Source organism: Ictalurus punctatus, chromosome 22, assembly GCF_001660625.3.
Source record: "Ictalurus punctatus breed USDA103 chromosome 22, Coco_2.0, whole genome shotgun sequence".
In the NCBI taxonomy this organism is placed as follows: Eukaryota; Metazoa; Chordata; class Actinopteri; order Siluriformes; family Ictaluridae; genus Ictalurus; species Ictalurus punctatus.
In genome coordinates, this window is record NC_030437.2 from 8,181,663 (window position 1) to 8,253,751 (window position 72,089).

At 37.9% G+C, this 72,089-nt stretch overlaps 3 protein-coding genes across 5 annotated transcripts; 2 read left to right on the top strand and 1 right to left on the bottom strand.

The window, feature by feature from the left end:
- Window positions 1-2,999: 2,999 nt before the first annotated feature.
- On the top strand, window positions 3,000-28,710 carry LOC108255977 (roundabout homolog 1). Its single transcript, XM_047149816.2, has 12 exons — window positions 3,000-3,217; window positions 7,560-7,741; window positions 17,907-18,170; window positions 18,472-18,623; window positions 19,014-19,167; window positions 19,316-19,505; window positions 19,730-19,824; window positions 25,561-25,747; window positions 25,835-25,932; window positions 27,783-27,936; window positions 28,049-28,167; window positions 28,275-28,710. Exons 2-12 carry the CDS (start codon window positions 7,642-7,644, stop codon window positions 28,448-28,450), a joined length of 1,689 nt encoding a protein of 562 aa, XP_047005772.1. The 5' UTR covers window positions 3,000-3,217; window positions 7,560-7,641; the 3' UTR covers window positions 28,451-28,710.
- LOC128628742 (uncharacterized) lies at window positions 28,702-32,647 on the top strand. Of its 2 annotated transcripts, XM_053674538.1 has the most exons (6): window positions 28,702-29,490; window positions 29,813-29,879; window positions 29,992-30,583; window positions 30,677-30,837; window positions 30,975-31,044; window positions 31,144-32,647. In XM_053674538.1, exons 3-6 carry the CDS (start codon window positions 30,078-30,080, stop codon window positions 31,859-31,861), a joined length of 1,455 nt encoding a protein of 484 aa, XP_053530513.1. In that variant the 5' UTR covers window positions 28,702-29,490; window positions 29,813-29,879; window positions 29,992-30,077; the 3' UTR covers window positions 31,862-32,647. The 2 variants fall into 2 exon arrangements, with proteins under 2 accessions (XP_053530513.1, XP_053530514.1); XM_053674539.1 differs by having other exon boundaries at window positions 28,702-29,879.
- A 13-nt stretch (window positions 32,648-32,660) lies between these two features.
- Window positions 32,661-54,800, bottom strand: ptgs1 (prostaglandin-endoperoxide synthase 1). Of its 2 annotated transcripts, none has more exons than XM_017452400.3 (11): window positions 54,489-54,800; window positions 54,318-54,410; window positions 52,480-52,596; window positions 45,743-45,883; window positions 43,808-43,951; window positions 43,467-43,648; window positions 43,211-43,294; window positions 41,274-41,520; window positions 39,989-40,275; window positions 37,003-37,150; window positions 32,661-36,306 (listed from the first exon to the last, which is right to left on the bottom strand). In XM_017452400.3, exons 1-11 carry the CDS (start codon window positions 54,493-54,495, stop codon window positions 35,954-35,956), a joined length of 1,803 nt encoding a protein of 600 aa, XP_017307889.1. In that variant the 5' UTR covers window positions 54,496-54,800; the 3' UTR covers window positions 32,661-35,953. The 2 variants fall into 2 exon arrangements, with proteins under 2 accessions (XP_017307889.1, XP_017307888.1); XM_017452399.3 differs by having other exon boundaries at window positions 54,318-54,413.
- Window positions 54,801-72,089: the final 17,289 nt, after the last annotated feature.

Genomic DNA, 72,089 nt, shown 5'->3' on the forward strand with positions numbered 1-72,089 from the left:
AATCCTTCTAATTTTATTCCCCTTATATAGAGACAAGAGAGACAAAACTTGGTTCAGATGTTTTTATTTAAAACATATAAAACACATGTGCAATACAGTTATTTACATCAAACAACCATAATTTTAGAAAAAGGAGAAAAAAAAGTCAATATGCTAAATAAACATTTGCTATTTGTTGGTGACTTACTGTATGTAGAACTTTGAAAACGTATTTAACCAAACCAGATAGTAATTGTGACAATGAAAGCATGCCTTAATAAACCATTTTTATTTATTTATTTATTTATTTATTTATTTATTTATTGCCTTTAAACCTTTATTTGCTGTTTTTGCTTCACAAGAGGGTCACACCAGAATGCAAAGGTTCACATACTTTTGCCACTCACAGATACACAATATTGGATCATTTTCCTCAATAAATAAATTACCAAGTATAATGTTTTTGTCTCAATTGTTTAATTGGGTTCTCTTTATCTACTTTTAGGACTTCTGAAAATCTGATGATGTTTTGGTAAATTTATGTAGAAATATAGAAAGTTCTAAAGGATTCACTTTCAAGTACCACTGTACGAGTATGGCTTTGTCTAACTCGAAAAAGACTAGATTTAGCAGTTTACTCCGTGTATTAAATGTGCATGGGCAATCTGTGTATGGCCATGGATAGCGATAACTCCCCCTAAAACACATTGCCTAAAACAAATAGTACAGATACCTGCTAGCTAGTGAATGCTAGCACATTCACAATCCTAAAAAGAAGAATAGAAAAGTATTATTAGATACCATATTTAACAAATGACAAAAGTAAATCAGATTATTTGAGCAAGATTTAAATTAGGAGTGGGAACAAGTAATTGAAAGTTCATAGACCTCCTATAAAGTGCATTTGAATACTCATGAAAACAGATGCTTTTATTTACATGGTTCTAAATTTCCCCAACTCTATATTCACTTAATATGACACACTAGTACCATTGTCTAATTGATATTAAACAGGGCATTGGAATAGGGAGAAAACACTTAAAACATATTTTTTTTAGCCTTTAATGTGTATTTATCTGTTTTTAATATATTTTACGTTCTGTCCAACTGTTTTTCAATACCTTTAATATGTTTTTTTATTAATAAAACATTTTATTAATATTTTTATTAATACAATATTCTTATTATTAGTTGTTGTTGTTGTTGTTGTTGTTTTTTAAAGAGATTAACTACTTTATTGTGCTTGTCATTTAAACAAACAAACAAAAAAAACCCCGATATTTAGATCTGGTTTACCATGTTATTTGGTAGAATTTCAGACGCCTTCTTTGACTCAAGTGTATGTTAACTGGTGTACTATACAGTAAAAGGTACCACACTGGCCACAAACACTGCAGATATAATACTAACGTTTAGCACCAATATGTTTTTGTGCATTACTGTGCATGCATTTAGGAAACAGCACAACATAATACATATTACATATACTCCCCATAATCCACATAGAAAATAAATGAAAAATGACTTACACAAAACTTCACAGAAGACACAGATCAATCATTTTAACAACTAATCTGTTAAATCTTAATATGCTGGATTTGCGAGGTTATAAAATGGCGAGAATGCCACAGAACTGGCTAAGCTAAAGTGTGCAGCGCTGAAGTTGATAAGCCAAGTGGTGGTCTAGCTAGCTTTTTTTTTTCTTTTTTTTTGCAAGTCGGAAAAAGGTACTGGGACAAAACATGAGGCCTTCTTCCTTAGACTCCGACATCTTGCTGGCCAGAAATTTGTATTGCTAAATTTGTTCCCTGGGCTAGCAAACTTCTGAAGTTGAACCAAATACTCACTGACAGTGTTAATTTGCACATTGTGTGAGTGAATTTAAGCAAAAGGACGCTTGGAACAATTCACCTTGCTTAACTACTTCAGTGCTATTTCATATTTCACTCAACATTATGATATACACATTCTTTGACAGCAAGGTCAATTCTTAACTCAAAAAAAACAGATACTTACCAATCTCGAATATCCAACAGCAAGAGCATCAGCCGCATCGGTCCTTGCAGAGCCAGCATAAAAAAATGGCGGTCACACACTGTGAGCATCTGTGCTTGTCTCGCACATGCGCAAATGGCACTCCCCAAATTAACTAATTCGTGTTACTAATTTGTTAATCAAATTGAAATAAATCTCATAGATGACACTATTTATACATTTTATGTTAGACTGGTTAAATATACTGTACATATGTATTCCTCCTAATTACATATGTTTAAAGAAAGTGAACAAAATTTAAATGTGTCATATCTATGAAGGGCCTGAATAATGTGTGTGTCTGTGTGTGTGTGTGTGTGTGTGTGTGTGTGTGTGTTTGTGTGTGTGTGTGTGTGTGTATTACCCTGTATATGCTTTAATATGTGTTAAATCAGATGGTGCCATGTTTTGATCAAGTTACAATGACATTTCTGTGAAATCAATGCAGAGAAACTGATTTTGCATTAAAGGCTACATGGTTTGGTTTTCACTGTGAAAGACACAGTCAGATGTGACTACAGGCTGATGAGCAGAATGTGCGCAACTTTTGGAAAAAAGTTGAAATCTGTGCCTTTAATTATCCAAATTTTACCACTCCCACTGTGTTCCTACCTCGGCCTGACTTTACTGAAGCATACACAATCACAATAATCAGTATCTAGTCTGCCAATGCTACATCTATAGAACTACATAGCTTAGTGACTAATACATCTTAGTTCTGAAATATGTACTACATCATTTTTTATTTTTTTTTTTTGCTGATTTGCACATTTATTTTGACATAGTAATTGAAATATTCCTTCCTCATTATTGTAAAAGTGGTGTGTTTTTGTAATCTAACTTGACTGAATACTGCTATGAATTGTACCACTTGCATTCACGCTGTGTTACTTGTAAGAGGAGTAAATGAGTGTTTCATTTGTGGACTTGTCATTTTGTGCAGTGTGGAAATCAGGCTTGAATACATGCATGAGTGCTGCTTTAGTGCTCTCATATTATTCCAAGCCTTTTGAGCGTCTCCAGGCTGTGAGATGAACACATCTCCCTTGTGTTGTGTGCGTGTGGTTGTGTGTGTGTGTGTCTGTCTGTGTGTGCACCCGCCTGATGAGATCTAACCCTACGCACTCGTGAAGAGGAGACTGAATGCAGAACAAGCTTGCTTGCAGTGATGCTGCACTGAAGCTGAACACTTTCTCATTTACAAGTAAGTGCTCTTTCTCTAATTATCTAAGAATATCTATATTCTCTTTATCTAATGCTATATGTAAATTTGCATTTGTATTCCTCAATTGTGAAATAACAATCTCTGCAGAGCATTTTACTGACTTTTGCAATGTATTACTTTTTTTTTAATTGCTTGTCTAAATATCCAGAATCATTACAAAAATCCAAGCTATAATTGTAACACATTATGAAAAATGTCTGTTTTACACACATCCCATGTGTCAGGGATTTCCTGTATTAATCATTGTGTTTATTTATATCTAGTTATATCACCCCATAGCTCAGAATGAATGAATTTTACTAAGAGCTGGCTTAGTGCCATTAAGGGACTACGTTTGTTTCTTGCTGCAACACTTGAAGGTGGTTTGTAAAAGTAAACTTAGCTTTCATAGCAATTTTGAAGAAATTAAGTGTTAAAATTAGAAAAGATTAGGTAATGGTTCGATATTATATAGCTTTACATCACAGTGTGCAGATTCCCTGCAGAACAGTGTGCATCTGGCTATTTGTAATTATGCACATACCCTGAACCACTCTACTACAAAGCAAATGCTAATATTACCATCTACAATTATCCAGATACTATAAATAGGAGTCTACAGATGGTGGCCATGAATCTGATCTGCTTTCAGTAATATTAGCTTAATGTAAAGTTCTGGTAGTCATAGTAATAGTACTTATATTAAGCACGTATTGCTCTTTTTTATAAAGCCACAATATAGCATTTGCAAATGCATTTTGCAGAGATACTTTTGGCCAGAGGTAAATTGTTTGTGCCTGTTTTCAAGCATAATTAATCCCTTTCTGCATCAAAAAAGTTTGCTTGTTATATATACGGCAGCCATATGAGCATAAACACAGTTTTGAAGCCTAAACACAATTAAAGCACTGTAGACATTAGTGACAGTCAGAAAAACTGGATTGTAAATTAGCACTGCGTGTTTTGGTCTGAGCTGTGTGTGCCGGGTTGCTACTGTAGTTGTCTGGTTTACCCTCAAAATTGTCATGCTTTTAAAAAACAGTGTGAGTTGGGTTTTTATGCATGTTTACTTGCCATAGATATATTTTATCACAAAATGTATAATAGTGGGAGGCTATTTTAAGAGTTTGGTAAAAGAACCAACTAGTTTCATGGAAACTAGGTGCTCTTCTAACACAGTTCTAAACAACCCTAGTCATAACATATACATCACACAAACACACATTCATTTCCTCAAATCAAACAAAATTCAACACACTAAACAGCAATTTGGCAAATTTTCCATCATATGGAGCTATCTGTATAATGGCTTGTGACAGTGATGAGAAATCTTTCCTCTATAGCTTGTCACACTTCATAACTTGATGAGTACACTTTTTCTTATAATACTGTTTCTGAAGAATGCTGAGGAACTCTGTGGCACCCACCAGTATTAAGTTGGTTTACCTTTATGACTACTGCTTCATGATTACTGCATTCATTTATCAGTTGGTGTGGTTAATCCTTTGGCATCATCTCCTCTAAGCATTCACGTCCCCCACCTGACTAGCAGGGCTGTGCATACTTGGGCTGGAGGAGAGTTCCATCCTTTTTCTCCTCAGGTCAGGTCCTCACTCTGCATTATCAGCTCATTTTTTATTTATTTTTTATTTTTTACATTTCTTGGCACCTACCAACTGGCTGTAGTGTGGCTAAGGGTGCTAATGTGGTCTAATGGTTTCCCTGACTGTACCCTGCACTGTTGGCTACAGAATAACTGCTAACCCAATGACAGAGGTGGGAGTCGGTTTCCTTTCATTCACCCCTCATTCTCCCTGTCAGTCAGTTTCTTCCTCTGCATTTTCACCATACAGTGTTCTCCATATCTCCTGCTGTCTGGCCAACCAACCTGTGGCTACATACTTCTAACATACAACTCTGTAATCCTGCAACAGTTATAATTGTGCGGTCAGTGTCTGAACATCGTGAAAGCTGAAAACAGGTTCAAACTATGTGCTTGCTGCCTCGTAATTGATCATCTGCAAGAGGCAGTGTTCAGCTCGTACATCTACTTCACTCACTGCATGCCTGTGCTGACTCAGCATGCCCAACTGACAGATTTGGACTCTTGTTCAGTGACTCAAATGCAGTTTAGGCAGTTTGCAATGGAATTCACTATGCGACAGTGCAAAGACTTTGTTGAAAGCTTTAATTCAAGCATGTCCAAACTCAGTTTTACATGCTTAAGCTAGTCAGACTAAGAGTGCATGGTTAAGTTGGTCTGAGTCACATGCCTAATGTCGCTACCTGCCTCGCACCACTGATGGTCTTACCAGACAAAATTCAATGCCCAGATATCTTTAATCATTACTCCTTAACTGGAAAGATCTTTCATATCCCATGCACATACACTCCAGGATGAGTTTATTAATAGAGAACAGTTTCTTTAGTTGATGTGGTAGTAGTATACAAAAGCCTCTTCTGGTGTAATACTCTTTACAATTCTAACTACTAAATTCAATTGTCAAAGAAATCACACCCTACTGAATAGGCTGAAATTGTACCTTTTGGGGATAGTTACCATTTTCCTGAATGTAAATTATATTTGTGAAGAGAGAATTTAATTATAACATTAATGAACTTGATGATAGCTTTCATTTAATGGGGTGTTGTGAAGCCAAAACAAACACACACCCCCAGCTTTTGGCATTAAGTCCCATTAGCTCACCCACCCGCTGTCTCTGCTTCACGCCAGATGAGTCATGGTTCTCAAGTACTCATTCATGACACTGCAGTCAACCATTACAGAGCTAAGCACTCACCACATACTGAGTGACTGCAAGACAATAATGAGTTTCCCATAATTTAGTAATGATTGTGTCTAGTAAAGTAGTAATAATGTAGTATAGGAATAATGCCCACAACACACCTCAGACTTTAAATTCTTGATCATTAGCTACACATACGATGGGATTGCTTCATTGACATATCAGACATTTGTGTATGATGGGGTTGTTTGTCTTAAATAATAATGAAAAAAAAAGTTGCAAATGCAAATAATAGAACAAAAAAACTCATTCAAGGTCAATTGCAGCTAAAATGTAGCTTACCCTAATGTATTTTTGATGATGGCCATTGTTGGTTTTTTTTTTTTTTTATCATATAGTCATGCAGAAATTAACATCTAGCTTTACTGTACTTTAACTGATTAGTTGTGTCTGGGATATGTGAAGCTATACAACTATTTTAACCACTATACTTGTACACTGTTTTTATCTAACACGTATATAAACATGCTGAAAGATGTTTCAAAGAAAAAGGCCTTGATTGATGAATGTACGGAGAGATGGCTGTGTGACTGGATGGACTAATGCATTATAGGTGGAAATGTTATAATGATTTTGCCAATCAAATTACTCAAACTGACACAAGAAGGATTGTGAAGATTATTAGATATTAATTACAAGTACAAAATCTTCACCTCATATTTGGTCATTTCAGTGATTTTCTTTGTGTTTTTTTAAAGTATGATGGACGCCTCTGCTCTAACACTGGTCAAATTAGGTAATCATTAAGTCTGTGAGCACCTTACATGGACACACAGTTATGAAAGCCCACACGATCAGACAACAAGCGTTTCTTAACAGGCTCGCTAACTGATCCTCTGAGTACAAAGCAGGCCTGTTCTTTTCATGTCACAATCGGCAAGTGGAGGGGCTGCGGCTGCGCGGCCTAAAGTGGCCAGTCCATTGAAGGCACTAAAGAGGCATGTAGTGTACAAAGCATGGGTTGTGATAATGGCGCCTGTAACACACAACCAAAATAGGGAATATTCAGTGAGCCAGAGAGGAGAGGCCAGCTGCTGCGACTATGTTGTTCTGTAGAGGTACTTATTGGCCAATAAGATTGGAATCATGCTAAAGCTGCATGATCCAAGAAAAGATAGAAGCACACATGATTACATCTGGTTACCCATTAAATCTGTATAGGTAAATATATGTTAACAAAATATTGCTAAAATGTTAAGAAAAAAACTATGAAGTTAAAAAATAATTGTATTGTATTAAAGATCAAAACTTTAAGGCTTAATATCTGTCACATTATTGTGGGATAAATAGATAGATAGACAGACAGAGACACACACACAGTACACATCCATGGTACCCGAAATTAACAGATACCATAAGGGAAATAATATGATTTCATTATATGTGAAGTACAAGTCGTAAATAACTGCTAATAACAGTAGTAAATATATAAGTAATAAGAGAGACATGCAATATTTTCATAAAGGCAAATTAAATGTGGCTGTTTTGTGTGTTTATTTGTTTTGTTCTGGATTTTTGTTGTTGTTGCATTTCAGAGCACAGATTCCACCATCCAGATGATGAACTATGCTATGGATAAGTGTGTACAAGTGAAAGGTACAGAGGGAGAGGGCTAGCATGGTGTCTCATCTCCATACCTCAGCCCAGATGATCTGCCCAGTCTGGCTGCTCCTGTTCTCCTATTCTATCAGCATCACCCCGTCTCAATCTGAACTAGGTTTGTATGGTGAAAAAAGCTATATACACTATAGTAAATATACTAACAAACTTATCTTGTCCAACTAAATATGGTGGCCTGCTCAGTTTTACAATACAGTTCTGATATGTAAGGTATCTAGTAATCAAATTCAGTGTGTTTGATTTTTAACTGATGCTCAATACTTCTCTTCCACTTCGCACCTGTGTCTGGATTATGTAATTTTATAAATTTTATTGTGAAAAAGAGAGGCACAACATTTCAGATTGATAGAATCTAGAACTATAGATTCTGCATTTTATTAAGCAGTGGACACATTTGCACATCTGTCATTGTATTTTCTGAGAGTTTGATTTCATTTGTAATGATAAAGCCCTGATAGCAGAATGTGTCATATGCTAATTTCGCATTTGTTTGCCAAAACATGGTGTTGCTCAGCCTGTAACCTAGCAACAGCAGACTTCAAACTACCTGTTTCCTCAGAGTGCGATGTGTTCACTGGGAGCTTTCCCTTTAAGAATTATTTTAAATATTTATATTGACTTTTTAGATAATTTCTAAGCAATTGCAGAATAACATTTTTAAACCCTTTCTATGAGCCAGTATGTATTTATGTTTGTAGTGGATACATAGTTTTTGAACACTTAGGGTTTCTTATGTTGTATTACAGATTGATCATGATTATTGTCACAGAAGAAACAAAAGTATACTGAATAGCACTTAAATGAGGAAAACTAAATCTCAAATCCTAACGAGTACTTTAAAATCAGGGTTTTTTTGAGGATAAACATATTATGCTTATAGAGAAAACATTTAGGGTAAAGGGTTAGGGTTTAAGTTTTCATCACAGTGGTTATAAGTTTTCTGTCTAAATGTGTCTATATTATGCTAAGGTTGATTAACTCACACAGGGCCATATTCAGAACTGATTTAAGTGTGCACAGTGAGGATTTAATACCAAAATTGTGCACATTGGTATTCAGACCTAAAACATAACTCTGGACTTAAATGACTTCAGCCCCACTCGCTGGCAGTTTGATACAACCATAATATGTCACACAGAAATGTACTGTATATTTTGGGCTTTAAAAACGTCTGGGTTACGCATGTAACCCTGTTCCCTGAGAAGGGAACGAGATGTTGTGTGAGCTTCATGCTGTGGGAAGTGCCCTCGTACATGACTGATATCTGAAGTCTGTGTGAAATCATGCCAATTTATAGGCCTGCCATGGTCAGGTGATATGGCATTTCACACGTCGTGTGATTATAAAACCTGTAAACCATGTCATCACCCTCAATTATCTGAAGCAAAGACATGATTCACAGACATGCCCCAGTATGAAAAGCTATGCAACATCTCGTTCCATTCTCAGGGAACAGGGTTACATGTGTAACACAGACATTCCCTTTCCCAAAGGGAACTCAACGTTGCGTGAGCTATTAAGCTTGAGGTTCACTGCAAGACATTCAAACCAGGGGTGGAATCCATGTCCAAACTGTACTATCAAAAAAATGTGTGTGGCATAGACCACCCCACCACAGAACACACGACTGTAAGTGTAACCCCTTGGATGAAGCCTTCGAGGAGGAGAACCCCCCTAGTGGAATGAGCCCTTATGCCCAGAGGCGTAGCAATACCGCACACGCATAAGCAATAGAGATTGTCTCCACTATCCAATTGGAGATGCGCTGTTCTGACACAGCATCACCTCTGCTGTTGCCGCCAAAGCAGACCAGCAACTGCTCCGACTTACGCCACTGTCAAGAACGGTAGACATAAATACAGAGAACCCTTACTGGACACAGTAGGTGCAATTTCTCTTGTTCCGGTGTGAGGAACAGAGGAGGGCAAAAAGCCTGCAACACTATTGGCTGGGCAGCAGATGTAGGCACTTTAGAAATATAATCCAGCCTAGGATATAGGAAGGCCTTGGCTAATCCCGGGGCAAAGTCAAGACAGGAAGGGGCAAAAGAGCGAGCTTGTAGATCTCCTACTCACTTGAAAGCTCAAATGGGGTGTCTGACAGACCTTCCAGGAATACAGAAAAGTTACAGGAAGGTATGAATGGTCTGCCTCAGCCACCTGACAACACACATAAACCTCGATGTTAGAGGATGTTGTCCCACAGAGGCTCCATCAATAGAGGCATGGCTGGCTGAAATGGCAGCCACATAGACCCTAATTGTAGAAGGAGCAAACCCTGCTGAAAAAACTCCTGGACTATTGTGCAGTCTACTAGCACATACAGTTTTCTCATGGATGGTGCTCTAGCGTTCAACATGGTCTCTATGACCTTGGTTGAGAGACCAGAATCTATGAGCTGGTGCCCCTCAGGGGCCAGACCCACAGTTTCCATAGTTCTGGCTGAGGGCGATAAATCAACCCTCTGGCTTGAGATAGTAGATCCTTGTGAATAGGAATCTCCTAGGGAGTGCCGTCTAGCAGGGATATTATGTCCGAGAACCATATTCAAGCTGACCAATAAGGTGCTATTAGCAGCAAACGTAGACGGTCGTGGTCTCGCTAGAATTTGTGGGCGCAATCAGGGGAAAGGCGTACAGACATGACCTCGGGCATGTGTGTACCACGGCATCCAGCCCCAATGTTGCTGGAGGAGAGAGGGAGAACCACTGCAGGTAGTGTGTTGTCTCCTCAGAGGCGAACACATCCACTTCCACCTGGCCGAACCTCTATCATAACCTATAGTTTGGTGGTTCTGCCTTTTATGCCTTCTTTTAAGTTAATAATAATTAATTCCATAATTATGAATGAAATGCAAATAAAAACTTTATTCTCTCCTTTTCCACAAGTTGTTTCACAGTAACTGGTCTCATAAACAGAAAACACATTACTCACATTAACATTAACACATGAACTAAATTCTGAAGAATAAATTAAGATTTCTTAACTTATTGAATGTTAATTCATATTAACAGAATTAATTAACTGAATTCTAAAAAAAAACTCCTGTTGGGCTCACATTCACTCGCCGCAAACAAAGCATTTCTACTTCATCCTTGAACATCAAACTGGTCACATATAATATAAACTTTCTTATTTATTAACATTAACTGGGTATGAAATATACTACTCTACAAATAATTTTTTTGTGCAATATATAGTTTTTTGTCAAATTTTGATTTAAATCTTTCAACAGTGTATTGGTGCTTTATTTCAACACGAGCAGTGCGGGAAATTCTTTTTTGACTCGATACCGAAATGCCTGCTTCAGTGCTGCAGTGTCTGGTGTAAAATTTTATCAGTGCAGAGCTTACAAACTGCAGGAGGTTTTTTTGTCATTCCACACATGAAAGGCAAGACACACTTGTCTTTGTACTCCTCACCTGGTTGCCGCCACACACGCTTGACACCATCTGAACCAAATAAGTTTATCTTGGTCTCATCAGAACACAGGACATGGTTCCAGTAATCCATGTCCTTAGTCTGCATGTCTTCAGCAAACTGTTTGCGGGCTTTCTTGTGCATCATCTTTAGAAGAGGCTTCCTTCTGGGACGACAGTCATGCAGACCAATTTGATGCAGCGTGCGGCGTATGGTCTGAGCACTGACAGGCTGACCCCCCCACCCCTTCAACCTCTGCAGAAATGCTGGCAGCACTCATACGTCTATTTCCCAAAGACAACATCTGGATATGACGCTGAGCACGTGCACTCAACTTCTTTGGTTGACCATGGCGAGGCCTGTTCTGAGTGGAACCTGTCCTGTTAAACCGCTGTATGGTCTTGGCCACCGTGCTGCAGCTCAGTGTCAGGGTCTTGGCAATCTTCTTATAGCCTAGGCCATCTTTATGTAGAGCAACAATTCTTTTTTTCAGATCCTCAGAGAGATCTTTGCCATGAGGTGCCATGTTGAACTTCCAGTGACCAGTATGAGGGAGTGTGAGAGCAATGACACCAAATTTAACACACCTGCTCCCCATTCACACCTGAGACCTTGTAACACTAACAATTCAATTGGCAGTTGGCTAATTGGGCCCAATTTGGACATTTTCACTTAGGGGTGTACTCACTTTTTTTGCCAGCGGTTTAGACATTAATGGCTGTGTGTTGAGTTATTTTGAGGGGACAGCAAATTTACACTGTTACACAAGCTGTACACTCACTACACTACATTATAGCAAAGTGTCATTTCTTCAGTGTTGTCACATGAAAAATTATAATCAAATATTTACAAAAATGTGAGGGGTGTACTCACTTTTATGAAATACTGTATATATATATATATATATATATATATATATATATATATATATATATATATATATATATATATATATATATATATATATATATATATACACATACAGTGAGGGAAAAAAGTATTTGATCCCCTGCTGATTTTGTACGTTTGCCCACTGACAAAGAAATGATCAGTCTATAATTTTAATGGTAGATTTATTTGAACAGTGAGAGACAGAATAACAACAAAAAAATCCAGAAAAACGCATGTCAAAAATTTTATAAATTAATTTGCATTTTAATGAGGGAAATAAGTATTTGACCCCTCTGCAAAACATTCAATTCAATTCAATTCAATTTTATTTGTATAGCGCTTTTTACAATAGACATTGTCTCAAAGCAGCTTTACAGAAATATCAACACGGTATACAGATAACATGACTTAGTACTTGGTTTAAAAACCCTTGTTGGCAATCACAGAGGTCAGACGTTTCTTGTAGTTGGCCACCAGGTTTGCACACATCTCAGGAGCGATTTTGTCGCACTCCTCTTTGCAGATCTTCTCCAAATCATTAAGGTTTCGAGGCTGACGTTTGGCAACTCGAACCTTCAGCTCTCTCCACAGATTTTCTATGGGATTAAGGTCTGGAGACTGGCTAGGCCACTCCAGGACCTTAATGTGCTTCTTCTTAAGCCACTCCTTTGTTGCCTTGGCCGTGTGTTTTGAGTCATTGTCATGCTGGAATACCCATCCACGACCCATTTTCAATGCCCTGGCTGAGGGAAGGAGGTTTTCACCCAAGATTTGACGGTACATGGCCCCGTCCATCGTCCCTTTGATGCGGTGAAGTTGTCCTGTCCCCTTAGCAGAAAAACACCCCCAAAGCATAATGTTTCCACATCCATGTTTGACGGTGAGGATGGTGTTCTTGGGGTCATAGGCAGCATTCCTCCTCCTCCAAACACGGCGAGTTGAGTTGATGCCAAAGAGCTCCATTTTGGTCTCATCTGACCTCAACACTTTCACCCAGTTGTCCTCTGAATCATTCAGATGTTCATTGGCAAACTTCAGACGGGCATGTATATGTGCTTTCTTGAGCAGCGGACCTTGCGCGCGCTGCAGAATTTCAGTCCTTCACGGCGTAGTGTGTTACCAATTGTTTTCTTGGTGACTATGGTCCCAGCTGCCTTGAGATCATTGACAAGATCCTCCCGTGTAGTTCTGGGCTGATTCCTCACTGTTCTCATGATCGTTGCAACTCCACGAGGTGAGATCTTGCATGGAGCCCCAGGCCGAGGGAGATCGACAGTTCTTTTGTGCTTCTTCCATTTGCGAATAATCGCACCAACTGTTGTCCCCTTCTCACCAAGCTGCTTGGCAATGGTCTTGTAGCCCATTCCAGACTTGTGTAGGTCTACAATCTTGTCCCTGACATCCTTGGAGAGCTCTTTGGTCTTGGCCATGGTGGAGAGTTTGGAATCTGATTGATTGATTGCTTCTGTGGACAGGTGTCTTTTATACAGGTAACAAACTGATATTAGGAGCACTCCCTTTAAGAGTGTGCTCCTAATCTCAGCTCGTTACCTGTATAAAAGACACCTGGGAGCCAGAAATCTTTCTGATTGAGAGGGGGTCAAATACTTTTTTCCCTCATTAAAATGCAAATTAATTTATAAAATTTTTGACATGCGTTTTTCTGGATTTTTTTGTTGTTATTCTGTCTCTCACTGTTCAAATACAACTACCATTAAAATTATAGACTGATCATTTCTTTGTCAGTGGGCAAACGTACAAAATCAGCAGGGGATCAAATACTTTTTTCCCACACTGTATATATATATATATATATATATATATATATATATATATATATATATATATATATATATATATATATATATATATATATATATAGAGAGAGAGAGAGAGAGAGAGAGATTGATAGACTGATAGATTCCAGAAAGTTCCACAAGGTGCTTGGTTGAATGGAAACTGCTATTTGAAAAATGGCTTCATTCTCCAGCTGTCCTGTTTTGTTTTCAGTGTTTGCAGAGTTAGTGGCACTATATAGTGGTCCACATTATATTTTATACACAAATACAAATATTTGGAGCTCTAAACAGATACAGATAGTGGCATGGCATTACAGCCTAGAAACACACCTATATTTTTAGGATTGTTACAAGATTCCGTCAAGGATCTAGTAGATACACGTAGGTCTGGGTGATGCTGCCAGAATCACATTAATGATCATTTAAGCATCTTGACATCTTCAGAAAAATTTAATGAAGTTTTTTAAACCAGGAAAAATTACAAACTTTTAGATTGTATAAAAGTTGCATAACAATAGTAACCAAAATCCAGTGTCATTTACAATACAAACATCATACCGAACATCTCTTTCTGTGGGTTTTAGAGACATAAAACCACTGGCTGAAATGAGCAGTACCGACAAAAAAGAAATACTCTGCCTCTACTACTTTTATCCCTCTCACAGAACTATCCACAGTCCAAAGCCTGCTAATTTTGCTCAAAGACCAATTGACTACAATGGAGCTAGAAGGGTATCTATGTAATGGCAAAAGATTTTTTTTAAATGTGTCAGTGCATGAAATTAGATTACACAGTGTAGTTGATGGGTAAATGAACAAGCAGATAAATAATAATGTTTTTCCTTCCTATGGCACGAATGAAAAACCCTCCCTAGATGAGCAGATTTGTCAAATGAAACTTTATCATTCTTATCCATTTATGGTAAACTAAAGGGTAGATATTGAAATTACGCTGCTAAATATGACTAGCGTTAGCTACGTACAACATAGTCCATCAACTGTCTTAGCACATTTAGCCTAAACTTTACAAGAGTCCACTTTTGGTCATATCACAATTGAGAATAAACCCAAATTCATTGCTTTAGTAGAATTTATTTGGAAATGAAATGATACTCACCTTGAAATGTCCTTTGTATCATACTGTTCAGTCTACAGGTCCTCTAACACAGTCTTAACTGTCTCAATTTGCCGAGGCATGTTAAATGGGTAGAGGAGGGGCATTGAAATCCTGAACTCAAGGTGGAGAAAAATTAAGTTATCAAGTTAATTTCATTAAGTTACTACAACTTCAATTTTGTTTTAATCAATTAATGCAGAAATTTCAGGTTAAATTATACACACTAAGTTGATGTAATTATCAACATTGTTATGCCAACACAACTCATCAAAATAATGTTTGCAACTTAAAATATTTATTAAATCAATAAATTACAATGTTTATCTTGTAACCACACATTTAATTAAGTTGTGGTAATTTGTAACAGAGGCTTGTAACAATAGTGAATTACTTTCTGCTCTTGGGCTGAATTTACTGAGACAAATTGGCAGAGGTTTAAATAAGACAGGTTCCACCTGCACTCCCTAAGCAGGTTCTAATCACTGGCACCCAATCTTTAACACCTGATTCTAACTTTATGGATTTAAAGGTGTGATAAATGTAGGGGTGTACTTACTTTTTCCATGTGACTGATCTGTTTTTTGTTTTTCAGTTAATTAAAATTGTGAAAATTACTACAAAATGTCAACATGTCATTTGATAAAGTGTATCAACTTTATTTATAGTGTCACAGATCGGAGTTGAGCCAGAAGCAGGTGCAGATAGTGACATTTATTAGAAGAAACATACCGAGAAACAAAGACACTAAGAAAACTTGACTAAACACACTGTGGCAAGAAACAAACACCGAGACATAAACAACGTGAGTCAAACATGGAACACAGGGGTCTAAGACAACGAAAGACAGTGAATCAGTGCAGACAATGGCTATATATACACATGAGTGCTCATTAACCAAAACGTGAATCAGGTGCAGGTGGTCATGTGACATGTAGTGCAGTGCAGTGGCTGATGGGAAGTGGAGTCCAGAGCTTCCTGATACGTGACACAACCCTCCCCCAAGGGCGCTACTCCCGGAGCGCCCAAAATTATACGTCCTCCATCTGGTGGTCCTGGCCCCCTGGAGAAAATGTCCCCCGCAAAATCAGGAGGCCGGGCGGCTTCTACAATGGCACAGGGAGGCTGAGATATTTCCTCGGCAGAGCATGAAAGCGGCGCGACGTCCCCAGCTGAACTGGAAGGCCGAGAGAAGTCCTCCGTGTGGCCAGGGAGAGGAGCGTGGGTCTCCTCGAAGCAGAAGGGGGGAACGCTAGTTGCCATGGAGCAGGCGGGCTGAGCGACGACCTCAGCTGGACGGGGAGGCTGAGCGACGACCTCAGCTGGACGGGGAGGCTGAGCGACGTCCTCAGCTGGACGGGGAGGCTGAGCGACGACCTCAGCTGGACGGGGAGGCTGAGCGACGACCTCAGCTGGACGGGGAGGCTGAGCGACGACCTCAGCTGGACGGGGAGGCTGAGCGACGACCTCAGCTGGACGGGGAGGCTGAGCGACGACCTCAGCTGGACGGGGAGGCTGAGCGACGACCTCAGCTGGACGGGGAGGCTGAGCGACGACCTCAGCTGGACGGGGAGGCTGAGGCTCTGAGGTCACTATGTGAACCTTGGGCATGGGCAGAGCTTGGCTGGCCGTGTCGGCGGACTGGGGCATGGGCGGAGCTTGGCTGTGCGTGTCGGCGGACTGGGGCATGGGCGGAGCTTGGCGGTGCGTGTCGGCGGACTGGGGCATGGGCGGAGCTTGGCGGTGCGTGTCGGCGGACTGTGGCGTGAGCCGAGCTTGGCGGTGCGTGTCGGCGGACTGTGGCGTGAGCCGAGCTTGGCGGTGCGTGTCGGCGGACTGTGGCGTGAGCCGAGCTTGGCGGTGCGTGTCGGCGGACTGTGGCGTGAGCCGAGCTTGGCGGTGCGTGTCGGCGGACTGTGGCGTGAGCCGAGCTTGGCTGGGCGTGAGCGGCATTTGGGTCAGTAGGCCTGAACATGAACTCAGGGACGCGAAACTTGATTTGGACCTCAGGGACGCGAGGCTTGGCTGGGACCTTAGGGACTTGAGACTTGACTGGGACTCGGACATCAAAGCCTGGTGCTAGTGCCTCCCCGCTGACCCTTTGCTGGAGCTCGGCAGGTGAGCCCACCTCGTGGGGCTCAGGTTCAAGCTCTGAGGTCACCCTGTCGGTCCCGGGCTGGGTCTCTGTACTGAACACAAACTCCCCCTTGTACCTGGACTCCTCCTCCTGTTGGCGTGGCATGGCATAGTCCTGCATGAACATAGGCGGTAAGTTGAAGCCCAGGTAATTCCTGGCGTCCTGCTGCTTTTGTAGCGCAGCTTGGTAATCGTCCGACTGTTGGCGCAACGTGGCAAAGTACTCCACTAACATTGGTGGCATCCTGACGCCCCAGTTATCCATCTTGGCGATCTGCTGCTTCTGATTGTTGGTCTTTCGTTCTGTCACAGATCGGAGTTGAGCCAGAAGCAGGTGGAGATAGTGACATTTATTAGAAGCAACGTACCGAGAAACAAAGACACTAAGAAAACTTGACTAAACACACTGTGGCAAGAAACAAACACCGAGACATAAACAACGTGAGTCAAACATGGAACACAGGGGTCTAACACAACAAAAGACAGTGAATCAGTGCAGACAATGGTTATATATACACGAGTGCTCATTAACCAAAACGTGAATCAGGTGCAGGTGGTCATGTGACATGTAGTGCAGTGCAGTGGCTGATGGGAAGTGGAGTCCAGAGCTTCCTGATACGTGACATATAGGCACTGTTTCAAAGAGGATCAAATGTTTGGTTATCCTAATATGTCAAAAAGCCAACAATTTCCATGGGGTGTACCTATTTTTTTCCACAGTACTGTATATAATAGAAAATGTCAGAATTTGATCATAATAATTCAATCATATTAATGAAACTATCCAAAAACTGTCATTAATATCTATTACCATTATGTACATGGTAACTCTGTTAACAAACCAATTAATTAAATAATTTTCTACCTTTTCAAATATTTGATTAATTGTTCCTTTTCTTTTAGTATTCTCAATCCAGCCAAAGGATGGCATTGGGATTCTGAACAGGCCACTGATGCTGCATTGTGCAGTGTATGACACAAGCCCACAGACGGCACTACCAGTGAAGTGGGAGAAAGAGAATGGAAGATTGGCAACTGGAGTTCATCAGATGGCCAATGGCTCTCTATTCTTTTCTTCACTTAAAGGGGAAGACCTAGGGGGATATATTTGCAGTGCTAGGAATGGAAGCAAACAGATCAAAAGTGTTGTCACAGTCAACAAAGCATGTATGTACCATCAATTAGCAGTGCAGCCTGACTGGGTTAATCTCATGTTATTGGGACTATAGGGCTTTAGAAAATAATAATGTATTTAGAGTTTGGTACAGTAAATTGGGTCTGTAAAAACTCTGAAAAGTTTTACCTGGCAGATTTGTCAGTCACTTAAATTATGTTTTTCATATGTAAGGAGAAACTATAATCTCCATCTATAGAATATGCTGTGTAATAAATGTCAGTCTATACAATTATGCTGTCTCTATGAAATGTTTGGTTTCCAACTGAGTTTTGGTTTTATGTCCCCTTGCAGATCTGGAAAATGTGTTTTTCAGTCCTCAGTCTCAGAGTGTAATTAAGGGTCAGGACTTGTTTTTCCAGTGTGTGTCAGGGGACAGCTCTCCAACTGCCCACATATCATGGCTGAAGAATAGCAGAGCTTTTACCAGAGGAACTCAGATCCAGGTAGAGCAAATTGCTGTGAACACACAGGGAGCACGAATTATTGTCATTTGCAGGTTTTCAATTTTCAGCATGTCCAGAATTGCAATTCATTCCTGATCCATTAGGTGTCACTATAAAATTTTATTACTTGGTCACAAGAATACCATTGAAATTAGAGTAACTATGCTTAAGATACTTGGATTACTTTCTAATGTTATAGTTGGATACATATGTGTACTGGCTGCAGGTGAAATAAAAGTGGTGAGTAGGCCTTAAAAGTAGGAATTTCTTTTAAGGGAATTTAGATTATGCACATTCTCCAACCTCTGTTATTTCCTCAAGAGGTAATCTTGAGATTGGCTTTACAGATGGGCTGTAAAGACTTGTCTGTCTGCATGATTTATTTTACAGGGTCAATATGGAGGGGGGAGTCAGAGAAAGACCTCAGGTACGCTGCACCTGACCAACGTCACCAAGGCAGACCAAGGACGTTATGTCTGTGTTACCCATAATCGTCTACTGAACATAAGCAAAGAAAGTGACACAGCCACCTTAATAGTTGGTGGTATGTGGTCATTTGTTCCTTGCAGTAAACTGGACAAGACCATTGCTTCCTTTTTTTTTTTTTTTGTAACATTGGTCTATTGTGAGGTTGTTGCTTAAGCATGCTACCTTTGTATTTTTCTTTTTCTTTTTTTTTTTCTTACTTGCAGGGCTTAGCATGAGTCTTGAGATCATGCAGGGTCCTGAGAATATCACAGTTGCTGTGGAAACGGAGACAGCCCTGCACTGTGTAGTCCATGGTTCCCCTACTCCCAAAATTCAGTGGTTCAAAGATAACCAAATGTTACCCAATACATCGAGATGGGACCTGCATGATGATGGACAACTTCTTGTCTTTGAGTGAGATCATCATGTCCTTATTCATTAAACTTATACATCAGTTTAGATCCTAGTGTAGTTTATTACTTTGCCAGATATTTCCCCACAAATTAACACTTACATATATCAGTTTGTTCAGTAAGCTAGAATGTAACTTCAAAAGTGCTTTCATTGAGATACAATTGACTGTGACATGCTTCTATGAAAGTAATGAATGGAAAAATACAGTTCCATATGTCCCACAGGAGAGTTTTGCCAGAAGATGAAGGCTTCTATTACTGTGAGGCTGACAATGACAATGAGAGACTCAGATCACAGCCAGCATACCTCCTTCCTGCAGGTACCTCCATGTCTTCTTGTAAAGAATTTATGCATGCATACAAATCATGTACACATGAAGTAAATACCTACTGTAGTACTCAAGGGTGAATAGATGCAGTACATAAACCTCAACAGGAGGTAACTGTTGGGGCAGGTTCTAGTGAACTGGACGTTTGAATATTATCTGTGATGTCCCTGTTGACCAGTGGTACAACAGGTGCAGGTAAAATTAAGTTTTCTTTTAGTCAGATTTGCACATGACAAACATGTTCCATGTACAGGGTGTCCCAAAATTCTCTATACTTAGGGAACTAAGTCTGAAAACACCACATCGGTTGTGCCTTTGTCAGTGGATGTTGTCGAGGCCCACTTTTTGGTTGGTCTGCAACACGTCCATTCTTTTTGAATTTGTTAATAACTTTGGCAGTAGTGTTGTGTGTAATGTGCTTGCCATGGTTCCTGTTAAAGTCGATCACAACCTTGCGACAGCTTCCTGATCCTGCCATGAGAATGATTTCAATACATTCATCTTTTGTCAAAGGAGATTTTTGGGACACCCTGTATTTGAAATTATTAAATATTATATACTTTATAATATATTAAATATTATAATAGATTGTTCTAAAATTGCTTAAAATGTCAAATGTAAGCGGTCACCTATTTATTTAATTCAGTTCAGTTTTATTTGTATAGCGATTTTAACAATGGACATTGTCCCAAAGGAGCTTTACAGAAATATATCAATTCAGGATGTAGATTTTAAATATATGGATTTATCCTTAATGAGCAAGCCAGAGGTGATGGAGGCAAGGAAGAAACCTTGAGAGGATGCTCATCTAGGTGACACTGAATAGTGCAATTATAAATACATCCCTAGTAAAACTGTGTATTGCATGGTCAAATAGTGTAATTGGGTAACCAAAAAATTCATTTTTACAAATTTTTACATGAAGTCTGTTGTGTTGAACTTATCCACTGTTCACTGATGGAAAATTGAGGGCAAAACTGTTTGTGGCAATTGCAGTCCTAAAGCTCTCATAGCAGTTGTAGTCCTAAGCCATCATAACATAACTGTGTAGGACCTCAACGCACAAGATCATAAACATAAGTTCATAAGCATAAGATAAGCATAAGCATAAGATCACCCATCAAATAAGCCTTAAATCATGAGCCCATGGGTGCAGACATTGGAGCTCCAAGCCAATTACAGATAATGGCTGATTGCTGGGTTATCACTGTCCTGTGAACAATGGATGATCCCTCACAGATTAGCAAACCTCTCGTAAAACTCAATGATCTAGGCCACTGGCTGAGACATGGTGGCTGGCCTACAAGATGAAATCCCTCTCCCTCAGTTGATAACTTTGGGAAAAAGGGGGTTACTCACCCAAATAGGCCCCAAGGACAATCAACACAGGTGGGCCCTTTTGTTCTCTTACCTAGTTCTTTCTTTATGACAGTTTTTATCATGCTGGTCACACCAACCGCATCAGGACACCTCATATATTCTGAAAGACCAAGGACTGAAAGAATAATACAATAACAATGGAAGTTGCCTAATTTCTTCTATGTGTTACCCTGTAATTATCATGCTTGTAACCACAAAGGTGCATTTAGACACTTGATTGTTTATCATGCATGAGTACGATTGATTATGGATATATAGTTATTCAACCCCCATTGCAAATCAGGTGGTTTTTTGTCAAAATTTAAATACTTTCAACACAATGAATGCTTCAAGTGGTTTCCCCAAATTCAACTGAAAATGCAACTTATAATGACTACTCCAGTCTCAAAATTCCTTGAATAGAATCCCTCACAACAGCACAAATATGCAAAACAGCTGTTGTCTGAAGCACACCTGATGCAACTAATTAAGGGCTTCATTAGTTACACCAGGTGTGCTTGAGCTGGAACACATAATACCTGAACTGGCTAGGGGCAGAAAATAAATTAAATGCCTGGACGGGGCAGAAAAAAGGAAGCTATCAACAGCTGCAACCACATTTCTGAGAAGGCAGGTTGTGAAAAACCCTCAAGTTACTACAAAAGACCTGCAGCAAGACTTGGTGGCAACAGACACTGAGGTTTCAGTGAGCACAGTATGGCATATACTAAAAGCAGAAGGTTTCCATGCCAAAACTCCAAGACATACACCATTACTGACCCAAAAACACAAGAAAAGTCGTCTCAAATTCATATAAAATAGCCCCAGAAGTTTTGAGATTTGTTCTGTGGAGCGATGAAACAAAATTGGAACTTTTCGACAGGATGGATCAGTGGTATGTCTGGAGGAAGAAGAATGAAGAAAGAACACTCTGTCCACAGTCAAGCATGGTGGTGCATCTGTGATGCTCTGGGGCTGCTTTGCATCCTCTGGCACTGGAAACCTGCAGCATGTGGAAAGCAAGAATGATTCATTGAAGTATCAGGAAATCCTAGGAGAAAATGTCATGCCATGTATGAGGAAGTTGAAACGTGGACCATTGGACCTTCCAACAGGACAATGATCCCAAGCATACCTTAAATTCCACCAAGGCTTGGCTGCAGAAGACGTCCTGGAAGTTTCTACAGGGCCATCACAGTCACCTGACTTGAACCCCATAGAAAATCTCTGGTGGGATTTGAAGAAGGCGGTTGCAGTACACAAATCCAAGAATATTATTGAACTGGAGGCGATTGCTCATGAGGAATGGACTAAGATTTCTCAGGAATGCTGCCAGAAGCTGGTGTCTAGCAATGCATCTTGTTTGCAGTAGGTCATAACAGCAAAAGGGTGCTCTACTAAGTACTAAAGATGCTTGCTATGAAGGGGTTGAATAATTTTGAGACTGGAGAAATCATTACAACTTGCATTTTCAGTGGAATTTGGGGAAACCACTTGAAGCATTCATTGTGTTGAACAACGATTTCAATTGCTTTTGTTGGATTTGTTCATTGCAAACAGCTGAAAGTTTGTCAATTTTGACAGTAAACCTGATTTGCAATGGGGGTTGAATAATTTTGATTGTAACTGTAGGTGTGTGATTAATTATTAGTATTGTGTTAACAGCGACCAACATATGTCTTATTTGGTATGTTTGTGTTCCTTGAGTGACTTTCTGAAAGATGAAAATAAGGAAAATTGAATAGAATGTTGTTAGGTATAGGTACCAACAGTTGGGAGTAAAAGTTTGATCCAGACTCTGTAAAAAAAAAGAAAGAAAAAAAGAAAAAACATGAAATTATGTGACCACAAAGACAATAGATTGAGTAAAGTCATGGGTGGAGAATGTAGCAACGCCCCCATCCCAACTTCATGCTGATTGGTGCAAAACCTTTTGCGTTCTGCCCAGTTAGGAAGAGTTAAAACCATTGGACACCATGGAAACAATGAGTTCTCTTAAACCAACACTTTCAGAGAATTCTCCCCAATCTTTGGGGAGTCCTCATCAACTAACAACAGCTGCAACAGTCCTCTTTAACCAACATCTGCAGAATTTCTGCAATCAACATCTTCATCAACATGTTCTCTTTTCAACTAACATCTGCAAGAGTACTCTGCAATCAATGTCTGCATGAGCCAGTTCCTGCTAAGCTTCCTAACTTTAGTAGGGAAAGAACCAGATGGACCACTGCCAAGCTCCACAGACAGGCTGCTTACGAGACTCCACTCCATTCACCATTCCAAGTGGTCTTCCTAGATGCTGCTCAAAAGTGACCAGACCTCTGACGAATCCCCACCAACTGGAATCCCTTCTACAACGTTCTGAGGGAATTCCCTGTCTAGAGCAACTGCAACACAAGTACTCTAAGCACCTCCAGGTCTCAGTCAAAGCTGGTATATTTAATAGAGTCCTTCTAAAATGGAGCGAAAATTTTATTAATTGTTGATGGTTCATTCAGGTTGAGGTCTAAGAACAGCATGCGGTGTTACAACTAGGGAGCCATTTATTCTCTGTCAAAGCTACTTTCACCCCCTTTGTTTGTGTGGGTGTGTGTGTGTGTTTATGTATTAGTTTACTTTCTGTGTATTAGAATAGTTTAATAAAGTCTCGTCTGATTTTAAGAGCAAGTGTCTCTTGTCTATATTTATGATTTATTTTCCTAAGTTGTCCGATCTTGTTACTGTGCTTATAATTCGTGTTTAACATAAGGATATTATTACCGGTGGCCACGTGATTAATATCCTAGCTGGACTTAATAAAATACATTAAGTTCAGTTCATCAGTGGACGAATAGTTTATCAGCTGTTGAAATATTAAGTTTGCCATTTCCCCCGTTTTGAGCTCAATCTAACAAAAGGAAAAGCTAATTTTTCCCGACAACTCTTTATATGAATTGAGGTCCAAAGCCACCTTTATGGTTTTTAAGTGGAACAATCCTCAGTAATCTCAATGATCTTTAGGCAGCACCATGTGGGGCCATCCTCAGCAGCATCATGTGAGTTCCAATTGATGAGAATTCCAACCAAATGTAGGGTATCAGGATAGATCGGGCAGGTCCAGAGAGCAGAAGGGGTGAGGATCACTCGTATCTTGATAGAGAGAGAGAGAGATATTATTAGGTATGCTTATTGTCCCGTAAGGATTAAGGACAATGTAATTTGCGTGAGTGCAAGCAGGGACTCTGGCAAGACTAGCTATGACATTATAGCTAAAAGGGAGACCCAGAAGGTAACACAGACATGAAGGTGTACTGGGACATAAGGCAGTCAGCCACTCCACCATCAACAAACCCGGGTGAACACATGATAATGGCGTTGGGGGGGTTGTAAGAAAAAGTTCTACCCCATTCACTATTCAAGGTATCACCAAATAGTCTGCACCTTTGATTTATGTATTTTTATGACTTTTAAAGCCTTATTAATGTAGGCAGACGGTGCATAAGCTAGCCCATGTGGCATGACCTAGTATTGGAGCCAAGTAGTCACTAAAGCCATTTTCCACTCTGACTATGACCAGTTTATATGCACTACCGAATCCAAGTTTGATGAATATCTTAGCTCCCCTTAATCGTTCCCCTTAAATGGAAGTAGCAGCAGGGATAATGAATAAGAATACCATAAGGCCACTGAAGTCTAGAAAGGGCTTTAGTCCACCTCCTTAGTCTCTTTGCAAACAGCTCCATTACAGTGTTCGTCCCTTTTTACATAATGTACAGTAATTGGATCATTTGTCAGCAGCCACAGAATAATATTGTCCTTGATCATCTGTTGGAATTGGCAGTTTGTTTATAAGTTCTGGCTCATGACATTTCCTCCACCAGAGTCAATCTGGGCTGAAACAGGAAAGGGGTCCTCAGATCAGGAGATAAAAGGGTGATATATATCTTGGTTGCAATAAGTAATCCAGAGAGTGTCATCAAGCACAGGAGGCGGATGCCAGGATGTCTGCAATACAAGCATATTTTCTCTCTGACATGTATTTGTTGTTCTTCTTCTGACAATCAAAGTGAAATCTTCTGTAACAAGCAGGAGTTTATTAAAAAAAATAAAAAAGTATTAAAAGGCAAGGCAGAGATTTGAAAAAAAAAAAAAGAAAAGGAAAAACCAAATGCGCAGAAATGGAAGACAAAAACCAAAGGGCATAGTAAAACATGGAAAACCAGTAAACAGCCCAAGAAAAAAAAAACAGGGAAGCAATACAAATAAAGTATTCAACCAACCAGTAAGTGAATCAGTTTTCAAGTAATTTCATGTGCTGTTGTCAGGTGAGACTTTGTCTCACTTAAGTACATGTCCTAATAATTTTTGTTATATTTTTTTACTGCATAGTCATGGACTGGACCTTTGTTCTCCAGCCTGTCAATAAAACAGTGAGGAAGGGTGACTCAGTGACTCTGTACTGCAGACCTCCACACAGTAGACCCCCTGCACAAGTGTCTTGGTTTAGAAACAACCGGCTCCTCCGGTCCAGGTCACACATCTCCACCCAACCCACTGGAGACCTGCTCTTTCACAGGTGCTTGTGAACTTTCTTTAGGCTCAGAGTATGCATATGTTACATTTGTCGCTTTAATAATGTATGTTGTAAACCATTTCTCTTTAGTGTACAAGAGACAGACAGGGGATTTTATTTTTGTCGGGCCTCTAATTCCTTCCTACAAAGGGCTATAACCTCCAGAAAGATCTTCCTGGAAGTTCTAGGTATGGTATATTAAATAGTTTGTGATAAATGTATTTATTATATATTGTTGCATTATAATACACTACGTAAAAGGTTGCATACAGTTGAGTGCAAACGTTTGCGCTTCCTTAAGATGCGATGAAGAATACAAGTTTTATTTATAAAATCATAATACTGTATTTACTATGTTAACTTATTAACTGACATTTTTGACTACACCTACATTTACTACATTACTACAGCTACATTTTTTGTACAACCCCAGTTGCAAAAAAGTTGGGACACTGTGTAAAATGTAAATAAATACAGAATGCAATGATTTGCAAATCTCATAAATACACAACTTATTCACAACTTAGAAAACATCAAATGTTTAAATTGAGTAAATGTACCATTTTAAGAAACAGCAAAAGGCTGGAAAAGTAAGTGTTACTAAAAAGAAACAGCTGGTGGAACATTTTAAGACTAATTATGTTAATTAGCAACAAGTCAGTAGCATGTTTGGGTATAAAAAGAGTATCATAGAGAGGCAGAGTCTTTCAGAAGTAATGATGGGATGGAATCTGGATGGAAGCATATGTTGCTATAAAACCTGTACAGTATGTACCTTCCAGCATTTATGGTGCCTTTACCGATGTGAAAGCTGCCCATTCCATATTCACTAATGCAACCCCATACCATCAGAGATGCAGGCTTTTGAACTGAGCACTGATAAAAAAATAAAATAAAAAATAAATAAATAAACGGATGGTCCCTCTCCTCTTTAGTCCTCTTTAATTTAGAGGCCGCGGTGTCCACGCATTCCAAAAAGAATTTCACATTTCGATTCGTCCGACCACAGAACAGTTTTCCACTTTGCCTCAGTCCATTTCAAATGATCTTTGGCTCAGGGAAGACGGCAGGATTTCTGGATCATGTTCACATATAGCTACTTCTTTGCACGATGGACCTTTAACCAGCATTTCTGGATGTCACGGTGAACTGTGTTCACAGACAATGAGTTCTGGAGGTGTTTCTGAGCCCATTCAGTGATTTCCATTACAGAATCATGCTTGTTTTTAATGCAGTGCTGCCTGAGGGCCCGAAGTTCACGGGTATGCAATATTGATTTTCACCCTTGTCCCTTGTGCACAGAGATTTCTACAGATTCTCATAATCTTTTGATGATATTATGTACTGTAGATGATGAGATATTCATAGTCCTCGCAATTTTACGTTGAGGAACATTATTCTGAAATTGTTCCACAAATTGTAGAAGCAGATTTTCACAGATTGGTGAATCTCTGCCCATCTTTACTTCTGAAAGACTCTGCTTCTCTAAGATACTCTTTTTATACCCAATCATATTACCGACCTGTTGCCAATTAACCTCCAGTTGTTTCTTTTTAGTAACACTTATTTTTCCAGCCTTTTGTTGTCCCGTCCCAACTTTTTTGAGATGTGTTGAGGCCATCAAATTCAAAATGACATTATTTTTTTCCTAATGTTGGTACATTTACTCAGTTTAAACATTTGATATGTTTTCTGATATATTTAAACATTTGATATGTTCTATTGTGAATAACATATGGGTTTATGAGATTTGCAAATGAAAATTGCATTGTTTGTATTTACATTACATATCTCTACATTACATATACGTAGAGATATTGTCAAACTGAAGTACGTTTAGCTTTTTTCACCCAAAAACTATGGGGGCTGCAAACTTTCCACTTTACTGTATTAACTATAAGCCATATAGCAGCATGTAATTATTTTTTTTATTTCCATGCAAGTCATTTTACCATTTGTTTTCAAGCATGATTAATTTTTCTAATTTATTTATCTTTGAGTCCATTGTTTGTGGTTCTTGTGGTCCTTTAATTGTTAGCTCCTCCATCCGTTACTATCTGGCCCCTGGCGGTGATTTCCACAGTGGGAGCGGAGGTGGTGATTCAGTGCCAGGTGTCAGGACACCCTGTTCCCTCTATTGAGTGGTCAAAACATGGCCAGTCTGTAAGAACAGGAGGCAAAATTACCAAGGGGTATACATTTGGATATTCCATGTAAATGTGTGGTTTTTGGTTATGATCAGGTAGTTTCATATATACATATAAAGTGTTACAAATCACTTTGATCACAATGCTTTATTCACAGGGTGAGAAATGCAACTCTTTATATCTCCTCATTGAGAAACTATGATGAAGGTTTTTACACGTGTGCAGCCTCCAATCCTGTGGGACAGGATGAGAAAACGATTAGCCTACGTATAGCTGGTAAATTATGCCTAGTAAAAATATTCATGTAGGGCCATGTAAGTTAATATAGTGTGTTGAGAATTTGTTTCTTGATTGTGCTGTATGTACCTTAAAATGCTTTTCAGCAAAGCCGATCATTGTGTTATTTGCGGGATCAGTGAATGTGTCCAAGGGAGCCACTATCATTCTCCCATGCCGAGCTGTTGGAAACCTACCACTGAAGTACAGTTGGCGCAGGAGTGCTCTTCAGACACCTCTATCACTTTCACCACGCATACGCGTTGATGGCAAGAGATTCTGAAAATCTTTTTTGTATTAACCCTTTACTGCATGGTGTTGCCATATGGCAATAATTCATTTATATCCATTTTTTTTATACATACAAAACTACTATTTTCCAATGTAACTGGAACGGGGCACTTTTACTTTGACATAATAAAAATATGCCATGTCAGATGACCAGGAAGTGCTGTTTGGTGGAATGGTGAAGATTATCCTTGAAGGCTCTCAAAACTCGATTACTGTTTCAATATTTAGGGAAAACTACTTAAAGGGAAAAAATGAAACACTATCTGATAATAGTTAAACAAATGTACATTTAAACAAGTTTGTATATTTTGAGGATTTTTTAAATAGCAAAATGTAATTGTTGCCATATGGCAACAAAATGCGATAATGGAACTGTGGTATGTGCGTTGATGAATTGAAACAGACCTACATAGCAAAAAAGACACTAGGCTTCTCTAATAGTATATTTACATTTTTCACATTCAAAGTAAGTACAATTCTTGATATTTTTGAGTGAGGAAATCCATCTTCATATGTTTTACAACTGTAATTCCTTTCTAGAAGATATAATTATAATTTTTTATTTATTTATTTATTATTTTTTAGAAGATATAACATGCTTACTAGGTGGCAAAAAACATGCTGCAACTTATATATAATGCATAAATTGGAATTATATTTTTGACTATATGGTACTTTCCATACTGTTGCAACAATTTACCAATTACCCTACCCTAATTTTTTTTTTTTTGTTTTTTTTTTTGTCGATATTTTTTTTTTAATTACTTGAACTAATTCCATTAAAGCATTTTAAAAAACAACATTTGTTTGATGTAAATGTAATAATTCATGCAGTAGCGGGTTAACTATCTTCTATTGAATGTGTTTTCATACATCAAGAATGCTTTGCACTTTGAAGAGCTTTTTGCCCTGCAGATAATGAGACACTGCACATCTCTAATGCCCACCAGTCAGACGCAGGAGAGTATTACTGCACTGCTGAAAACAACATAGGTCAGGATAGAAGAAAGACCACCATAACAGTTTTCTCTGGTAAATGAATTCTGTTACTGAAAAAAAAAATTGCACATAAATAGGGAAATATCTTTGTTATCGTGATCTAACTGATTTAATCTTCTAACTTGAAGCTGATCCTGAGGATGATTTATTATCTACCGTAAGTAGCATACGGAAGTCAGTGTTGTGATCCCATCCCATTGTAACCTCTTTGTTTGTCCTGTTCATATACTGTAAAAAGCATCCCACACCATCATTCGAATGTTTCATTGGTTCTATGTACTCTACAATGCTGAAGGATGAAATGTATTTCTTTTGAGTGAATACTCTAGGTTTGTTTTATTGACAAATATTTTAGATCAAAGAAATCAAGCCAGAAGAACCTACAAATCCTGCCGGCTATAAGAATTTAAAATCTCCTAAAGGTAAAATGAATCCCTTCAGCAATCTATAACCACAACGAGTACTATGTGTCCAATGACTTTCTTAAAACATGAGTTGTGTGTTTATTTTTTCCCTCCTCTCTCACATCTATAGATACTTACCTGAAGAACTCACCAACACATTCTATCAGTGTTCCTACCCCATTTGACTCCTATACTTCCTTCACTGATCATGACAGCATGAACACAGGAGAAAAACAGAATTACAAAGTCCTCCTAAGAACCCAAGGGCCACAGCCTATCTTCCCTTACTCCAAACCAATAGAAACACGTACAGAAAAAAGACATGCATTTGTTACTCCAACTAATCTAATCACCCAGCATCCAGATCAGCCACTGTTGCACCCAAGCCACATAGAACCTGAGTCCTTGTCTGCACACAACCAAACCTTCAAGCAAATTTTTCTTCAAGGACTTTCTGACCAGCACACAAGCTCACAGCAAGACCCCTCCTCTCCCAGCTCAGTGGTTCAGGCCCTTGAACTAACCCAGACCTCTGGGTTCACATTGTATAATATGAACAGTATTAGCAGTACAACTCCTGTAGAGGTCCACCAGTACTGGAGTCAGCCTGCTGAGCAACTTACAGCCACCAAGGCATCACAGGCAAATAATACTGAATTGGTTGAAATGTTTAATAAAAACACCTCAAAGGCCCCCATGAGGACTACAGACAACAATGCCAGGTAGCATATTATGTGGTATTTGAGGGTTTTTTTTGTGCTCTCTGTGTTGAAAATTTTCCACTGTGTTGAAGATTTTCCACAATCTGTTATCAGGGAGAAGAGGAAGTCACAGAGTTGGCTGCCTATGCTTGAAAAACATGACATTCCAATTGTGGTAGGGGTGGGAGTTTCCTTGGCATTTATTTTCATAACCATGGCTTTCTATTCTTTGTTTCGGAAAAATGACCCTGCAGCCATAACTAAAGGGCGAGCAGGTAAGACACCTTCAAATTTGTAAAATACTCTTAATACTTGAACAGGCATGCTAAATGTTCTTTCTAATCTAAAATCAGTGTTATGCCAATAACCTTTAAAATAGTACAAACCAAATAATGACGCTCTTTTACTGAAGCTCTCAGAGGCCTTGGCGGGCCTTGCAGGCACGGTGAACGTCTTGCAATTGAAAGAACATATGATAATAAGTGAGTTTGGTTAATATTATAACACCAGTCTCAATTCATTCCAAGCCACCTATCTGAAATGATGTTTAAATAGTATTTTCTACACTGGTGCATCTGCAGAGCTTTTGAGGATGACAACATGGTTGCTGTTATTGAGCAAAGCCCAAACACTTCTGAGATGAGAGCCCATCCTCCGCCTTCCAGTCCATCCACATTGCTAATGGAATCATGTTATGATGACACACAAGAGGAAGTCCAGCCAAGTCAAGACATGCCGGTGATAGTGGAAACACACCTAGAGCCCTCTGAGGAGGAGCAGGCCAGTGGTCATTCTCAGCCAAAATCACAGCTTAGATTTTTATTACAGATGATGGTCAGCATTCAACAAATGTTGTTGTATCAGATGAGTAATGTTATAACTTCTTTACTTCAGTTAGAGACATCGTTTGAGGAAGGCAAAGTCACGCCCTCTCTCCCACCTGACATCCAGCTTCAGTGTATGGAGGACTGGAGGAGCCAGGATTTGGGACAGTGCCAAAGGGATGCCCCTTCACCACCCCATTCCAACCCTTTGGGCACTCAGGAAGAAGTTCTCCGCTCTTCTCTGACCTTGCAGACCAGCGATTCCTCCTCCACTCCAGTACACCACAGCATCAGCTTCTCCCATGCCTCCTGTCCTCTCATGCTGTCCCATTGTGTCACCTTGGGCATGACCTCCGTGGCCGTTGATGTGCACTTCTACCCTTCTAACCCTACGCAGTATGGGCCTCTGAGACCTCAAAGCAATTCCCGGCATGAGCATGATCAAAACGCTCTGTCTACCCACCATGGCAAATGAATCATGGAAAGAAAAATAACTTCTGCCAGGGCTTATGCTTACTTGAATGTTCATTGAAGATAAACAAAGACATGTCCCACACAGTGTCAGAGGGATTGATGTTATTAAGCTTTCTTTTTGTCTGATTTATAAGGTGCTGATGGTTTGCTTATTGTTTCTGCTTTTATAATTCTCATATTCTACTTTCCTGGTTATAGTACGAGTACATAATTAATTCTTTTAAAAATCAAACATAAAACAAATTATGTCTATCAAATGCCAAAATTATTATTATTACTTAATAAAAAAAATAATAAAAAAAAATAAAGGCTGTGTATATGTATACGTAATTTAGAAATGACAACAAATTATGTGAATTAACAATAATGTTTCATCAAATTTAATTGCAGCGCATTTACTTCATATTATTATAGTAACAGATATTTCTTGTATTTCTTACTAGCTGCATTGGTTTGCAGTTATACTGTTATAAATGAAAGGTGCATGAATGAATGATTTAGCATTAAGATTTTTCTAGTGCAAATCAACATGACTGTTACATTTACATAACCAAAGGTTGTGCTACCTTTCCACTGAACAAATCAGATTTATGTTAATATCAGTATAACAATCAAAATATGATGTACATTCAAAACACATTGTGTTTTCATTATGAATAGTTAATATAACATTTAATAAAACTCTATGTTGATGTTGTATTTGTTCATCTTTTGCTTACCAATTAGAAACAGGCTTCTGAATGAAATTTCAATGGGTGGGAAACATTTCACAGAAGAAATAATTTTCACAAAGAAGTCTGTTAGTTATTCAGGAAAGACCATTTTTTATTAATGAAATTACCCATCAGTCTATCCATTTCAGGAAAAGCCTTTTGTTCTAAAAACTCACAACTGAGTAATTGAAAAATTAGAATAGCAAACAAAAACAACAAACAAATCCAGAAACAAGGCATAATAATAATCATATGTTGTCATAAATTGTTAATTTTCAAATCATATTCTATTTTTCAGTTGAATAATCATGAGTAGATTCTCATTCTTTATTCATAATTGCAGCAGTTAAAAAACGAGGAGTTTCAACAAATTATTACCTCTGATTAATTAATCTTAAGCCAGTGCTTCAGAAAATCAACAGTTATTGTAACAAACAAGCCTCAGTTTCAGTATCAGTTATCACACATCAAAAAACACCTTTCAATTTCCAACACCTTTACACATTGACAAGGTGCTTTAGTGCATGACTGGGCAGAACACTGATTGCAGGTTACCGGAATCATTGAAACAATTTTCATATTAATGACATTACATTTAACTTGTTATTTGCCAATACTGCGCATGGATCGAAAATTCCGCTTGTCAACATCATTGATTAATGTCTGTTTGAAAGCTGTCCAAGACAGCACTGCTTTTTTTTTTATATATATATATACTTTTCTCAAACCCAAACACTCTCAAGCCTTTTACCGAGAAAGTCTGGATTTTACTTTATCAAAATAAAAACAAACAAACAAACAAACAAACAAACAAAAACCATCATAAGCCTTGTTATTCAAAGGGCATATACACACATTGGCCAATTTAATAAATATGCACCTGCTTATTCATGTATTTATCTAATCAGCCAATCATGTGGCAGCACTACAATCCATAAAATCATATAGATACAGGTGAAGAGCTTAACCATTGGGGTAGTTGTTGGTACCAGACAGGTCAGTAGAGAATGGTCAGACTTGTTTTGAGTAGCAATTCAAATAACTATTCTTTACAACTGTGGTGAATAGAAAAGCATCTCAATGCACACAAGTCAAATATTGAGGCAGAAGACAACACTAAGTTCCACTTTTCAGCCACAAATAGGAATCTGAAGCAACTGAAACTACTGTCTAGTTTTGTTGCGCACACTGTAGGCTCAGGTTCCTGTTATTGTCTGACAGGCATGAAACCCAGTATGGTTTTCTGCTGTTGTAACCTGCCTATATTATTTTATTCATTGCTGCTACATGATTGGATAACTGCATGTATGTGCAGGGGTAAACCTGTTAAAGTGATCTGTGAGTGTATGACACAATGGACTACCACTACAAAGGAATATAGATGTTATGCTGCTGCTTCAGGGTGATATTAGCACCTTACAAAGATTGTACTGTGCTAGAGCATTAGGGATTCTGGTCCTAAGATCATGTTCTTTTATGCCCAAGTGTCATTACAATACATTACATAGTGTCTGATATGTAAACATTTATCACTGTTCAGTTTTCCGTTGCATAGCTTTGCTGTGAGAAATTCATTAATGTCACAGGGAGTACAGAGAAAGGTATTTTAACATTTTACCTTTTGCTGAAAAGATGTCTATCCCTCACTAGGTTGCTCACACTCTATAAATATGTAGTTTTGTCAGAGGACCTTGTAATTGGTGAAAATAAAATTACATATTTTTACACATGTAGATGTTACAAATATTTTACTTATTTGTGCCCTTTTTACTAACATTAACCTAATTAAAAGGCACTTTGAAGTTCCCTGGGGCTTATTCAATGAGCCTTCTGCAAGTAGAGACATGCGCCTAATTTATATAATGACATTCAGCCCAGTGTACTAATTATAGCAGGTATCAATACAGTAGTTAAAAATAATTACAGTGTGGGGAAAAAGTATTGAACATGTCAACATATTTTTCAGGAAATATATTTCCAGTTATGCTATTCACATGAAATTTTCACCAGACATCAGTATTAACTGAAGAAATCTGGCAATATAAAGAATTCACAACATTAAACTCCATAAATAAAGTTGTGTGTAATAAAGTGGAATGACACAGAAAAAAGTATTGAACACGCTAAGAAAAAGCAGTTTTCCAAGGAGAGGTAAGGCAAGGAACCAGCTGAAATCCGTAAGTAATTATACCCCCTATCTGTGCAAATTAATATCAGCTAGGTTAGTAAATTGATGGTCAATAAAAAGGCTTTTCGTTACCAAGGTGTCACACAAAAAACTTCTCAAGATGGGTAAAAGCAAAGAGATCTCCCAAGACCTTCGCAACCTTATTGTTGCAAAACATGTTGATGGAATTGGATACAGACGTATTTTAAAACTTCTGAATCTTCCAGTAAGCACCACTGGGGCCATTATCCACAAGTGGAGGCAACATCACTCCGTCATCAACCTGCCACGCACAGACTCATTACTAAAGAAAAGGCATGTTGAGGCTCGTTTAAAGTTTGCTACAACTTATTTGGACAAGCCTATGAAATACTGAGAGAGTGTAGTCTGGTCAGACGAGAGCAAAATTGAACTTTTTGGCTGTCAGACTACACACAATGTTTGGAGAAGAAATGGCACTGCACATCACCCTTAAAACATTATACCAACAGTGAAGTTGGAGGTGGAAGCATCATGGTGTGGGGCTGTTTTACATCACATGGTACTGGTAGATTTCATATAATTGAAGGAATGATGAATGGAGCCCTTAACCAGGAGATTCTTGAGATTTATCTGCCGTTCACCAGGATGATGAAAATGAGACATGCGTTCACCTTCCAGCAGGACAATGATCCAAAGCATACAGCAAAGGAAACTCTCAATTGGTTTCAGAGAAAAAAATCAAGGTGTTAGAATGGCCCAGTCAATCATCTGACTTGAATCCAATTAGACAAGATTTAAAAACAATATGTTTAGAAGAATGGGCCAAAATCACACCTGAATACTGCGGCCCATTAATTTCTTCATACAAGAAGCGTCTTGAAGCTGTCATTACAAACAAAGTCTTATTCACTAAGTATTAAATAAATTGCAGTTAGCATTTTCAATGCTTTTTTCGTGTTATTCCTCTTTATTACACATAACTTCATTTATGGACTTTAATGTTTGGATTTTTTAAGTCAGTAGTGATGTCTGATGAAAATTTCATGTGAATTGCCTCATTGGAAATATATTTCCTGAAAAAAAATGTTGCCATGTTCAATACTTATTTTCACAACTGTATGTTGTTAATGTAATAACATAAGTCAGCCAACTGTGTAAACAAATATTTACTGCAGCATCCCAGACAACCTGGTTCGAGCATCTAAAAACTCTCTCTCATCTCTATTTTTGGCTACAATTCAGCATGAGTGTCACCTGATTTTTTCTGCTGATAACCTGGCGGGGGAACATGGAAGGATACATAAGGACACCACTTAGTATTGAGACAAACCAGTCTTTGAAGAGTAGCAGAGTTGACAATATCAAAGCCAATCTGACCTCCAAAAGTGCTGGGCTTCCAGTATTCAGGTGAACATATGGGGTTTCCCATAAGACCTTTTAGGGAAAATGGCGCCCCCATTTCTACCATGCTCTGTCCGAATATGGCATCAGGCCGTGTCTTCTCTAGCAATAAAGCAGGATAAAATTCCATAGCATCAATCTCTCCATAGAGCTCTTCCAACTCACGGGCGATCTCCTTGTCAGCTAAAACAAAACAAAAAAAGATAAAATGACTTTCCAACACAAGGTAAGAAAAGCAGTGTAAGAGTGTAAAATTATGAGGACTTGATATTTATTTGCAATTCAATTAATTTTTTTTACGGGGGGGGGGGGGGGGGGTAATACTTATGTAGTCAAATGATATAACCTATAAAAAGATGGAGCTTAAAGTTGCTGCTGCTCAAATGCTTAATTTTAATACATAAGCTTTAATTGTAAATATTATTCTCCTTAAGACCAAAATATGCTGAAGATGCTGAGTAGCAAGCTGAAGGCTTTGATCACTCATTTCCTGAAATGTCATGTTCAGTAGTTATTTATGTCACTACTATTTGGCTGTGTATTATGAGACTAAAAACAGTATAACTCAATTTTACCATGGAAATTTATATTTTCATGTTGTATGCAACAAAACAATTTCTTGTAAATAAAAAAATAAATAAAAAACAGACTTTGGATAAAAATTAGATTAAAATTCTAATTTAATAGATTAAAAAGTATTAAAGGGAAGTCATATCATCCACTTTTAAAATTTAATGTGTTGTGCTAACTGGGACACCATAACAGGGGAATAGAACAGATACATATTAAGTGAAACCATGTCGTAATATGAGTTATATTACATGTTAAATGTTACTCTCTTGATATAAATTACAAGCACATAGGTATATATGCAAATACCTGCAAATTCATGGAATGATTTGTATGGTTTCAGGTTAAATCTTTTGCGGTACTCATTAAATGGCTGTAGCCGAAGTTGCCTAGATTCTTTAATGACTCCTTCAGCTACTCTGGCCACTATATGTGGAATATTACGGCCACCTCCAATCTGAAAACACAAACACACACACACACACACACACACACACACAGCGCTTGTCAGTAAGGAGTGTCTCCATCACAATGTCAGAAACTGCATGTCAATAACTGATAAGTCAACAACTCTTTCACTTTGGTAAACAAATTTGTTTTGTTTAAGGAAACTGTCCCATTTCTGTCCCTATGATGCCATTATTCTTTTGTGCTTTTATTGAATCGATTTGATCTTTTTCCTTTAGTGTCTTGGTTTGGGAATCTACCTTTAAAAAGTCAAATTGTTAAATGCTCTGTTTGTCTTTGTAAAAAAGTGCGTCAAGATGTATGAACTACAGACCGACTCATCCACTGCAGACATACTTGTACAAAGTTGTAGATACAGTCATGTGAAAAAAATAAAATATGTCCCATGGGAATTGCTTTTGTTTTTTTTTTTTGACATATCTGGACAAGCAAACAATTGATCCTTTGAAACAGTGCCTATTAATGAAGGTGTTACACTATCAAATGATAAATAAACAAAAAACTCAAACCCTTGCAACTGGAAGAACAGTGAATGGACAAAATCTCCAGCAAGTCTGGTGGACAATTATGCAAAATGACTATAAGAAGTTAAAGGGGGCAATACTAGCTTTGAAGGCCAAGGGTGTACTTCTTTTTCCACAGAAGAATATCACTATTGATATTTCTGTTGAATAAATGATTGAAAAAGCTAATTTTCCTTTTCAAGCATATCAATGTCATTAACAGGCACTGTTTCAAAGAGGATCAAATACTTGCTTGTCCAAATATGTCCAAAAAGCTAACAATTTCCATGGGGTGTACTTATTTTTCACATGACTGTATAACTGAAACTCAAATTTTAGTCAACTAAAATAAACAATAATGATTAAAATTATGTTGCCTCCAGGTCAGGCTCACTGCTGAATTGAGAAAAAATGTACCACTTTTCTTTACTCCCCAAAGTGGAGATATAATATTGTGATTATTGTCAGATATTGGTACTGGCATTAATATCACTACTCTCTTGGGACAATATTGTGTTCTCCCTCTTGTCAGGAAATTGTACGTTTGAATTCCGAAGATGCCATAGCCATCCTTGGCTTGAAGCCAAAGTAGCAAAATTGGCCATGCTTTCTGGGTTGGAGGGATTGCATGTCCTCTCTCTCCTGTCATTCACAGTGACAGTAGCTAATTGTGACCATCTGTGAGCCCACGTATGCGGAAGAGGGTAGATGTGTTAGTCTTCACCCTCCCTAGTTGGTAGTTTTTATATGATATGGGAGAGCTGGTTGGATGAGAATTAGCAGGTGACTAAACTGGGGAGAAAAAAAACCCTGAATATATAAGGTTGTATATCCTCAGTGTTCTCTCTTGATAATTAGTAACAGCATAATGAACTATGATTATTTTTAACTGCATAGTCGGTTTTGCTGAAAAACCTTCTACCTGTTTATTTGATGATTTGAATTATTATCATATATTATGTTACATGGCCACTTTAAGTTGCTTATCACTGTTAGTCCTATAGTAAAGGTGTTGTAATCCAGTTTTGAAGAATACTTACACAAAACTGTGTGTACATTCTCATAGCTATTACTGTAATAGATGTGGGAAAGTGTATGTCTTTCGCTATACACTAAAGACATATAGGGCTGAGGTCAAAAGATGACTATGAGACGATAGATCAGAATTTTCATTATATTATATAATATATTTTTTTCATTAATATTTATATTTTGATCTCAACCACAAATGACTTCAATGTATAGCAAAAACAAAAGAGATGGCCTTGCCGTCCAATACTTTTGGAGTGGACTGTATATAACCATGCACTTTACATTTGTTTCTATGTGAAATATAAATAATTAATTTAATATACGGTTTCATTCAAAATTATTCAAGCCCGACTGCAAATCAGGTTTACTGTCAAAATTTACAGAATTTCAGCTGTAAATTTAGCATCCTTTTTCTGCCCTGTCCAGGTATTTAATGAATTTTGTGCCCCTAGCCAGTTCAGGTATTTCATATGTTCCAGCTCAAGCACACCTGGTGCAACTAATGAAGCCCTTGATTAGTTTCATCAGGTGTGTTGAGACAACACTTGTTTTGCATATTTGTGCTGTTATGAGGGATTCTATTCAGGGGGTTGAATAATTTTGAAAGTGGAGAAATCATTATAAGTTGCATTTTCAGTTGAATTTGGGGAAACCACTTGAAACATTCATTGTGTTGAACTATTTCAATTGCTTTTGTTTGATTTGTTCATTGCAAACAGCTGAAAGTCTGTACATTTTGACAATAAACCTGATTTGCAATGGGGGTTGAATCATTTTGATTGCAACTGTACTTACAAATGAGTTTATATTATTACTATATAGATGCCCCAAAATACTTTCCATTACTGCACAATTCAATATTTGTTGTTCTTAACATTCTACAATGTTAAGAGCAGTTGAAACTTCCATAAGTAGGTTTGCTATAGTGTCTAGCACTATGTGAAATTGACTATAGCACCCCATTGCCCATGATCACTGAACAGGAAGGCATTGTGGTCAGGTCAGGGAAATACATTAAGCATGTAGCAGTCTGGGTTCCCGCGGTCTATTTCATAAATAATAACACTTTTCAAATAAGCAAAAGACAGCCTTCCTGTTCTAGACTAATCAACATTACACCAGTCACACTGAAACCAACCACAATGCCCAACATAATTTAGAGTGCGCTGTTTGTTGGTTAAACCAATGCTACAATACCTGACTCAATCAAAAAAGCTCAGTCAACCTTCTTAAAATGAAAAATAATGATCAAAGAGTTGTTTCCTCAAGGTCAAAAGAGATGCAAATATCACCTGTCCTGCTGGCTGAGTTGAGAAAGCCTGCACCAGTTTCTCCACTCCATAGTGAGTCAGAATGGAGGTGTTGAACATGAACCCATCATAGGAGATCTCACTTCCATCAATGAAGAAGCTGTTGGGCATGAGTGGATGCCAGTGATAAAGGTGATTAAACTCCACGGCAATGCGGTTCTGGTACTGGAATTTGGAGCTGAAGAGCAGGGATGGATCAAACTTCAGCTTTAGATGGTAGCCACTTAGGTGCTGTACATAATCCTCAATCACTATTCGGATAGTCTCACCTGGAAAGAAAGCAATTGAGCAAATTTAATGGACCAAATAAAGGTTATCAGGTATGTTCTTGTGTAGCTCTCGCATCAGGTTTCTCAATAGTGTTTAGACCAGTGGTTCTCAAACCTGTCCTGACCCGCACTGCACATTTTGTATGTCTCCCTAGTTTGTTTGTAGTTAACACTGCTTCCACTTACTAACGTTATATATTTGTGAAGGTAAAACAGTCGGAGAATGAATGAGCCCCCATTATTCATCAGTGGAAATAGACAGCGTTTAAAAAGAAATCTGTAGCAAATTATTCATCGTTGATTTTTGGCACTATGTAAAATTATAGCTCAGGATTCTTGTTGAATCTGTTAGCACAGTTGGTCTGACAACAGCTTTTTCCCATTTTAGATGCATTTTTTCTGTGTTTTCGAAGAAGTCACACTGTGCACTAATGCTGCCGCTCAGTCTTTTTGCCACTAAGTGGGCGTGACCAAGGCAACTTCCGGCTAACGTGACATCACATGCATACCCTCTACTGAGCAAAATCGAGAAAAGCAAGCAAATCAAATGAACAGTGGCTTATATCTCTCACATAGCAACATTTTTTAAATTGGTTGTCACTCAAAAAAATGTATTAATAATTTAATGGAATTTAAAATTTATCAAGCTGTGAATGTGGACTTCATGAGGATTGAACATTGGTTGAACAGCTGATATACAGTACATGGTATATCATGGGATACTGTTAAAAAATATAGTTAAAATAATATATAAAAATAACTATAAATATAGTTATAGATAAAATAGAAATTTAAACACATTTATTTGTATTAAATGAACTATATGTGCTTAACTCATCTCTGACTATGGCGCTAACTTTGTGATTGCTATTTTCACAAAATATTACTATTCGATACTTTGAAAGCACTATACTTTTTTACTTTTCATAGAATCCATTTCTGGTTCATGTTTGTTTCCAGATTAACAGAAAAACAGAAAAAATGTGCTGCAACTTAACCTATAATAATAAGTCTGGTGGTCTGAAAGAGTTGCTCATCTCCCCAGGTGGGATGCTCTTTCTTTAGGATGTCACACACACGGTTGTGTTCACGCAGCCACAGGGTGGCGTACATGCTTAAGCCTGGCAACAGGCCAAACACCTCCTGCCCAATAGCCATTTGCTTTTCTGGTGGAACTGATGGAGGGTAGTTCATGTTCACGTTGGTCTCTGCCACTGTAGGTGGGTACATCTCCCCATTGACGATCTGTAAACACACAGGACATCAACAGTGAAACAGCAATGGAAATGCACCAGTGAAATTATAACAGCCGATTTTCCTTTTCTTCCCTTTACACATAATGACTGTAACATCCATGTTCCTCTCCTAGATATATACAGTACTGTGCAGAAGTTTTAAGCACCCTATTTTTTTTAGTACAAACTTTGTTATAGATTTTTTCTTAATTTTTAAAAAAATTACTCACGGCTGTGCAGCAATGCACAGCTCCAATCACATCATCATGTTCGCTGATGACACAACTATGGTGGGTCTCATCAGCAAAAACAACAAGTCAGCATACAGAGAGAGGAGGTGCAGCAGCTAATGGACTGGTGCAGAGCCAACAATCTGTCTCTTAATGTGAACAAAATGAAAGAGATGGTTGTTGACTTCAGGAGATTACGGCGCGACCACTCTGAACATTTACAGCTCCTCCGTGGAGATCGGTAAAGAAGCATTCAGGCCCTCACAGCCAGACTGTGTAACTGTTTCTTCCCCCAAACCATCAGACTCCTCAATACTCAGAGACTGGACTGACACACACACACACACACACACACACATACACACACACACGCACACACACACTCTCTGAACTGAACACCATCCCACTTCCACTGCAATGTTTGAACATTCCTGCATTAACTCTATTGCATTTTTGTTGCTACTGGACTTATAAAAATATAGCATTTAATTTATTGTCACCTTATACACTTTACCTGGCTGCTACTGCAATAACTGCTATGTCCATATTTGGTATAAGCTAATCTGTTGAATAATAGGTCGTAGCATGTTTACATTTCTACCATTTTTAAATTATATTGTTACTCTTTGGCACCTATCTTTTGCACTACCGGTTATATCGGACACTTCCACACTAGAACTGTGTACTGTTCGGTGCAACACTGTCACTTACTGTGCCTATTGTCCTCTTTTAGTAGTACTGCACTGTCTTGTGTTGTTAGCACACGTTTGCACGTGCATTATATTAAAAAATGTTTAGTTCTTATTTAGTTCTGTGTCATCTCATGTGGTTAGTGTCTTGTTTTATGTAGCACCATGGTCCTGGAAGAATGCTGTTTCGTTTCACGGTGTACTCTACCAGCCGTATATGGTTGAAATGACAATAAAGCCACTTGAACTTGAACAAATTGTACCCGAGACTACTATTTTTTTTTTTTTGTCACACCAAATATATACTTTGTTTCATTTACTACTCTTTATGGTATTTTTTTTATGTAGAAACATTTAATTTCATTATTTTGAAGGCATCTTTGCTCTACAGCATTTCTTTGCATGTGCCTAAAAAGTCTACACGGTACTTTACCAACCTACTAAACCTGTAAATGAGCCATTTCTAACTAGAGGAGGGAAACGGAAAACATTAGACTAGAAACCTTCTTTCATCCTTCTTAACTTTTGATATATATCTGTGAGGTTATGCAATTTTAATCTCTAGACCTCAGAAGGAAGTGTAACCATGCCCTCAGATTTCACAGAAAGTGGGGCATGCTATTAGAAAAAAAAAACCACTCTCTTGATGATAATCTCTGCAAGATGTGCCTATATCAACTAAGACTAGATGATAACCTAATAAGGAGATTTAACAGCAACAACAAAAAAAATATTAAGCAGATTTAAGAACCTGTCAGACATTTCACATCAATAGCGGTACCTGGTACTTCAGCTTCCCATCTTTGAGAAGTCTAAGACTCAGCTGGCGTTCAAGGTTATCTCCATAAATATGTCCAGCATCCACCTATGTATAAAACCAAATGTCAGAGTCAGTTTTTTACTCATTTTCAGTATAATTACGTGGGCAGATTTTAGACTAGAAGACAGTGTTTTCCCAAAATGGTTTCCAAATAACTAATTGTGAATGTTTTCTTAGCCAATCTAATATTCTCCCCAGATCTTCTGTAAGAACTCACCCCGTGGCCTAGACCTTTGGTAAAGCCAAGCCCCATCCGATTGTGTGTTTTGAAGAACTGGTGAGTGAAGTGCTGAGCGAAAAAGCCAAACATTAAATTTGTACCCTGGGGGTCTGGCCTGAATTCCCGCCTCAATAAAAACTTTTCCACCAACAGTTTGGGATCTGGAAGCTCAATTTTTCCTGCAGAGGGATGAAACATTAGCCATAACAGCTGGGGAAAGAATTAAGCTGGGACAGCAAAGATAAAAAAAAACAACAACAAAAAAAAAAACTAACAAAAAAAACACCTCAGTTTTAAAGTTACTTTTTTAAATTTGAAAGTATTTAAATTGATGTAACCTTTGGCACCCATAGGTGTTGGGCAGTCCAGTGGCACTGGAGGCAGAATTCGGGTGTAATAAGTGATATTGGAATATGATTCCCAGTTCAGGTAGCCATACTTGGAGTTATAGGTAGGAGGGCTGGGAATAAGGTCTGATCGCACTGTGATAGGAGACAGGGTTATAACAATGAGAATATTGTCTAAAAAAATCACACATGTCTAACAATTCTCTGATTTCTCTGAATTTTTTTGCAAACCTCCCTCTTTGTTTCTGCTGTATGCTGCCATTGTTCTCTTGTTTCAATATACATTGGAGGGTTGAAGACTGTTTGCAGCGTATTTTGGATCTTGCTATTGTCTTGCAGTAAGGTCAGACTCAGACATTGTAAATGGTGTAAGTTTTCGATTTTTCTTTTTTTGTGTGTGTGTGTGTGTGTGTGTGTGTGTGTGTGTGTGTGTGTGTGTGTGTGTGTGTGTGTGTGATTTTGTGAGCAGATGTGTACAGATGTGCAAGTGAACTAATGAAAATTTCACTCACTCACTGTAATGCCTTTTTCACTGGGCTGACTTGACATAATATATGTATACAGTTCTGAAAGGGTAGTGGAGAGTGAATGCATAAAGGCTTATGTGCCAAAAACCCTTGGCAGCAGTAGAGAGATTGAGGAATTTGAAGACTTTCTACGGACAACATGAGTTATCATAGCAGCAGGGTCTTGAAAAACACTGAACTACATTAGAGCATTAAAACATCAAGTGAAATATTGCATATCTTAAGGTTAATTCCAATACAAATTGCCATGCATTAGTATGAGAGTCTTTGAAAATAATAATTCTCACACTAAAGTGCATGTGAGCAGAGGAATGGGGCAACTATTGGAGGGATTTTTTACGGGAAGTGATAAAGCAAGATTTATTCACAGACAGAGGCTGAGTAAATATTAGCAGGATGTTCTGTCTGTTGAGATTTTCTCAACAGATGTGTAGCACAGAACAAAAAAATGAGTAGTCTACTACCTAAATTCATTTCATGCATATTTGCTTCTTGTGTATACATAGGCCCCTTCATTGTTGATGTCCTAAGTGCAGTTGTGTGGTCTTCTACTTAAATACCCCCTACTCTGGATAGTACTATCATAACTTCTGGCCAGTTCTCCCTTTTTAAGCCCCCAAAATTTTAACTTACAGTGTCAGAGCACACAGGAGCAATAAATGCTGCATAATGCACAAACAGATTATGAGAAAAAGCTGAATCTGCATTTCTCGGTATTAGTGTTATGTTTCATGTTTAGATTGTGTTAGATTTTGCACACAACTGTAAGCAGCTGCACACATGGGAAGCCAACACCCTTCAGTTCTCAGCTCTTTTACACTTCAGTTATCTCAGCTCCTCCTCTTCTCATGGTACGCTGCTTTGTTATTAGAAGCTAAATCACCCTTAAATAGGATGAACTGCACATCCTTGATATCAGAAGAACTTGCAAATTCATAATATAAAACAGTTGCAGAATTACTGATATGTTTCTATGTATGTGGCCCTGATCTTGATTTAACCACATAAATAAATGGGGTAAACCAGATTCTGGGCTACACAAATGATCACTGACGAAGGACATGACTAAGCTCTGACTTTTGCAAATATTTATCTTGGGCACTTCACGGAAAGCTGGACTGGTGTCCATCATCTGTGAAACATCTGTCCACTGTAACTCAAACAGCCTATAATGAAGATTTTTCTCATAGGTTATACTGTATATAGTCAACTGGAAAATGGATAAATAGCCTTCATCAAAAACAATTTAAACATTTAACGTGTTTAAATATTCTGCATTTAATGACATCAGAATATCCTTGTACACCAGGAGGTGTAATCCATCTAAAAGGGTATACTGGTTATTTCGTACAGAAGGAAAGAGAAGAAGGTCAATAGTTTTATGTTTTGGACAACTGACCTGTAAGGACCTTATACATGATCCACTCCCTCAGGAAGGTATTATTTATAAGGCTCCATAACCAGTAAAAATGGGTCAGGATGTAGTGGACGACATCAGGACTTGGCTTCATGAGCTCATAGACTCTGGACCAGAACTCAGCTATAAGGATGACAAGAAAAATATATATATCTGTTAAGATATACACAGGCCTGTAGTGTGGTAATTAATCTAATACTGTACATAAGTAGTTGTATTTACTGTAATTTGCTTCAAATTGACTGAACTTTCATGTGACGGCCTGAGGTCTGAGTCAAGCTCTTAAACAACAGGAACATGTAAACGGAAGCTAGTCATGTCTATGGTGAAAAGACGGACTACTGTATGCTGTATTAATACTAATCCTGTAATAATAACAAACAAAACAGCAATTTAAAGTTAAAATACAAGAAGAATTATATTACAAATACACCCAGTCTGTGCTGGTTGCTCTTAATTCAATCAAATTATTTACTAAATCACTTAATAACTATTGTAAAATAATAATGTCTTTATTCATATTAGGAAGCCCATTTAGAGGTAGAATTACAAATTTGTTTTAATCAAAATTAAAGTACTTTGACAAGTTTTGTTACTTTTCTTAATGTTTAATAAATTATTTAGTTATGGCTAGGCTATAAAGTTTACTTACACATTCATATACTATAAAAACATGCATTTTACATTATTTATACATTGATGTCGCATCACCTCTTAAGTATGTACACAGTTTCATTCGAAATGATTCAACCCCCATTGCAAATCAGGTTTATTGTCAAAATTTACAGACTTTCAGTTGTTTGCAATGAACAAATCAATCAAAAGCAAGTGAAATAGTTCAACACAATGAATGCTTCAAGTGGTTTCCCCAAATTCAACTGAAAACGCAACTTATAATGACTTCTCCAGTCTCAAAATTATTCAACTCCCTGAAAAGAATCCCTAATAACAGCACAAATATGCAAAACAGGTGTTGTCTCAAGCTCACCTGATGCAACTAATCAAGTGCTTCATCTGCTTTTATGTTAACAAAAGGACTAAATACAATCGCCAGAAATAAACAGCTAACCATATGCTATAAACGAACTACACCAGGGTCGCACGACTTCAACGTCACCATCACCAAGCTTCCAACTTTTCCAAACTTTCCAAAACATTTTCCATAATACAGATTGACTCTGTGGATTTTGGGAATTGTGCACAGCATACCTGAAACAGTTTATCTGCAAAGTTTTTTCCTGTTCAGCATGATGACGTTTAACGTCTCCGACAACATCTGTAGTCCTATTTAGCAACGTGTTAGCATCACGATTTACCCTCATGTAAGCAATGTAGCTCACAGCGCACTTCCGGGTTTTTTTAGCGACTTTCTACATGTGCATTTGTTATGATTTCTGTCCTGTCTCCACCCCTGTATTGTCATTGGTTGTTCCCTTATGTGTCATCATAACTCTCAGCTGTTTTGTGTTCACCTTTAATTACGTTTGTCATTTATATCCCTCGCGTCTCTTTGTTCGACGCAAAGTACTGTATGAGTTTTCCGTGTACCAAGTTTTTGTTCATAGTTTTGATCTTATTCTCGACCTCATAGTTTGATTCTTGTTTAGCCTTGTTTATGCCCGTTTGCCAATCGCCTGACCTTTTGCCTGTTTTTGACCACGCTATTGTCTCACATTTTGGATTTGTCTACCTCTCTTCAATAAAGATCTTATCTGCACTTGCATCCGTCTTAAACCCTCATTACATGACAGTTAGCAACCGCCTTTTCCAATACACGTAAATGCTTTTTAAAAAACCATGAGTGGGGTATTACTGGCATATTTTATGTCGTAGAATATAACGAGCTTGTGTTCACCACAGACATTATTCCAGGCTTTTAACCAAAATACCATTTAAAAAAACCCATTGATTTGGAACGATGGAACCGAAGGGAGAAAATGCTAACTAGTTTCTGGGTTTTGGCATTAAAAAATGACGTCATCCGTGCACCTCTCTATGGTGACTGGCTGTAAGTTTGGAAGCGCTTGTTTTGATATTCAGCGGAGTTTTCTATGAGAGGAGGACGAACTTTAAACGTCAATATCGCAGTCGATCATGTTCATGTAATCACGGGCAGTCAAAATTGTAATCGAGATCAATGTTCGATTAATTGTGCAGCTCTAATATAAAGTAAGGTAAAAAAAACATTTTAAACATAAAGTTTAAAATACCAGCCCTGCAAGCCTACAAGTGTAGGATAGACCAATAGTGGATTTTACCGATACGGATAACTAAGTTGGCCAGTACCTGCGAATAACTGATTAATCAACTAATAAATTTTATACTGATTGAAAACATAACACTCAAAGTAAAATACTGCTGAAATTTACAAAAAATAAACACTACTGACTGTACCATGAAAATGTACTGTACTTTTCTAAATGAATTAAATATATAAATATTTATCTATATTATTAATAAATATTAAAGTAAAGACAAGATATACATCCACACTAAACCAAAAAGTAACACTCCAAATAACATAAAAATAGAGACACCCTAAATCTATCAAAAAACACTTCAAATAACACAACAAAATTTTCAGCGTTAGTTTTTATTTCACCTCTAGAGGCCACTTTCGTTCTGTATAATGACAGTGGAGCCCTTATCAGCCGCTCCGCAACCGGGAAAAACTATCGGTGTGGATTTTTGCAGATAACTGATAGTTCGCCGATTAATCAGCAAAACCGATCGGTCGAACTCCAATTCAAATATTAGTAAGAATCATTATAGTACTCTACATGAAAAAGGATTGGCTTACAAAGATATTGGCATTTGATATATGCTAGAATTATGGAGTCTGCAATCTGTACCTGCTTTGGTTTCAATAACCCTAACCCTTGCCCCAGCCCCTGCGTGTATTTGTGTAATACAGTGGGGAAAATAAGTATTGGTATTAACATAAAAGTACTTTTTTTTTAATTCTGTAAATATATTTCCAATGAGGCTGTTCACATGAAATTTTCACCAGACATCACTATTAACTCAAGAAATCTGGAAATATAAAGAATTCACAACATTAAAGCACCATTGGGGCCATTATCCGCAAGTGGAAGCAACATCACTCCGTCATCAACCGGCCACACACAGGAGCGCCTCGCTAGATTTCTGACCAGGGAGTCAGAAGAATAGACAGAAGAGTAGCCCAAGAGCCAAGGACCACTCGGAAAAAGAGCTCCAGGAACACTTGCAGGCAGCAGGTACCATCGTCACAGAGAAAACAATAGGCAATGCACTCCACTGCTCACGCTCACCCCGCAAGACTCCATTACTAAAGAAAAGGCATGTCGAAGCTCGTTTAAAGTTTGCTACAACTCCTTTGGACAAGCCTATGAAATACTGAGAGAGTGTAGTCTGGTCAGACGAGAACAAAATTGAACTTTTTGGCTGTCATACTACACACCATGTTTGGACAAGAAATGGCACTTAAAACATTACACCAACAGTGAAGTTTGGAGGTGGAAGCATCATGGTGTGAGGCTGATTTTCATCGCATGGTACTGGCAAACTTCATATAATTGAAGGAACGATGAATGGAGCCCTTTATCAGGAGATTCTTGAGAAAAATCTGCTGCCATCCACCAGGATGATGAAGCTGAGACATGGGTGGACCTTCCAGCAGGACAACGATCCAAAACATACAGCAAAGGAAACTCTCAATTGGTTTCAGAGAAAAAAAATCAAGGTGTTAGAATGTCCCAGTTAATCCCCTGAATTGAATCCAATTGAACAAGATTTAAAGACAATATGTTTAGAAGAATGGGCCAAAATCACACCAGAATACCAATTAATTTCTTCATACAGGAAGCGTCTTGAAGCTGCCATCACAAACAAAGGCTTCTCCTCTAAGTATTAAATAAATTTCCTGTGTCATTCCACTTTATTGTTGTGAATTCTTTATATTTCCGGCTTTCTTGAGTTAATACTGATGTCCGGTGAAAATTTCATGTGAATAGCCTCATTGGAAATGTATGTGTGTGTGTGTGTGTGTGTGTGTGTGTGTGTGTGTGTGTTTGTGTGTGTGATATAAATTAGACTACATATAAAATAACTGGCTTCCAGTGTTATCTTCAAGAATTTTATATTTGGAAGCAATATGTCCTGACTTAACACTAACCCAAGTCCCAGTCTCCAAGCCTGGTATGATACCTCAGGTAATAATAATGTAATAATGCATGTTTAAGACAAATAACTTTTACCAAACATATATTTTGTCCCAGCCCATTATAACTACACTTTACCTTGAAAGATAATCATTAAAATACTTTATTCTGAATGAACACATTCACCCATATGAAATGTTCAACAGGAAGTTGCATCATCTGAACTTCCTGAAGATCACAGGAAGAAGAAAGTAAGTTTTCTCATTCTTTTTTCACCCCTATATTTTAAATAATATTGCAGTGTTGACTGATGAGATCACTTTGAGAACTCTTACACAAACTGTAGATTAAAAGTACATATTTAATTTAAAAATTTAATTGTGAGTAAATCTTTAGAATGTTCTTAATGACTTTATGCCATTATCATGGATGCTATCTAACAACATTTTTGTGTATTTGATAATTCTATACAAAAAATAAAAGCTGCTGCCATAGAATGGCTCTCTGCTTTAGGCATACTGCATTGGACCTGTACATTTTTGACTGAAAAACCTCCTAAGTTTTAACATTTCTGGTATTGCCAGTGCACTCACATTGGCACTGTAGTTCAACAAGCGCAAGGTACAAGGTGAAAATTATTTTCAAAGTAGCAAAGCCAATGTCATAGAATCCTATTTCTTAGGAAGCTTGAATCATTGAATCGATTCACTGGTTGTGTATTAAATTTAATTAAATTATTAGTAATTTACAAAACTCATTTTTTAATTGAACCAAATGATTTGGTCTCAACTAGAGATGCTAACTAAACTAAACTAAATTTCTCAGCCGATACCGATAAGCGATTATTCAGAGTGATATCAGCCGATAACCGATAGTTCTGACTTTTATACCTTCTTTTAAATTAATAATAATAAATTCCACAATTCTGAAAGAAATGCAAATAAAAATTTTCTTCTCTCCATTTCAACAAGTTGTTTCACAGTAACTGGACTCATAAACAGAAAACACATTACTCTAATTAGCATTAACACATGAACTAAATTCTGAAGATTGAAGTAAGATTATTAACTTATTGAATGTTATTAATTCATATTAACATTGACTGAATTCTAAAAAACTTCCTGTTAGTCTCACATTCACTCACGACAAACAAAAACATTTCTACTTCATCCCTGACATCAAACTGGTAATATATAGGCCTAATATAAACCTTTTTTGATGATATTAACACATATTAACATTAAATGCATATGAAACATGCTACTCTACAAATATATTTTTCTGTGCAATATATACTACTTTTTTGTCAACTCATCTTCTCTTAAATCTTTCAACGGTGCACTGGCCCTTTAATTCAGTGGTGAGGGCGAGCGGGTAGTTCGAACAGTGCGTAGGGTGTTGGGTGGGGCGGGGGCGAGTTGGGGGGAAATTAGACTTCACGCGGCTTCACTGCTGCAGTGTCCGGTGTAAAATTTTAGCAGTGCAGAGATTACAGATATTACAAACTGCAGTTTTGTCATCATTCCATTCAAGAGACATCGTCTTTGCACACAGCACGAAATCTATGTGTTTTCCTGCCCACTTTTGATTGACAGGATATAATCGGCCCTGATCATCGAATGTTTTTAAACTATTGGCGAAAACCGATAGTTGGAAAAATAGCTTTTATCGGCCGATACCGATTATCGGCTGATACATCGGTGCATCTCTACTCTCAACCCAAAAAAATCACAACCATCCTCCAGTGTAAGTAAAATCATGACTGTCTGAGCAGACTCTTAGAATATAAAATACAAGAATGAAAGTCATCCCCATCCTTTGATAATGGATAACCAACAGTTCCAGCTGTTACATAAAAATCCAGGGGAACAACCTAAAAAAACATTATCAGGTTTTACTGTGCTTAGAATACCTCTGGGACAACAGAATATTCCCAATATGTTCAGGAATTTCTATGGGCCCAAACAGATACTATTACCAAGTTCACTTATTGACCTACATAGGCACAGCTGCTATTATCTAGATTCTATCTCTAACACAACTAATCTGAAAATCTCACTATAAATCTCTGTGCACACTCTCCAACTTGATCTCACAGGAATTACAACTCATACCAAAAATGCTTAAGAACCCATTACATAGTTAGAAGATACTTTACACCATTGCCTTGGCAATCTCTTTCAGAGCAAATATTTTGCATTAAAAAAAAAACATTACAGACATATCAACTGCTAGACAATAACTGCTGGTAGGTTTAGCATTCTAAAACAAGGTAACCATTCATGATTAACTCCATTAACTATTCTTTTGCTAAACGAGTCAGTGTTTTACCCTGAGAGGTCGTCTAAATGTAATTAATAGCGATTTTACATGCAGATATTCACATGCTGATTTAGTTTGCTACAGACACTACATGTTCTGGGCCTAATATCTGTTCTGTTAAATTTCATCATTTTTGTTGAATATTTTGTTTTTGAACACATGTAGATAGATATTCTATAAGTTAATCCACCAAAACAGGATCTAAAAAAGGCCAAAAGAGGAACAGAGCACACAGGAAATCAAAGGTTTACTTACGGATAGTGCAGTTTTCTCCATAGTACCCAGTTCTGGTGCAGTCACACTGGTATCGGTCTAGTCCATATCTCATACAAATGCCCCGGTTCTGACAAGGGTAGTAGCAACAAGGATTCACTGCGAACAAAAGATAATATGACTTTTTTTAAGCAATTTCCAACTACAACCAGTGTCCTAGGAGTAATATTTTAAATCAGGATTTAAAATATAAAAAATGTATATAATGGCCAGTTTCATTAATTCAGTGTATAAAAAACATAAACTACTGTCCCGGCATTACCACTTTAACATCTAGAAAATGGTGCTATAGGCTTAACTGAACCTAATAAAGTTTTATGCCTCACATGGATCACTCTCGTCACTGTTTTATGACTTCCTCTCTCTGCTGTAATGATTGGCATAACCCGAAAATAGCAAAACCCCTAAATGAACTGTGGTTATATGCGTTACATAGGAGATAACCAGACTCTCCCTCAGTTTGTCTAAGTAGTTCCTCTCACCCATTCCCATGATCTCCTCTTGCGAAACTTTTCACAGGAACTCGGCTCTAGACATGTTCTTGGTGATAAGTGTTGCTAATTATTGCCCTTCTAAGTCTAAGTCTAGCAGCTAGTCTTGTGAATGAATTAAGAAGACACAGTTGCAAATTTCACATGTATTGGAAAAAAGCATGCATAATATATGCCTGCATAAAGCATGTATAATAAGCGTGCATTATAACAAATCAGTGATCAAGATAGTGCTATAGTAGGTGTTCAGTGAACTTTTTCGTTTCTCCCTCTCAGGAATTCTAACATTTTTCATTCATTCATAAATTAGTAAATATTCCATCCTGTATGGGTGCTGTGGATCTAGATCCTATCCAAGGAACACTGGGCATGATGAAGTAATAGTAGTGGATGGGATGCCCGGTACCATGCACACACATTCACATACACATTCACACCCAGGAGCCATTTTAGCATATCAAGTCCACCTACTGGAATGTTTCTGGCCATGTGATTGATGCGCACAAAGGAGTAAGATGCAGAGCACGATAGAGAGAGCGTTACCATATGTTCTTCTACAAGTAGCTTGCTATAGCATTATAGAGTGGGCAAATTTAATTTTTAAAAAAATCTCAAATCTTACATCCTGCAGCTTTAAAGCATATTACACATTAATAACTACAAATTACTTGCAAGTAGGAAAGTGTGGAATGTAAGACTGGACCTGCCGAGCCACAAGACTTACGGGTGCCTCACACCAATTGATAGAAAGGTTGAAAACCACCGTTACATTATTAGAACTTAAAGTTTCAAGCAGAACAGTTTCCAAACTAGAACACATGTAGGAAGCGAAGAACCCTTAACTATACAAAGAACCCCTTCAAGAACCTTTTTAAAGTGTTTAGGTGTTCATTCAACGCTATAGGGAGTTTGATGGGTGATTTGATATAGCAGTAAGGAAGTACGGATACTAGACAGATACTTATCATCTGAACCAGCTCACTCAAGACCAGACATGCTGTTTATGCCATGCATACCAAGAGAGGGTTAAAGACACAAGAATGAATTAGCTGTCTTTTCCTGTGCGACTGCATATGTGAGAGTCTGCTTTTATTCGCACACAATAACATTTCCTTGATTGAATTAATGCCTGCAGTGCTTTCATAAATAACTAGTAATAAAGGTGTCCCATTGCTGGGGATTTTTCTGTTTACATTATGTGTTTGTTTATTTGTTTCTTCATTGTGTCCAACGTGAAACAGCTGTTTGAAAGATTAGACCACTGATGCAAACTTGTTCTCTATAGCCTATACAGAAGATGTGGAAGTATCTTGCACTTGCGATGCTTACCACTTTTCATCAGTGACGGGTTTTCTTCCTCACCGATGCATAAAGTCCATTCCTGCACCAGAGTACACGACCACAGGAGGAGAAGACTGTTCACTGCTGCGGACGAAGCTCATGGGGGTTATTATATAAAAACAATACACTCAAAAACTGGGCCAGATTCTCAGCGCTTACCTTTCATTGTAGAGTAACAGGACGAAGAGGATTTTTAAAAAAATAATAAATCCGACACCCGAAACTTCTCTCAGTCCAAGTCCACTTTAAAGTCCAAGCGCAATTAATGCGTAAACATGCATGCGTTTGTTCTCAGCTGTGCGCTTTCTTTTCACTGCACGTTTGCTCACAGTGAGATGCTCAGCAATGTGTAAACCAGCTGTCAAATGCCAAAGGCAAAGATAAACGGAACTTCCCCCCAAGGTGAGAACCGCAGTACGCATACAGCAAGTTCACACTTCAACTGCACGCATAGACGGGATCCTGCTATTAAAGCGCGAGAGACGAGTGTCAGATTACAGGGGAGGCTCGAAATGAGGGCGTTTTTAGCGCCACCACGCGCCGGATCTTTGCCATTTCTTGCCCATGTTTTGCCCACCTGAAGTCATTACTGCAAAATAAATAAATAAATTTAAAAAATGTGCAGTTAAACTTTGTGATGCGAGTCAGTTATATATATATATATATATATATATATATATATATATATATATATATATATATATATATATATATATATCACTAATTGGTGCATTACACCTTTTAAGCAAGTCCATTTTAATCACCTTCACAAGATTTATATTCCCATTTGGAATTTATGGTGAAGTTATACCACTCGATTTGGTGTAAAGTAAGTACAATTTATGTGGTACTGTGGGACTAGACCAGAGACCTGACCTGTTCAGTGGTTGCATTATGTAGCCTAACACAATTTTTGTTCCTGGGTAGATGTTGTTGTCTAATTGTTATGCCTCAAAAGTATATAAAATGGATATTAATGCCCTCAAACTTTGTGTGTGTGTGTGTGTGTGTGTGTGTGTGTGTGTGTGTGTGTGTGTGTGCGTGTGTGTGTGTGTGACCAGGACATATTTTGGAATGTGTCTATTTTTACTGAGAAAACTGGAGAATTTGCATCCTTCCATTCATATAAAGTCAGAAAAAAACAACATATTTTAAAATTGACCTGTTTTTAATTGGAAAACTGTATTTATCTAGGCTACTGTAAGTTACATCCATGACTGATCTTGAGTCTAAGAGAACCAGACATGTTTTTCGTATGAACACAGCAGTAGCAAGAGCACAACAGCATAGAAATCTATGGTGGAAATTGTAGATTAGTACAGCTGCTTTCTGCATCATGGCAAACACATCTTTATGATAAATAAACAAAGTCTTTAAATTAATATTCTTTGTTGCTGTAATCGTAGTAACAGAGTTGAGTTCTGGAGCTGGACTAAGGCAAGCAATTCGGACAATATTTGAAAAATATGGCAAATAGTCGAAGAGACATACTTTTCTTTTGTCCATGCTGTTGGAAAGGGTCTTGATGATGAAATCTGTTGTTTCTCGTGTGATTTATTGGTTTTACTCATCCTTTAGCTGAGTAAATGTTTCAGTAACAAGGTTACACATACATGTGAGAAATAGCTTTAATGGATAATTATTATTTAATATGAATTAATAATACAACATTAAATTACACATATAACACTTTGACCATACAAATTGTTTTTACAAAATACTTCACTTTTAATATTATACTTGGCATGCAAAATAATGTTCAACAAGGTGAGGCAAGAGAGTAAACAGCCTGTTTGAGCAGTAAGGTTATTGCTTCATTTCAGGTATTGCTTAATATTAAAACCATTTTTTTTTTATTTTGTAATAGAACACTGATATATATATATATATATATATATATATATATATATATATATATATATATATATATATATATATATATATATATGAAAATTTATGATGGGTTAGAAAAGGTACTCTATTGGTGGACTGTCCCAAACAGTGACCTAAAAAAACAAAACCTTTCTTACTTTACATACTACACAGATTCAATCACTTTATGAGGCAAAATGAACAGAGCGAAAGAGAAAAAAAGCCTAAACTGCCTTTCAAATGTGTTTGCTGCATTTCTTGCACATTCTGCTGGTTTTTACATTCCTTTATACCCGTCAAGAGAGAGAAGCCATATTTACGATAATGGAAGATAGCAAGTTAGTCGACTTAACACAACAGGAAGGGTAAACCAAACTCTGATGTTTGGTTTCTCATTTTGTTATCTTAAGCTTTATAGATCTTTATCACATACTAAAAGTTAACGTGCTAAAGAATCAGATAAAGTAGGTGTTAGAAAATAGAGAAGTAGGATCTACTATATATATATTATCTTCATTAACCAGTCCGATTTTTTCCCTTATTTTTCTGATTGTTGCTGCAAAAAAATGCTTGGTTTTGTTGTGGCTTATTTCAGAATTGCAAATTGTGATGCAAGTTTGTGGGAAACGACTTGAATTGGCAAAGTCAAAATTGCGTAAAATTGTTTTTACTGTCTTTCGCAGTGACGTTTGTTGTTAAATGAGACCTTTTAGCTGTACTCATGTTTGACACGTCAGTTGAAGAGGGCTTTGGCTGAATGCGCATTGTGATGACATCACATGACCCAAATAGCCCAAATCTGCAGAAAATCTGCAATAATTTTGAAAAATGAATGAGTTTGCTTGATTTTGCGTTAACTTCTGCGAGCACAAAATGGCTGAATCCTGGAGGGACTGATCATTATTAGGCTTTGTTCATAAGGTATAGGTCCTTTTCCTTAGCCATTTTTGCCAGACATACCACTGGTGTTTATGGGTAAAAGGTTCAAGGTTGGTCTCATCTGACCACAAAAGCTGATTCCAATTGTGGTTGTAAAACTGAAGTTCAGGTGCAGATTTTTGCTTTTCCCTGGAAGGCCTTATTTTGATGCTATGAAAGTGGTATCTAACAGTTGTACACTGCATAGTCAAAAGATTGTGGACACTTGACCAACCCATCCATATGTGTTCTTTCCCCCAAATTGTTGCCACAAAGATTGAAGTACATAATTATACAGGGTGCCTTTATATGTTGTAGCATTAAGATTTCTCTTCACTGGAACTAAGTGGCCCAAACCTGTTCCAGTATGGCAATGTGCACAAAGTGAGGTCAATGAAGACATGGTTTGCCAAGGTTGGAGTGGAAGAACTCACGTGGCCTGCACAGAGCCCTGACCTCAACCCTACTGAACACCTTTGGGATGTACTGGAATGCCACCTGCACCCTAGGCCTCCTCACTGGACATCAGTGCCTGACTAATGCTCTTGTGTCAGACTCTAAATCCCCACAGCCATGCTCCAAAATCTAGTGAAAAGCCTTCCCAGAAGAGTGGAGGTTATTATAACAGCAAAGGTGGACTAAATCTAAAATGGGATGTCCAAAAAGCAAATATATGGGTGTTATGGTCCGGTGTCCACAAAATCTTGGAGATATAGTGTATAAAACATTGACCAAGTGAGTATTGCTCTTATCAGTACAAAATTATTTTTTTTACTGATGTTGCATTGTAATGGTGGCCAAATTAAATGGTGTCTGTGTTCATGCAGGCTGTTTTGAGCCTTTTACCTAATTAAAAAGCAATTTGTAAGATACATGCATTCACCAAATTCTGCTGGCACAGATGGTTTGTTTCATGATGATTTGCTTCCTTTCAGCAATGATGCACTCAGAAGCTACTTGTGTATTAGTTTCTCCTTTGTAAATAATCTTCAGCCTGTTCAACATTAGATACTGTTTGAATGAGTGAGCGAGTGAATTACAAGACAGGTTCATGAGGTGCTTTTATGGAAAATTCTTTTTGAACATCGCCTAACAAAACAACTAACATTCAAAAGTTTCAGCAGCTGCTCATGTTACAGGCTGGACCCTGAACGTACAGCTAAATTGCAAAATAAACCTTTAGACCAAAAAATAGACACTTAATTGAAGTCATTTTGTATACTTCAATTCTTAATTTGTCAAACTAACAGCATTCAGTACAGTCTTTAGGGACACTGAGATAATAACCATATCCATTACTGACTCTCTACTCAATAAAGACTTACTTGATAATACCCACAGTGCTGAACAAACTCTTACAATTTTCATTTGAATCCAGGTAGTTTTCTATCAGGGCAAGTTAGTGGTGCAGTAGGTAATGTTGGTGGGTCACTGCTCCAGGGTCCAGGGTTCTATCCTGAGCACCGTTTACTGTCTGCATAGAGTTTTATATGTTATTGCCTTGTCTATGTCGGTTTCCTCTGGGAATTCTGTTTCCCTTCTACTTCAGAAAAAGATGCATCTTAATTGTCCTAGGTGTAAATGAGTGTGTCAGTTCCCTGTGATGGACTGGCATCTTGTCCAAGGTGTATTCCTGCCTTTGTGCTCAGTTTTCCTGGGAAATGATCAGGGAACCTTTGACACCTTTGACTGACAGCCAAGATGACAGCACCCACTTTGACTTTAAAATTCTCAGCTAATTACATAGGATTTTGTTGTGCTTTGGTTTGGCTGGTGTATAAAGTAATTTCTTTTGAGGTCTGCAGGTTAAGAGCATGAGACAGTTGATTACAGTTCTGCCATAATTAGGGCTGTTAATGAGGAATGGCTGAGATCTCAGTATTAGTGGCCTGGTGATTATAGCAGGAGGTCTAGACAGCAGAGACACAGTAGGGGCCAAGTCTATTCTGCATGCAAATATTGTGCTTATATTGGATACATTTCATCTTGTTCTGTCAGAAAGAAGTTAAAACGTGGTTTAATTTTGCTACAATTAGACTGAACAGTGATCTATTCTAATTACAATTGCATTGTTTCTCTGGGGTGCAGCTCATTAAAACTCAGCTCAAAGCTTTAATAACGTTGTCTTTGTAGAACATATTTGAAAACAACCAACTAAATGGGTTTTATCTCTAAAGATCTCATTTCATTAAACATGTAAAAGCAATCCAAAAAAGTAGCATTACTTGTTTTTGCATTTAGTTTATTATGTATAAAAAGAATTGTTTTCAGGGGACCAGGGACTGAAAGACAATCTTTACTCAGGTCCAGCAAGATCATCACTGGCTAATCCATCCACTCTTGACAGTTTCAGGACAAAGGCTTGCCTCCATGTGCTGGAGGAGTGTACAGCAAAGGTCTGTACATAGCAATGGCATGCTGTAAAATACAAGGCCCAGAACAGAGTCAAACGCTAGGACTGACAGGACGATAGCATGTGCTGGGCTAATATGTGAAGTGAATGAAGTAAATATGACATGAACAAATGGAAACCTTAGTATTCTTGCCTCTTAATAACAGTAAACAAAATACATAAATCTAAGATAATGTGAGATAATTACTATCATAAAAAGAAACAAAAAATCTTTTTGCATTACTTGTCACTTAACAGTGGTGCTTTTAGTAATACTGCTGCATCAATATTATGCTGTAATGAGTACAAGAACTAGTACTACTTTTTTCATTTATAAACCTTTCTCCAAATCTTTGATCTGTGAAACATCTTTGCATTACAACAACATCTGCTACATCAGAAAATGAGAGTACACACATGGGATTTGTTTAAATTTTCCAATACAAGCACAAAAAATGCTGGAAAATAAAGAACAGCCTAACAATCAGTAAAGAAAATTGTTTCAAACTGTTCTTGCTTTATAGGATTAAAAACAAGAACATGGAAAGATATAGAAGATAAAAAAAGACTTTGTATTTTTTTTTATCAAATTAATGAAGTCGTTTCATTTAAAGATACAGTAAAGAGGATTTTTTTTTTTTTTTAGAAAACAGACAAACAAAGAAAACATACAAACAAAACATTTATGCAAACTCATTGCTGGATCCATTGCTGAAAACATGATGATCCTGAGCTGCAGTGCATCACCCTGTATATCTGAGGATATATTGTTATGTGAAAGTAATTCACAAAGCCGTTGGGTATGAATTGGCAGGGAATTTTGAATGTAAACATGATATTCCAGCTCATATACTTTATATGGCCAAAAGTTTGTGGACAACTGACCATCATATCCATATGTTGGCTTTCCCCAAACTGTTGCCACAAAGTTGGAAGGACACAATTGTACAGAATGTCTTTGCATTCTCTAGGATTACAATTTCCTGTCACTGAAACTAAGGGATCCCAGCATGACAATGCTGCTGTACACAAAGCGAGCTCCATGAAATGGAAGAACTCATTCTTGCAGTGGAAGAACTCGAGTGTCCTGCACAGAGCCCTGACCTCAACCACACTGAACACCTTTAGGATGAATTGGAACACTGACTGCACGCCAGACCTACTTACCCGACATCAATGCCTTGACCTCATTAATTCCGTTTGTGGCTGAATGAGCAAATCCCCACAGCGATGCTCCCAAATCTAGTGGAAATCCTAGATTCAGAAGAGTGGAGGCTGTTATAACAGCAAAGGGGGGACTAAATTTGGCTAGATTAAAGCACTGGATAATGTGCTGGTCAGGTGTCCACAAACTTTTGCCCACATAGTGTACATTCTACATCATTGTTCCTAAAAGAGGTTCAGCCAAAGGCCAGTCCCCAAATTTCCAGTGCAACTTAAAAGAGAGCTGCAGGCATCAGAACATGCTTTTAATTGATTTGCCAGATAGCTCACATTAATTGGACTCAGACACACATAGAGGTCTGTGGACAGCTGCAGACCTGCATGTGCAGAGCGGCACTAAGCAGCATAAGCAGTTTAACTTGTTTGGAACCATTATCTAGCTATTGTGTTGCTATTGGCTTTCTCTTGTATTCTGATTTCACAAAACAAACATAGACTGTGGAATTAGTCTCTGTTGGGCACCGATAGCTAGTTAACAAGCTAACATTTGTGAGTAACAAGCTCTTGTTAAAGGAGAGAGGTTTAGCTCTTTCACCTGGTAACAATTACATTAATGTGTACAACAAATAGATATACAAGTGTATCTTCTGGTTTGGGGTGCGTCCCAAACCACATACAGCTGGTCCCATTTATTGTACATAACTCAGTTTAGCACAGTAAGCAGCCCTGAATTCATATTGAATGTACATTGCTTATATCACACAGCCCACATTATGAAATGTTCTCCTGCAAGTCGCTCATAATAGCATTTCTTCTGCCAAAGCCATGAGAAGATTGTCAGTTCTCCCAACACCCGTACTCTCTTCACAACATTTTCTTCTCTTCTCTGTCACCCTCCTCCCCCTTCCCCTACCTCTCACACCACAGACGACTTCGACACCTTCTTTTCCAACATGGTTACATCAATCAGGAACCAGTTATCTACCTCAGACACCATTGACAAACTCCTCCTGCATGTAACTCTCAACTGACCTCCTTCTTCCCTCTCTCAGACACTGATGTCTCAAAACTCCTCCTCCCTAACTGTCCAACAACTTGTCCTCGAGACCCTATCCCTTTTCACATTCTTCAGTCCATCTCTCCCACGCTACTACCTGCACTCACATCTTTAACACATCCCTCTCCACCAGCACATTCCCTACCTCTTTTAAGTAGGCCCGGGTTACCCCACTGCTTAAAAAAAAAACACTTAACCCTGCTGCAGTTGACAACTACAGACCTGTAGACAAAAACAGACCTTCCTCCTCCCTTTTCAGACCAAAACCCTTGAAAGAGCTGGTTTTAAACAACTCTGCTTTTCTCACACAGAACAACCTCCTGGACACCAAGCAGTCTGGCTTCAAAAGCAGTCACTCCATGGAGACTGCTCTGCTTTCCATCACTGAAGCCTTACGACTAGCAAGTGCCTTTGACACTGTCAGTCATCAGATCCTCCTGTAAGCTCTCTTCAGCCTAGGCATCACCGAATGGCTCTGTGTTGGGTGGAATCCTATATCTCAACAGATCCTTCAAGGTATTGTGGAGGGGAGGTATTTCTGAAACTCTGAAACTCACAACTGGGGTTCCCTAGGGGTCAGCTCTGATCCACTGGTCCACTGTTTTCTATTTATATTACATCCCTGTGGGCTGTGATTGAGTCTCATGGCTCCTCATATCACTGCTATGCTGATAAAACCCAGCTCTATTTGTTCTCCCAGCCTGATGATCCACCAATCTCAGCATGCATCTTCGCCTGCCTGTCTAACATCTCAATCTATATGAGGGAACCATCTTAAGCTCAACTTGGCAAAAACGGAGCCTCTCATCATCCCTGCCTGCCCCTCAATCAACCGCAACCGCAGCTCGGTCAACCACACTCAAGCCAACCAGGACAGACAGAAAACTTTGGGGTGACTTTTAGTGACAGTTTCACGTTTACAGACCACATTTCAACAACTGCCCGATCCTGTGGGTTCATTCTGCACAACATCAAGAAAATTGGACCCTATATCACTGAACAGACTACACAGCTACTAGTCCAGGCTCTTGTTGTATTAAAACTGGACTATTGCAATGCACTACTCTCGGGCCTCCCAGCCAGCTCCATCAAAACCTTTCAGATGATTCAGAATGCAGAAGCCCCCCTTGTTTTTAACCAGCCCAAAGGAACCCATGTCTCACCCCTCTGCATCTCCCTCCACTGGCTTCCTGTAGCTGCCCGCATCAAATTCAAGGCCTTGATGCTCACGTACAAGACCTTGTTTGGAACAGCACCCCCCTACCTCAACACTCTCCTTGAGGTTTATGTTCCCTCAATCCAGATGGCAGAATCTGTCACTATCTTCAAAAAATGGATAAATATCCATCTCTTCTGTGAACACTTACCTAACCCATAACTTGCCCCCCCCATATATTCAAAAATAACAATAAAAAATGTAAAAACATTCTGCACTTACACTGGCACTTACACCTCTACTCTGTACACTTTGCTTATCTACAACTTGATTAAAAATCTTGTATGGTAGTACTACTGTATTGTTCTGCACTTGATATCTCTTGCTTGTATTTCCTCATTTGTGAGTTGCTTTGGATAAATGCATCTGCTAAATGAATAAATGTAAATGTAAATGTACCAGTACTAACAATACAATCTCACCTTGAACTGAATTAAATTTTAAATATGTAGAAATCAGACAGCATAGAATATGCTCTTTATTAATAACTAGGGTTTCAGTAATGAGAACCCTCAGTCTGATCTTGTTTATCTTTTACATAATCAGAATATTAGAAGCTAAACATGACACAGGCAGCATGGTGGGGCAGTAGGTAGGATTGGTACCTCACAAGTCCAGGGTCACCAGGTTACTGTCTGTATGGAATTTTCTTTGCACCATGTCCACTTGGGTTTCTTCTCCGGTTACCTTCCACCTACATAAAAACCTGCCTGTAGGTGGATTGGACAAGTTGAATTGCTTCAAGGTGTTTATGTGAATGTGTGTATGGTCCCTGTGCCCTGTTGTTTACAGTATTCCTGGAATAGGCTCCAGATACACCGCAACCCTGCGCAAGATAAAGTGGTTACTGAAAATGAGCGAGCGAGTAAAAGTGATGCCTCACCTGTTTCTTGTATTGTACACTGCTACTTGGTGTGTAATGCATCCATGTAGGGGATTCAAACAGGAAGTGGGTTTCTCTTGTTTGTTTGTTTCTATGCTGACTCTGCCACTCTGACTTGGAAATCAGTGGAAAACACTGAAAATAACACAAGGCTGTTCAGAAAAACAAGCCATTTTCCATTCTCAAATTATAACAACAAACAGCAATTTGCAGAAAATATTCAACTCATGAACCTGATGCTCTGTGGACCGTTCTGGTAAGCTTACTATATTCTATCCCATGTGACATATCTAAGCAAGCTAACTATATTTCAAAACAATATATTTCTCAAATCATCTGTGAACGTATCTCCTATGCAAAGGCAGATTTTTTTTTAAATGCTTCTCCTTTGGCTCCCTTGAACTTTTGGGGATACCGTCAGATCTTTTTGTGTGGGTTTTGAGATGTAGCCGGCCCTTAAGCTTCAACTCAGTGCCTTTAAAGCTCTGTATTAAGGTAAAAAAAACCTCATGCTCAAGCTCCTTTTTTGTTTCATCCTGCAGGATCCAATTCTCAATGCACAGAGCTAATCTTAACATGAAGCTTTGTGGCAAACTTTAAAGCTGTAGTACTGAACTTTTGCCTCTCTATCACCATCTTTGTCTGAAACATAAAATTGCAAGTTATTTGCAGAATGTGTTTTTTTTTTCCATGGGTTGTTCTTCGTCACCTCTGTGCAGGTGAATCTTATGCTTTGAGGTATACTTATCAGAGTTGACAAGTCCGCTTATAATACGTAACTTTGCGCTTGAAAAAATCATGGGTTGCGTTTTTTGGGGGTTATTGTTGCTTGTTAGAAACATCTGACAAGCTACTTCGTTTATTTTACATTTATGGTAGCTATTTTCCCCAATGCATTGATACTGTGTGCTCACAGCCTCACAATAATATCAGTGCTGTAGTGTATTTCGCCCTCCCACAATTATTACAGGTTATAACAAAAAAACAAGCATAACATACTCATATGTATTAATGGTAGTTATGGTTCTTATGTAATCTCCTTTTCCAATCTCTCCAATCATATTCTGCTCCCAGGTGATCCAAGATGAGTGGATAGTTTATGTCCTCCCTATAAGATTTGTTGCCATTTGATAATTTTTTATTTGAAAAATTCTGTTTTTATTGAGTCTGTTTACATTAGGGCCGTAAGAGTCTATTGTGCTTGTGTTTGAAGCTGCTGTTGCTCATTTGTCTCTCGAGCCTTGGCAACACTGAGATATTCATATGCGTTGTATATTAGCTCCAATATTTAACAACGGAGGTGGTGGCGGATAGGGTTTTCTTGGAGAAGAGGTGAGGTGCTCTCGCTCATAGCCAGTGGAACCACACTGACTACATCAAAACAAACAAAAAACAACATAGGAAACTCGATACCTAGCTGAATCAAGTGAACAAATGCGCTAATGTTAGCTGGCTACCTACTGAGCCACTGAAATGTCTTTAATGTTCAGCAGAAAAAAAAAAGCCATTTCTTCGTCAGTCTTCAATCCCTTCAGATCTCAGAGTTTTTGCCACCTCTCAAAAGCCATGTCGATATTTATTCATATTTTAGCATGGGCTCTGTCACTTTCCATTTTTGACTGCAGGCTCTCTGCAGTTCATGGTTTCTTGGATTCCCCAGATGTCAGTGATGATTGCAGTTTAGAATGATCCAGATTAAAGCAGCCATCTAGATGACAAGTTTAAATTGTAAGCAACTGTTGTAAAAGCAAGCTACAAACACACCACCATCCGCAGCTAAAACACATGCAATACAGTAGCCGGCTCTTCTTCTTTCTGTTTACGGACGTGACGTAACCAGATAAAGATGAATGATGTCAGGAATGACGTCAATTGCCATTTCCCACAAAATCCGACCTGACAGCTCAAATTAGAAATCATTAACATAAGCTTAACGTTGTGAATTGGAGTAAGATAATGAGACCATTTTGAACACAGATTTTTTAAATGTACTTGCTCAATAATTGATTTTTGTTAATTTTTAAGAAAAAAGGTTCCATACTGCAGCTTTTAAAAAAACAAAAAAACAAACAAAAAAAAACTGCAGCTTTTCATATCTGTATTCATTGTATTTATTTACAACACATTTATAATTCATTTATATCTGTTTAATCTGACTGTTCATATTTGGTTACATCCCTTACTGCTACATTAATTAAGGTAAGACTTCAAATGTCTGATGAAGTAGTGTTAAATTGCTGTTCTTCAATTTTGTCTTTAGCCATTATGAATGCCAAAAAAAATGTGGTTAATGTATAAAACTTTAATAGGCCAAACCTATTAAGCAAGCATGCTGTAACAGACCAGACTTGGTAGAACAGGATCCATGTGTAGAGTTTATTAAAACACAGTTTAATTATTAAAATTATATCAATTATCATAGAAAAGGCTGTAACACAGCAGTTCCTACTTGCAATGGAATAACATGGTTGAAATCTTTCAGTCAGGTTTTAGGTCTATTCACATTTTAATACTATCTATATCTCTCTCTCTCTCTCTCTCTCTCTCTCTCTCTCTCTCTATATATATATATATATATATATATATATATATATATATATATATATATATATATATATATATATATATATATATATATATATATATTTGACCTTTCTAGTTTTGTATGCATATGTAAATGAAGTAAGTCCACAAGGCTCTGTCCTATGACCACTGCTCTTTTCTCTATATATGCTACCTTTGGGTTCATTTTTTTGTAAATATGGTTTTGGTTTCCACTACTATACCAGTGGCTCACAGCTATATGTTTTACAAAGCCAGATGACAGACACTGGCTTAATAAGGTTGAGGAATGTGTAAAAGACATTAGACACTGGATGTTGAGTAACTTCCTCCTGCTTAATTCTGAGAAGACAGAAGCACAGACAGATAGGTGTAAGCTTTCTGATTATGCAGCAACTCTGTAACAATTATGTGGCAGTAGTAAGGATGCGGAAATGGTAGTTCATGCTTTTGTTACCTCTAGGTTGAACAATTGTAATGCCTTGCAATCTGGATGTTCCAGCAGGTGCATAAACATTTGACAAAATACTCTTATGTGTGCAAACACATCATACAGTAGCTGCTGACTTATATGTGTTTCTGTATGTGTGTCTGTGTGCTGCAGAAACTCATACTCTATCTCCTCTTTGTACTGAATCCCACCTGACTACAATGCCATTAGGTTTTAGTATTTTTGTTAGAAGAAAACGTCTTTTTGTAGTGCATTTTGAACATGAAATGAACTGATGTGCCAAGTTGGATGTTTGTGCAGAGAGAAGTATGAAGAGGGTTTTTTTGTGTGTGAATTTTGTAATGAATAATGTATGTTAGCATAAAAAAGCCTATAGTACCCATTATTATCTAATTCACAGATGACTTCCACAAATGCCTTGATGCCTTACTGTATCCGGAAGGTAAAACTTGATTGCTGCATTTAATAGGTGTCAGGGATTGGCTGGCATATGCAAATGCAGATTTTTAGAGCAACATCCTCAGCGGAGCAACAAGGCAGACAGAAGTGTCCGGAGTGGGGCAGGAAGGGTGGGAGATGGTTTTAGTTAGGTCAGTAGCCCCCTCCTCAAAACTTTTTTGAGGGGGCACTTGGCATCAAGCCACTGCAGAGTGGATCTGACCCATCTTCCCTTCCCCTGTTGTTCCCACAGCAGGTGGTTCTGCTCCAAGAGGGCTTCCTGGACTGTGAAAAAATCTGCTGCATCCATGTTCTGTCAAGCTTTCTGTCAGGGATTTGTAGAAGCAGCAGATGCAAGTGTAGATTTTTATTGTCTAAAGTGTAAACAAACAACAAAAACAGTGAAGAGAAGAACCAAAAACCTGAACAAGAGATACAAGGCAAAACATGCAGACTATGAGTGAGACTATGGTACAAACAGGAACAAATGATCATGACCACAATGAAAGCTTGACAAACTAGAACTTATATAGAGGTGCTAATGAGGGTGAAACAAGGCACAAGTGATAGTGGTTAGGACAGTGGTTCTCAAACTGGGGGCTGTATTTAAGTCAGCATTGTCAACCTTTGACTATGAAGTTCATAAAAATAAGAAATATTAATAAATTAAATAAATTAAATAAATTACTCACAGCACACTAAGACACACACACCAAACAGAGACATCCACTGATATACTAGTGTACTGTTAGCCACATGCTGATAAAACCTAGGACTATTCACAATGGATAAGTTTTTAGAGAGGATGTAGTCTTTTAGCTGAGAAAGTTAATACAGTAAAGCCTAGCATGAAAAAAATGAAAAATGCGTAAAGTGACAATTCTAGGGGGACACAAAGGGATGCACCCTACACAAGGGGGGGCTCACACTGAAAAAGTTTGAGGGTTAGGACATGTGACATGCTGGAGCTGATGGGAAATGTAGTTCAGTGTCTCTTTGGCGCTATCATGACAATAGGTAAACTGTTATAAATTGTAACAAACTCCATATCCCAGCATGCCACACCAACAGCTCATCCCTAAGCAGTAATCACCAAATTAATACAAAGACGTGCCTCCTTTTCAGCCAGTTAAAGACCCTATAAAACTTAGGTCCATTCTCAATCTTCATGCAACATTGCACCATCCATGTGATCTTGTGCTGTTTGTGCAAATTCCCCTGGCTGCTCACATTACCTTATAATCAACTTCCCCAACCTGCTGTGTGACCTGAAAGGGTCTTTGTCAGTTGGCAAATTATTTTGAGCTAGAGTTAGGGACTATTGAAAGGACTTTATTTCCCAGTGTAAATTGTCTCAGTTGGGGCACTTATTATAGAGTTGCTGTTGCTTTTCCTGGGCCTGGAGCAAATTCTCCCAAGATGTGACCCAGTGTAATTTAAATAAATTTTAAAAAGAAGTAAGAAAATTAAAGAAGTAAAAGAAATATAAGAAGAAATAAAAGCAGTTCTTTAATTACAGCCATAATAAGGTTTCTAACCATTTAACCTAACTCTGACTATCATTATATACAAACATAAAAATCACATATTTATATATTTATATATATTTTTTTTATATTTTTGCTCTGCTCATGGCCACACTCATATATGCTCTGCTCAATGCTCAGGAAGAGAGAAAAAGGAATTACATAAATATACACGGGAAAACAAGTCTCAGGTGTGCTATGTGAGTCATTACCCTCTAGTTCTTCGCATAACACCAGTGTCGACCCATGCTAAACCATGCCTGGCCTGCTACAGTGAAACAAGAGACACAAAAGTAGACAAAATAGTAGTTATCTTAGAAGACAGTTTAAGACCAATACAAAAAAAATGACATTTCATATGACAACTATGTTCCCACATACAGCAACGGGAGACCATTCATTTTCAATGAGAGCTGGCAACATGAGCAACAGCAACCTATATACCTATATAGCGATATATATACTGTATACACTCGTGAATTTTATATATAAATGCTCTCCCTCCAGAATGTTTAATATAAGCAGCAAGAAAACTGATTTGTTATCAGAAGTGGAATGCTAGTTGCGCCACCCATGTTACTACGGCAACCAGTAGTATAATACAGCGGCTGGAGACTCTGTGTAAAATCGCTGTATGTGTGAACATAGCATCATTCGTATATCATTCAACAATTATTATCACTAATGTAAGAGTTAAGTGGTGATAATTACACAATTATAATAATGAAATACATTGCACAATTATGTTGTTATAATACAATTTATCTCAAACACAATTTTCTTTTAAATTTCTCATGTAGTCACGTTGCCTGTATTTTTCTTTCTGATTACTAAGGAGAAATAAAAGTACTAATTTTGCATTATTATTCATTCAGCTTCAATAACCACTTATTCTGCTTATGGTTGTGGTGAATCTGGAGCATATCTTAGGAACACTGGGTGCAAAGTGGGAATACATCTAATTTGGGATGCCAGTTCATTGCAGGGCACCATGCACACACAATCACACCTATGTGTAATTTAGAGTAGCCAATCCATCTTCTGGTATGTCAACACAGACATGGAAAGAATGTGAAACTCCCCAGAGACAATACACCTAGCCCAAGATCAAACCAGGGACTCAGGAGTTGTCGGGCATAATGCTGCACCACACTGCACCACCATGTGACCATTTATGAATTAGATTGTTTTATATAATGAGGTGATATATATATATATATATATATATATATATATATATATATATTCCTCTTTTAAAGATCAAAATAAACAAGACATTAAATAATTTATTTTATACTGACTTCTGTTACCATTAGATTCTTGAAATTACATAAGGAACAATTGACCCTGAGGTGTAACGGCCGCATTACCACCTCAGGTGTGCATTATTTTCTAATAATTCAACAGACCAGAGTCGATTATTCCACTTATACTACAGTTACCACACCTCAAGATATTGCTCAGATGTTTTATTTCAAAACATTTGTCAGGTTTTTGTCCATAAAATGCTATTGTGTGTGGAACTAATTTATTATGCATCCCATCTCAAGCCTCTGTTGCTAATTCCAAAATGTCATTTTAGAGCTAGTAACGAAGACTTGAGCCATTAATATGCAGTTATTGGAGAGAGAGAGAGAGAGAGAGAGAGAGAGAGAGAGAGAGAGAGAGAAATCACAGATTTTTTTCATGCTGTTAATATAAAAATAGAACAAATAAATAAATATCAAGAAGCCTATTTGAACATAGGATTTTTCATTTTTTATTACTGACAGAAAATACAAGTAATAAATAAATGAATATTGATACTTGTTCACCTATCACACATGCTCTTGCGCGTTCTCTCTCTTTTTTTCTTGCTCTCTCTGTCTTTCTCTCCAGTAACTGCATATCAATGGCTCAAGCCTCTGCTTCGCCTCTTGACCGCATTACCACCTCAGGTATGCATTATTTATTTCTAAAAATTCAACATCCCGTTGTCAGTTATTACTTACTATTTTTGGAAAATTTAAATTTTCTGTCACTTTGTTTGTTGTTAAATGTGTGTGCTGTGATGGAGAGTAGGCTACCTCTTCCGTTGGTTCAGTTGACTCGGCAAAGTGATATGGAACTGTAATGCAGTCAAGACCTGACTGGAACTACTTTAGCTGTGCATTTACTGAAAAATAATTGCACACCTCAGAATGTCTGTCAGCCAGTCAGAATCGAGAATTCAACAGAGCTGTGGTATAAATACAATTATTACACATAAAAGCATTGTGCTTCTTACCTCTTAAAGTCTTTGTAGCCTACAGGCTTTTTTATTTTATTTTATTTTATTTTACATTTAATTAATCTGAATTTTAAAAAATACACTGTTTTAGACAGATTTATGTTAGGATGCATAAGTAATTCATAACCCCTTATTGGACCATGAGGCAGGTCTCAGCACTTCTACACAGTGTTATCTGTGTTGTCTGAATGATCAATGTGTTACAATGTTGTAAACAATTCTACATGCCTGTAAAACCAATGAATCATTGTGTTGTAAACATTTGTAAAACAATTACTTGTTCCAATTAGTTATATATAAATGAAAATGAGTGCGTTTACTCCTTGTGGTATCTAGGTGCTTCTGGCTGACTGAAAGGTTTTTATTTATCCATAAAATAATATAATTGGTATTACACTATCAGTCTTTAGTTAATGATGTGAAACACTGTGTGTCCAAGACAGCAAAGTAACATGGAAACACACAACTAATTACATTTATTCTTTCAGACTCATTTATTCATTCACTCCTGGTGCAGAGTGAATCTTCCATATGCTGCATGAGTAGAAATATATTCTAATCACCCTTCAATCAATACTTACTATCTGGTACAAAATACTGAGTTTTCTCATTTTCTCATACTGCAATTGGGTTTATACATTTATATAACACATTTAATACAGAAGGGAATTCAAAGTGCTATACAATTTGTTCATTATAATAATTTAAAGAATAAAAATATTTAAATATAATACAATTTAAATATAAAAGTTTATTTAAAATATACATAAAATAGATTAAATTGTAGTTTAAAAGAGTTGTAATAAATATAATATTATTTAAGAAAGTTTAATCCATCCATCTTCTACCGCTTACTCCTTTTTCAGGGTCACGGGGAACATGGAGCCTATCCCAGGAAGCATCAGACACAAGGCGGGGTACACCCTAGACCTAGACAGGGTGCCAGTCCATTGCAGGGCACAATCACATACACACTCACACACCCATTCATACACTACAGACACACCGATCA

Excerpts from the sequence above, each read along its gene's own strand:
- LOC108255977 (XM_047149816.2), top strand. The coding sequence starts at position 7,642 with ATGGTGTCTCATCTCCATACCTCAGCCCAGATGATCTGCCCAGTCTGG. Across the intron at positions 7,742-17,906 it reads CCCGTCTCAATCTGAACTAG|TATTCTCAATCCAGCCAAAG; the intron begins GTTTGTATGGTG and ends CTTTTCTTTTAG. Across the intron at positions 27,937-28,048 it reads GGAGGCAAAATTACCAAGGG|GGTGAGAAATGCAACTCTTT; the intron begins GTATACATTTGG and ends CTTTATTCACAG.
- LOC128628742 (XM_053674539.1), top strand. The coding sequence starts at position 30,078 with ATGAACACAGGAGAAAAACAGAATTACAAAGTCCTCCTAAGAACCCAA. Across the intron at positions 30,584-30,676 it reads ACTACAGACAACAATGCCAG|GGAGAAGAGGAAGTCACAGA; the intron begins GTAGCATATTAT and ends ATCTGTTATCAG. Across the intron at positions 30,838-30,974 it reads CATAACTAAAGGGCGAGCAG|CTCTCAGAGGCCTTGGCGGG; the intron begins GTAAGACACCTT and ends CTTTTACTGAAG.
- ptgs1 (XM_017452399.3), bottom strand. Across the intron at positions 41,521-43,210 it reads ATGGGAAGCTGAAGTACCAG|ATCGTCAATGGGGAGATGTA; the intron begins GTACCGCTATTG and ends GTGTGTTTACAG. Across the intron at positions 40,276-41,273 it reads CACCAGACTTATTATTATAG|GTGAGACTATCCGAATAGTG; the intron begins GTTAAGTTGCAG and ends CTTTCTTTCCAG.